The 52584-nt window shown below is 36.5% G+C and overlaps 4 protein-coding genes across 4 annotated transcripts in view; 1 reads left to right on the top strand and 3 right to left on the bottom strand.

The window, feature by feature from the left end:
- The window catches only part of LOC121417161 (kinesin-II 95 kDa subunit), a 44930-nt gene extending 30359 nt beyond the window's left edge, over positions 1 to 14571 (top strand). Inside the window, exons 15-21 of the mRNA XM_041610752.1 lie at positions 18 to 137; positions 960 to 1078; positions 7448 to 7564; positions 9336 to 9441; positions 11309 to 11448; positions 11831 to 11884; positions 13013 to 14571. Of these exons, the coding sequence (XP_041466686.1) occupies positions 18 to 137; positions 960 to 1078; positions 7448 to 7564; positions 9336 to 9441; positions 11309 to 11448; positions 11831 to 11884; positions 13013 to 13085 (729 nt within the window). The 3' untranslated portion in view covers positions 13086 to 14571. The remainder of the gene's footprint in view (positions 1 to 17; positions 138 to 959; positions 1079 to 7447; positions 7565 to 9335; positions 9442 to 11308; positions 11449 to 11830; positions 11885 to 13012) is intronic.
- A 5779-nt stretch (positions 14572 to 20350) lies between these two features.
- LOC121417160 (zinc finger RNA-binding protein-like) lies at positions 20351 to 29718 on the bottom strand. The gene is made up of 4 exons (XM_041610751.1): positions 29380 to 29718; positions 28259 to 28367; positions 26206 to 26373; positions 20351 to 23785 (listed from the first exon to the last, which is right to left on the bottom strand). Exons 2-4 carry the CDS (start codon positions 28326 to 28328, stop codon positions 22860 to 22862), a joined length of 1164 nt encoding a protein of 387 aa, XP_041466685.1. The 5' UTR covers positions 28329 to 28367; positions 29380 to 29718; the 3' UTR covers positions 20351 to 22859.
- Positions 29719 to 44704: 14986 nt separating this feature from the next.
- LOC121417624 (putative ankyrin repeat protein RF_0381) lies at positions 44705 to 45782 on the bottom strand. Its single transcript, XM_041611360.1, has one exon. It carries the CDS (start codon positions 45716 to 45718, stop codon positions 44705 to 44707), a length of 1014 nt encoding a protein of 337 aa, XP_041467294.1. The 5' UTR covers positions 45719 to 45782.
- On the bottom strand, positions 45731 to 52312 carry LOC121417623 (putative ankyrin repeat protein RF_0381). Its single transcript, XM_041611359.1, has 2 exons — positions 52155 to 52312; positions 45731 to 48170 (listed from the first exon to the last, which is right to left on the bottom strand). The coding sequence occupies exon 2, from the start codon at positions 47878 to 47880 to the stop codon at positions 45781 to 45783; it is 2100 nt and encodes a 699-aa protein (XP_041467293.1). The 5' UTR covers positions 47881 to 48170; positions 52155 to 52312; the 3' UTR covers positions 45731 to 45780.
- Between the last annotated feature and the right edge of the window lie 272 nt (positions 52313 to 52584).

The following is a 52584-nucleotide window of genomic DNA, read 5'->3' as shown; positions in this document are numbered from 1 at the left end:
GTTTCTTTCTTTCATAGAATCGTGAGAGGGAGATGGAGAGGAAATTGAAGGAGCAGGATGATAAAACAGTGGAGATCGAAGGAACGTTTTCATCACTACAACAAGAAGTAGAAGTCAAGACAAAGAAATTGAAAAAGGTGAGTGAGCAAAATTATTATAATACTAATCTCATTTTGATGATCTTCATCAGTGGCCCTCATAGCTCACCAATTTACTATCATTTTCTCATTTCAGACCATCATTAGGATTTGTAGATTGCAAGTGTGTTGAACTATACAGATAAACATCGATAACGTCGATCGGGCGTTTCCATTTTTTATAGCGATTATTTACAAATACAACTTACCTAGCCAATAGTACTTAAATTGGTGTTGTATAAATGGTATAACTTTTGTAATTATGATAATACTTTGTTCTTGTATAGTGCATCACTCTTAGCAAGTTGCATGTCCCTGTGCACTAAAAGTATAGGAAAGTATTAAGTAAGAAGAAAAAAGCTAAATAAGAAGGATGTACAAGTACTCACTATTCAATGTTGGACACTGTTCACTGATGAATAATAAGTGTTGAATAAGTTTCTCCTAAGAGGAACTTTGAACTTCAGTAAGTGCATTCAAATGTTCAAGTCTATTTTGATAGTTTGATTTTCTTAATGAAACTTGTAGTCTGAATAGTCTCGCAGGAGCTTTCTTGCATATTTCCCATTGTTGTGTCGGGATTAGTGAAAGAAAGATGCCGACTGGGACTATGCAGATATACATGTCTCACTCTCTTGAGAGGGCCTAGCCTTAGCCTCACCAAATTAGGATTGTTCCCTAACAAGGCAATTTATCATATACAATGATTGGCTGAGCACTGTCATGTGACAAGTGTTTGTTACACTGATTGAAAGTCACTGTGAAAGATTATGAGGAGTCCCAATAACAAAGGTGTTTTTTGTTTTTCTCTTTATTTTGAAGTTATTTGCCAAGCTTCAGTCATATAAGAGTGATATACAAGATCTGCAAGATGAACATGCTAGAGAAAGACAAGAACTAGAACAGACTCAAAATGAACTCATTAGAGAACTCAAACTCAAGTAAGTCATGGTAGAGAGAGAGAAAGAGAGAAAAACTTGAGTGGACTAAAAATAAACTCTTCAGAGAAGTCAAACTCAAGTAAGTCATAAGAATTTAGAAAGAGAGAGAGGGACAGAGAGAAACTAGAACAGACTAAAAATTAAATTATGGGAGAAATTCAAAAAGTCATAGTAATTAAGAAGGGAGAGAGAATAAGAACATACTCAAAATGAACTCATTGGAGAACTCAAGTAAGTCATGGTAATTAAGGAGGGAGAGAGAGAGAGAACTAGAATAGACTCGAAATGAACTCATTAAGAGAACTCAAATGTAAGTAAGTCATGGTAATTAAGGAACTAGAAAATATTCAAATGAACTCGTATGATAACTCGAGTACGTCTAGATCTGGAAAAAGGAGGTAGCGAGGGAGAGAACTAGAACAAACTCAAAATGAACTCAATAGAGAACTCAAACTCAAGTAAGCCACGGTTATTATGAAAGTGGGGGGGGGCTAGAACAGACTCAAAATGAACTCATTAAAGATGTAGTAGACTTGTTAACTGCAAAAAAAGGGCTTACGGCTGCATTTTTGAGTACAAATGTCCCACTTGGCACAAATGTTCCTTGAGTCAAAAGAAAAAGATTCATCCAAAGAGACACGCTGTATCTATGCAAATAAGCAAGTAATTTGCATAAATTTGCATATTATGTCGATATAATAAAAACAAGTAATTCAGAATAAATATTTCAACAGAACTGCCCTAAAATTTGAAATAAAGACTTAGGGTAAGACAGGGAAGAAAACTGTCATAAAATAATTGGGATATCCTTGTTTATTATTACCTAATTTACATAAATTATGCAAATTATAATTTAAAACAGAGTATTCTTTCAAGAATCCTGAACTGTTTTTATAAATAACAGCAATTAATACAAAATGTCAACATTCTACATGATAGAGAATATATTAGCGAAAACATCGATATGCTTCATGACAGTATTAGTGTCTTAATTTGCTTAGAAAGAGGGCAAATAATGTCAAAATGTATGACGTGATATTGCGCTAAAACGAGACCAAAACATCCTCTATGTCCAGTCACACTCACGAATCGGACAATAAAGCGATCAATGGTATGTCATTCGAGATAACACAATCTCAACACAATAGCTTCCATCGGCTTCTCGTATCGCTTTTGTTGGTGTGTCTGCCACACCGTAATCTGTGATACATACGGGCAAAATGCATTTCGGTATCGGTAAAACACTATTAATTTTTTATTATTTGTTTCTAATTGGTTTCTCTTGGAAAATTTACAGGAGATATTGCTTTGTAGGTTACTGCTTAAATGAAGCTCTGGCACATGAATCATGACGAATGTACCCCACATCAATCCATATTTTAACTTTGTTAAAATTTATGTCTTTTGGAGACCCCGAAGTGGCAAAACTGCATTCCCCCGCAGCATTCTCGCTACTTTACAAAACCAGTTTGACTTGTATTATCGACTTGGAAAAGACAGATGTATGAAACATCAGTGAACATGTTTCCTGAAGAGAGTTTTTTTTTATTATTTAAGCCTATACGTCCACGGGAGCCCTCCGAATTTACTCCATCCTCTCTCTGTATTTCGACACTAAATAAAAAAATATCGTGTTTAAAAACCACCGGCAAGGCAAGTTGCGTTTTTGGTATAATAAAGCAACTTTTATATCTATATTTCATATTTATCTATATTAATGATATTATTAATGTTATTATTATTATTATTATTGTTCTGCAGTTTGTAATAATGTTCTAGCAAAGTAAAGGCTATAACCCAACAGGAGCATGCCTAGGATACCCTTTTCCCTTTTGGTTTTATGTATTCAAAAATAGTTTATTGTCTTTAGAACTCTTAAAAGATTACTTCTCTTTGTATCAGGGGCGGAAATTTCTCCCAAAAGGTAGGGGGACAAGGGTCTGGAAAATTTGACAAGCAAAAAAATGAAACGCTATTACCTAAAAATTAAAGGTCATTTTGACGAAAATATATTTGACAAGCAAAATGTGCTGCGTGTGTTATTCTCGATAGATAGCACCCCCTGGAATTCCGGCAGATGTGACAAAACGAAAAAGAAACGTTACCCAAAAAAATCATTTTGTAGTGCAATCCTTTTTGTTTATTTCCTGTAAAATTTATTGATGTAAATTTGAAAAACGAAAAAGGTTTAATGTAAAATTTTGGTCCCAAGAAATCAAACAAGCTTCAGCCTCTTCCAAGTGCCAAGGCCTCCTCTATATAATGTAGATGCTGCCTTTAATAAGTGCCCTTTTCCAGATGAGGGCTTCATTTAGACGATATTCTAAATATATATTGTCAAAACAAAATAAACGGTTTTTTGGCAACTTCGACAGGCCACCGTCACGTACACGAACTTATATCATGAGAAATAAAACAATGCCTTCTATGTTTTTTTTTTCAAGAGGAGAACGCAAAGAGGCTTTACTGTGTGTAGTAGAAACAGTGGCGTAACTACGGGGGCTAACAATCGGCTGGCCAAAAAAAGGGGGAAAGGAAGAAAAAGCGGGAGAAAGGAAGAAAAACGTAGTGGGGTAAGAAGAAATTATATTCATTATAAAATGTTATATTATATTATAATTATGTTATATTACATGAAAAAGCATTTTTTTCAAACTTTATGAAACATTATTTGCTCACAGGGCCTATGACTTTATTGTTCCCGGTGCTGGCATATACCGTTTAAAGAGATAAATAATCCTGATGTACTAAAACCTCCTGTTTTCAAATCAATACTGTACACCAAATACATTACCTCGCAATTCGAGTCATAATTTTTTCGTGTAGTGACATTTGCTATTTTTTATGACTACTTAAATTGATTGCCCTATTTAAGGTCTAATATAAATCATTTCCTGTCCGTGCTAACGTTCGCATTAGTTATTTGGTGAGATGTCTACTCTTCAATGAATTTCTAAAATCAGTCCTTAAAATGTCTAGTTTTCTGATCTCAATATAAAAAATTTTCAGCTCGCGCTTCGCGCTCGCATCATTTGGTTAATGAAATACGTACAGTCTTAGTGAATTCCTGCAAACAAACAAGACTTAGAATGCCCCTCTTTAGGTCTGAATTTCCGAAATTTTCAGCTCGCGCTTCGCACTCGCAGTATTTGATTAGTGAGATGCGTATGATAATCATGATTACCATGTCTCCAAAAAATGCTTAATGTGTTTATATGTAATTGTAACAAACTCAACAAAGGTTGGTACTAGCATTAGATAACTTTGCTGAGATATGTATAATCTTAATGGATTCCTAAAATATATTCACCATTTTGGGTCAATATATACAAAAATTTCAGCTCGCGCTTCGCATTGTATAGCGAGGCAGGTTATCATGATTACAAAAAAATTGCTTATAATGTCCCTTTTTAGGTCTGAATATCAAAAATGTTCAGCTCGCGCTTCGTGCTCACATTATTCAATCAGTGAGATACAAATCCGTTTAATAGCACTGCTTGTCCCTAAAATGTTTCTATTAGGTCAGTATACCTAAAAACTTAGCGCGCTTCGCTCCCTAAGTGACTCGATTTTTTTGCTGGTGCCCCCCCCCCCCATTGCCGTGGCCCACGGTACGTCACTGAGAAGAAATTGGGCTCTCAAAATATTTAAATTCAACATAGAGTGGAATCAATAAAGGGCCGTGTGGCTGTTCTTCACTTTACCACAGCTCCTCTACATGTCAATTGAAGATTATTTTCTCCTCAATCTATTCCAAGGTATCAATACAAACAAAAGTAATCTTTTAAGAGTTCTAAAGACAATAAACTATTTTTAAATACATAAAACCAAAAAGGGAAAGGGTATCCTAGGCATGCTCCTGTTGGGTTATAGCCTTTACTGTGCTAGAGCACTATTACAAACGGCCGAACAATAATAGTAATAATAATTATAACAATAATAATATTAATAATAATTATAATAACAATAATACTATTAATAATAATTATAATAATATCAATAATGATGAATGTAAATATAAAGATATAGATATAAAAGTTGCTTTATTATAACAAAAAAAAACGCAATTTGCCTTGCCGATGGCTTTAAAACAAGATCTTTTTTGTATTTAAAGTCGAAATACGGAGAGGGGATGGGGTAAATTCGAAAGGCTCCCGTTGGCTTAAATAATCAAAAATATTTTTTTTTCAGGAATCATGTTGTCTGATGTCTCATACATCTGTGTTTTCCAAGTAGATAATACAAGTCAAACTGGTTTTGTAAAGTAGCGGGAATGCCGGGGAGATGCAGTTTTGCCACTTTGGGGTCTCCAAAAGATATATATTTTAACAAAGTTAAAATGTGGATTGAGGTAGGTTACATTCGTCAGGATTCATGTGCCATAGCTTCATTTAAGCAGTAACCTGCAAAGCAATGTCTCCTGTAAATTTTCCAAGAGAAACAAATAAAACAAAATTAATAGTGTTTTACCGATACCGAAATGCATTTTGCCCGTGTGTATCACAGATTACGATGTGGCAGACACACCAACAAAAGCGATACGAGAAGCCGATGGAAGCTATTGTGTTGAGATTGTGTTATCTCGAATGACATACCATTGATCGCTTTATTGTCCGATTCGTGAGTGTGACTGTGACATAGAGGATGTTTTGGTCTCGTTTTAGCGCAATATCACGTCATACATTTTGACATATTTGCCCTCTTTCTAAGCAAATTAAGACACTAATACTGTCATGAAACATATCGATGTTTTCGCTAATATATTCTCTTTCATGCAGAATGTTGACATTTCGTATTAATTGCCGTTATTTCTAAAACAGTTCAGGATTCTTGAAAAAATACTCTTTTTTAAATTATAATTTGCATAATATATGTAAATTAGGTAATAATAAACAAGGATAGCCCAATTATTTTATGACAGTTTTCTTCCCTGTCTTACCCTAAGTCTTTATTTCCAATTTTAGGGCAGTTCTGGTGAAATATTTATTCTGAATTACTTGTTTTTCCTATATTGACATAATATGCAAATTTATGCAAATTACTTGCTTATTTGCATAGATACAGCGTGTCTCTTTGGATGAATCTTTTTCTTTTGACTCAAGGAACATTTGTGCCAAGTGGGACATTTGTACTCAAAAATGCAGCGTTCAACCTCTTAACAAGTCTACTAATGGTAAACTCAAGTAAGTAATGTTAATTAAGACAGTAAAGTAGAGTGAGAGGGAGAGAGAGGGAGATAACTAGAACAAACTCAAGATGAAATCATTAGAGAACTTAAACTCATGACGAAAACCACCATTTGAGAACACTACAGTTTCCCTCAATCAATTCTCTTTAAGTATGACAAACCCTACTGCCCCAAGCAAGCAAGTATCAAAACACCTGAGCGTGGTCCCTGCAAAGCATGCCACCATGGTTATTCACTTTTCTTATTCGAGGTAGATTTTCTTGGTTCGAAATTGAAAATGGACTAACATTGAATTTCTGAATACATACAGTACAATATGCCTTTGAAAACATAATTAAATATTGAACACAATAATTTCATTCTGAAGGTCCTACTACAGGCAGAGAAGTCTTATGTAATAGCACAGCTGTTGTTTATCATTTCGTCCTTGGCTCAACGCTCGTAATCTGGCCTGTGGAGGTGAAATTGAAACAGCGCGGATTACCTGGCCAAGCGGGGTTGATCAGGCGGGTGTTTCATAAAGCTGTTCGTAAGTTAAGAGCGACTGGTGATCCTGTCTTTCGGTAAATGGTACACACCATTGGCGATGATCACCTGTTGTTCTTAAAGTCGCTTGTAACTTACGAACTGCTTTATGAAACGTCCCCCTGGGCTTGGAAATGATTTTTGAGATTTTCAAATGCAAATTTGGGTAAGATACTGCAGTTTGCAATCTGAACTGCGGTCTTTCTCCAAACGGGGGTTTGACATAATGTCAAGTAAGTCATAATAGAGAGTGAGAGGGAGAAAGAGAGAATAACTAGAACACACTCAAGATGAACAGGTAAGAGAACTTAAACTCAAGTAAGAAATCAGAATTAAGGAAGGGGAGAGAAAATGAGAGTGAATGAAAGAGATATACATGTAGAGAGAAAGAGAGAGAGGGATATTATATTAAGTCAGGAAGCTAAGTAAGTTGGTATTTTTTTCATGTACATGCAGTGAGGTGTAGATTCCACCACCATTTTATCTAGTGAGAAAAAATCTGTACAAAAGAAAATACAAATTGAATGAAAAATATAGTTATTTTAGATAGTTATGTTTGAATAATTATTGACAAAAAATGAGCTCTGAATGTTAAAAAAGCCTGTTTCATCAATTATTTTCATGATTTTTTTTGTTCTATTTTTTTTAATGAACAGGAAGCTGATTGCTGATAATTTCATCCCATTGGAAGAGAGAACAAAGATCACAACAAGAGCTGTGTTTGATGAAGAGAGTGAAGAATGGTTACTCACCCCACTAGCAAAGGCTGAAGGGTATGTACTCTATAGATCTTTATGTTGGAACATTGATAACATTCTTCTTTTACTTACCCCATTAGCAAAGGCTGAAGGGTATGTACTCTATAGATCTTTATGTTGGAACATTGATAACATTCTTCTTTTACTTACCCCATTAGCAAAGGCTGAAGGGTATGTACTCTATAGATCTTTATGTCTGAAAATGTAGAATATTCTTTGTTTAGACAGAAAACTAGAATGGTTACTCACCCCATGAGCAAAGGCTGAGGGGTATGTACTCTATAGATCTCTATGTTGGAACATTGATAACATTCTTCTTTTACTCACCCCATTAGCAAAGCCTGAAGGGTATGTACTCTATAGAACTTTATGTCTGAAAATGTATAATATTCTTTGTTTAGACAGAAAACTAGAATGGTTACTGTCCCCATTAGCAAAGGCTGAAGTACTCTATATAAAGATCTTTATGTTGGAACATTGATAACATTCTTCTTTTACTGACCCAGAGCTGCCAACCTGAGCAAGAACATTTTCAGTATTTTCAAGGCTGAAAATCAGTATTTTGGCGAGGAAATCAGTATTTTCAAAGAAATACCATAGGACAACACATAAAAATGAAACTTTAGAAATCAGTAGTTTGCATGAAACCATCAGTATTTTTCTCATTTTTCAGTACTAAATACGGAAAATCCGTACTACTTGGCAGCTCTGCGACCCCATTAGCAGAAGGCTGAATGTGTGTATCCTACATGTATCTTTCTGTTTGAAAATTAATAACTTTCTTTTAGACAGAATATTAAGATGGTTTCGAACACCACTTGCAAAGGCTGAAGTGTGTGTCATATGTATGCTCGAAAATTGATAACATTCTTATTGAAGCCGTTGTATAAGAATGGTCACTATAAAACCAAATAGCAAAGGCTGAAGGGTGCATGTCCTATGCAGATCTTTTGTGTTTAAAAAGTGGTAACTGTCTTCCTTGAGGCAGAGTATAGGAATGGTTATTTACCACATTAGCAAAGGCTATTAAATAAGTTGGTAACTTTCTTTTTTTTAACCAGAAAACTAGAATGGTAACTGACCTCATTAGCAAAGGCTGAATGGTATGTCCTTAAGATCTTTGTGTAGAAAATTGGCAACTTTCTTTTCTGTGAAATGGAAGTTAAGAATCAGTACTGACCCCTCTCCTGTTACAAGGAAAGTTGTTGGATAATGCCGAAATAACATTTGAAACATAGATGTGGTAACTGTTATTCCTTATTGGTGACGTAACACAAAGGTTGGCGATTAATTGTACGCTTGACTTTCACAATTGCATGTTTTTTAGTCAATGATAAATAAAACCCAAAATGTTATATGATGATTGCTAAGCTTTGTGCTATTGTTCCCTGGAGAGTGTTTTATGAAAGGACCATTTCAGGTGTTTTCCCCACCAAGTGGGTGTTTCATAAAGCTGTTTGTAAGTTAAGAGCGACTTGAAGAACGACTGGTGATCCTGACACGCTAAACCATATCGCCAATGAATGATTGGGTGTATACCATTTACCACAAATAAAGATCACCAGTCGTTCTTAAAGTCGCTCTTAACTTACGAACATCTTTATGAAACGGCTCCTAGTTTATCATAGTCAGACATATCTCCTCCTCGACCAATCAAACCAAGGCAATTTGTTAGACTTAACAACTTATAAGATGACAAATGTTGATGAAACATTTCATTAAAGTCTACTGGCAGCTTGGAATAATACAGCTTAACCTCAATTTGTTTCTCCCATTTTGGTTTCAGACCTCAACAGATGGCAAAGAGACCAATATCGGCAGTGGGCAACCGCCGACCCATCGCTGACTATGCTCGTATGGCAGCTCAGATGGGAGGAAATCCAAGATATAAGGTAGGGGATCTGCGTCTTCAACCTAGAACTATTTACCAGATCATGGCTGGGAATCGAATCCATGTCCCTCAGATTGAAAGACGAGAGTCCTAACCACTAGACCATGAGGCCCCCACAGGCAACTTCTGCATTTTTGGCTAGTTCCTTCAGCTTCTGTCTTAACCCTGAATAGACTGGGCTATTTCGACGCCTAAGAAGACGGGGGGGAGTTGATTCAGCCCCCCCCTTACGATCTCGGTTGTCGATGTCGCGATCGCGACAAAAATTGGCACGCACATTCCCCATGGCATTATCTACAAAACTATGATATCAAATTCTGCGAAAAATCTCATTGCTCATTAATTATGCTAATTTATGCGTAAAATCATAACTCTGCTCTAATTAATAAAATAATGCCCCTAAAATGCTAATTTTTGTTTAACATACTCAAGATAGGCATCTGATGAAATTTATTTTAAAAAAGTCAACATCACATTTATTTTCTTATGTATTCTATTATTTTCTAAATTTTTTATGTATTTCTTTGTTTTCCGACTTTTTGATTTTTATTGTTTTTTCAATGGAAATTGTCAGGGACTTTATTTTGACCATAAAAAAGATAAAATAAATTGATTTTAAGCAGTAAAAGGAAAAATAATGATACATTTATGAATTTTGGCTAAAAACACTATTTGCATTGGATTTGTACACAAATTCACGTTTTTTTTTAGTAATTTTGGGTCTGCATGCATTTACGAAATGTTGCGTAATTTCGGAACCGCGTACCCGGGGGTCACAATTTTGATCTCAAAAGTTGCGCGAGACTTAAAAGTAAAAAGTCAGTGAGCGACACGGGCAAAAAATTTATCGCAAAAAATGTCGAGGGGGGGGGCTGAATCAGCTCCCCCCCCGTATTTTTAGGGTTAAGCCCTGCGCACACTATGCGATTCATTGCAATGCAATTTTTCAAGAAATCACATTTTGCATGAGATATGAAAGTTCCAAGAAGTGAAATAATTTCATTCAAAGTTTGGTATAATGTTAGGATTACTAAAGTCATATTTTTAAGCCCTGTTGTTGCATGACGTCATTACGATTTGGATTCAAATTTGTTTTTATTCCTACAGGAAGGCTCGCCCTGGAGTGAATTTTGATTTCATTAGTAGTACCACTATTCGGAACTCTGATCCATAAGATTTTATCAGCTGGAATGTTCATACCAAATGTTAAAACAATTTATTTGTAATTCGGATTGCAATGAATTGTGAATGCATAGTGTGAGCTGGGCTTAAAATAATTTAGAACAGGAGGGTGTTTCACAAAGATTTAAGTATAACTTAAGTCGCACTTAATGCCGACGCGTAAATGATATGCAACGCGCGATCTTATTCTTAGATTGGCAGTAAAGCGCGTCCTCATGGCACGATCTGACCAATGTGGTCAAGCCTTTCATAACGTACGCAACTTGGCATTTAAGTGCGACTCTAAGTCATACTTAAATCTTTGTGAAACACCCCCCTGTTGATATTGGCTCGTATTCTGAAGTCGGGTTTAACTTAAACTCAGGTTTAAAGTTGTGGTTTAAGTATGGATAGCCAATCGTTACATAAATCTCTAGCGGTAGAGATATCATATTTCAGCTCATTTTGCTCTTTAATCATTCATAATTGTCTATGAAGAATAAATAGATTATTGTCTTCACCAGCGATGAATCAGGAAAGCGCAGTAAACATAAGAAACGTTCAACTTAATAAAAAAAATGATACCTATGGCTTCCCATACTTAAACTACAACTTTAAACCCGAGTTTAAGTTAAACCTGACTTCAGAATATGGGCCATACTAATTAAGAAAATGTTATCATCATTTGTGCTATCTTTTCTTGGTAGGCAGAGAACATTCTTGCTGTTGACCTTGACATGCCGAACAGGACGACACGAGACTATGAGGGTCCGTCAGTAGCACCGAGGGTTCAGGCTGCATTGGATGCAGCCCTACAAGATGAAGATGATCTTGATCTAGAAGTACAGTAAGTATTAAAGAAGATTAAATGAGAGAGGGAGATTCAAATCAATTTATTTATGAGGAAACAATCAAATGAGAAGACATACTCATTGTAAAATGTGAAGATCAAATACCCTAGGAAAGCCAGTTCCATGAAAAGTAAGAATATCCATAACATTGAAATACAGCAAATAAATACAGTGAATAAAACATAAAGATGATCTTGATCTAGACATACATTCAGTATAAAATGTGCAATCCCTCATTAAATGGCAAAGTCATTCAGTTTCATTGTTGTAAGTTAGTTATTGTTATGAGGCCTATGTTCATTCCAAAGATTCCCAACTAGGAATACCACCATTTTTCATAGAAGGTTATAGCGAGTGTTTATTTTCTTTTTCTTCCAGACCTGAAGTTTTCAAGGCCAAGACGAAGCTGAAGAAAGACAAAGTCAGATCAAAGTAAGCTATCTTTTTTTTTTATTTATAAGCAGGATTTAAATATTCATGGATCAGGGGACTGTTTCTGAATTGGGAAATAACAGATGTTTTATTCATGAAATCAAAACATAGCTGAAAGTCTCAATTGCAATGATTTTTTTTAAAGGACAAGTCCACTCCAACAAAAACTTTATTTGAATAAAAAGAGAAAAATTCAACAAGCATAACACTGAAAATTTCATCAAAATTGGTTGTAAAATAAGAAAGTTATGACATTTTAAAGTTTCGCTTCATTTAAAAAAACAGTTATATGAACGAGCCAGTTACATCCAAATGAGAGAGTCGATGATGTCACTCACTCACTATTTCTTTTGTTTTTTATTGTTTGAAATATGAAATATTTTGATTTTCTCGTCATTGTCATGTGAAATGAAGTTTCATTCCTCCCTGAACACTTGGCACTGTATTCCTTTGTTTTAACATTTTGTGCTTCAGGCAAGGAGGTCCTAATAATCAAATTCGTAAAAATTGAAATATTGTATAATTCAAACAATAAAAAAGAAAAGAAATAGTGAGTGAGTGACATCATCGACTCTCTCAGTTGGATGTAACCGGCTCGTTCATACAACTATTTTGTTAGAAATAAGCGAAACTTTGAAATGTCATAACTTTCTTATTTTACATCCGATTTTGATGAAATCTTCAGCATTGTGCTTGTCTGATTTTTCTCTATTGATTCAAATCAACATTTTTCTGAGGTGGACATCATCCAGTTAGTACCAGAATTGACTTCTTCTACATGTACTCTAATAATAGCAGTTTGCTTTTGTATATTGCCTATCGTATCACCATAATGATGAAGTCTGTACGGATTATGTGATAAATCTGGCTGTTTGATTTATTAATACATAAATAATAATATCTAATAAAACAAAATGAAATAAATTAAAATAAGGCCTACGGATAAACTGTGCATTGATATGCTGCTCTAGCAAAAGGGTATTTACAAATTTCATGAAATGAATCAAAAGTTCTTGGTAATTCTATTTTCAATTTGAAAGTTCTGAGTAATTTTATTTTTCCCTTCAACTGCAATATGCATGTAACTGAATTTTCCTTTAATGATGTTTTTTTTCTTTTAATTTGTAGGCATAAAGCAGTGAGTAAACCAGGCTCAAATTCACAGTTATACCCACAAGCAAGAGGTCTGATCCAGAAATAATATTACCAACAGTGTCTTCATTTCTTATCAAGATACTACCTTATTGTGTCAAGAAAGGCATATCTCCTCATCTTCAAAGCCTTCAATATGAGTTTAGAGTACTGTGTCTTTATATTCATCATTTCATATCAAGAAGGTTGTATCTCCTCTCGCTCTATTTAAGTCTAAATTAAATCCTTGTACTATCGGGTCTTCACACTTCACTAGCTGACAAAAGGAAGCGACAAATTAAAAAAAAGAAGTTTTTGATGTGTTGATGTTTTAAAACCTTTTCTTTTAACTCCAGGCTGAGTTTCATAAAAAAAGACACTGATCCTATTTTAATATATGACTGTTTAACCACCATGCTATTGTATTGTCATCTAAATGTATGCATGCAACGGTACAAATGACAGACACATTTTCCCTTTAACTGGAAATAACAGGAAATTTCACTTTAATGTTACTTCCTTCCTTTTGTCAAAGTAGACTGATGTGCTACATTGCATTGGTAGATTCATAAAGGTGATATCGCACCTGGCTCTCTATAACCCAAAGTTTTAGGTTTGAATTTAGACCATGGACTAGCACAGATTTAGTCAATTTTTGCTTTTTTTCTAATTTTCCATGGTCTTGATTCAATAATCTTTGTCATTTCCACCCCTTTGTGATTTGATGTGTGTCTTAACCCTATCTAGGGGCCAGGGGGGGGGCTCAACGATTTGCGCAATATTTTTGCTGCACGAAATTTTTTGACAGCGCCGCTCGCTGACTTTTTACTTTCAAGTCTTGCGCAACTTTTGAGACCAATTTTGCGCAACCCGCATGCCAATTCTTGGCGCGATTGCGCTGTCGACAGCTGAGATCTCAAGGGGGGGCATGGGAAGACCCCCCCTCCCCCGGGCCATATGAACTCCCAAAATACCCTGGCCTAGATGGGGTTTATACTGATCATTTGTACAAAAGGTTGTGTCTTTTGTCGTAGTCTTTGAACTCTAAAACCCCACCCCCCTGAGTTTGGCAAGTGTCTTCAATAGTTCTCATCAAAGATGGGACCTTTTTGAGTCAAGAAAGCCATCTTTCATATGCCGTCATTATATGCCTAATTTGTGATTTTAATGATTTTGTAAAAGTATTCTTTACATGTAGGTTGTGAGTTGAGTATTGTGTTCTCTATGTGGATTTTCAAAATCTTCTATGTTATCTGTGATAATTATGAGGGTACATGTAGCATTTCATGTAATGTGTTTGTATCAAATACGCAACATATCTTGTGACGAGCACGAATTTCCATTCAGTGTTTGAAAATAAGAATGACCCTAGTTCACCTCTTGGCTTTTACACGAGCGGAACACGTGATATTGTTGCCTATACATGAGCGGCTCATGTTTAGTCTACATCACAAAATTCCACCAAGAAGTTTCCCCATTATGATTGGAGCGTTGTGGCCCAGTGGATAAGTCTTCTGACTTTGAAACAGAGGGTCGTGGGTTCGAATCCCAGCCACGGCGTAATTTCCTTCAGCAAGAAATTTATCCACACTGTGCTGCACTCGACCCAGGTGAGGTGAATGGGTACCCGGTAGGATTAATTCCTTGAATGCATGAGCGCTGAGAGGCAGCTTGAGCTAAAGCCGGGGTAATGATAATAATTAAATAAAAAACGCGCCTCGGAATAGAATATTTCTAGATAGATGGCGCTATATAAATGCCTATTATTATTATTATTGCTCATTCGACAAAGCAAAAATGATTTAATTTGTCTCGATTTGAATACTTAAAATCAACACTGATGAGCATGGCTCATTGTTATAAACATATGAATTACATGGAAATGCCCCTTTTTTCTTGTCTTTTTTCTTTCACCCCCCCCCCCCTCAGTTTTCCATTTTTCTTGAGCCCTTTCCAACAGTATTGCACATGTGTAATTCAAAACAATGCAGGGATGTGTCCTAACTCTACAAATAATATAAAACCTGATTTTTAGCTTAGTCCCAAATCATGCGCATCCTGGATACCCGCTTACAAAGACTTGGATTTGATCCGATCAGTCGCAACTATGGAAAGCCAACAACGTCAACATCTAAAATACATTTTTGTTCAAAATAATTTCTAGAAATTACTTATTTTCATACATTTACTGTTTTCTTGACAATTCAGTATGCTTCTCTTTGTTTTCAAAGGACATACTTGAAAGTGATTGGATCAATCGTAATTCTTTGTAAGACCAGGCCAAGGACTTGCGCTTGATTTTCAAAGTTGTATTTAAAAGGAGGTCTTTCAGCTAAGGGCTCCAAGAATGTTTGTAACTCTCTCATTCCGTCTTAGTTCACCTCTTTTTCTTCTTCAGTATTTCTGATTCCATCTCTCCTCAATGTTCAAGAATATTCTGCATGATCTTCTCTTGTGTCTCTTCCAGTGATGCAGGTCTTCAGACTTCTGCCTAGTCCAGGCCCTGACCACTTATCATTTCACTCTTTTCAGGCTATACATGTATTTTGTACAGCAACAATGGGCCTTTAATTTCTCCTAGCTTCTTTTGAGGCCAAGAGTGTCGAATTCACTATCATCCCTATCTATTTCACTCTTTTACTTTTTCCTGTTTAAAAACAAGTTACTACTATGTGTATCGTTTCTTTGAAACTGAGAATGTCCATTCACTTGTTTGTGTTTCTTTCTATGCAATTTGTATTCTATTATGTATTATTGCAATACTGTACGTATAATCTCTCAACCGCTACTTGACCCATTTTACCAGTAATTTTCATGAACGACTCGAAGCTTTATTGTTCTAATAATGGTGAAGATGTTATACAATAAGTGATTTAAAAGATGAATTTAATTTGTGAGTCAAGCATGGAATACAGGCATTGTACTTTGGCCCGTACTCTGAAGTCTGGTTTAAGATTATGGGAAGCCAAAAATGTCAACATTTTCTTTATATTTGTGTTGAGATTATGGAGCCAAAGATGTCAACATTTTTTTACATTGCACGCTCACTCATACAATTTTAAAGAACACTAATTCTCAGATGGTTATGAATGATCTGAGTAAGAGATGAGCTGAGAAATATTGAATCTGTCCTGTTGAATATTTGTGTCACAACTGGCTTTCCATACTTGAACCACAACTTTACAATGGTCAGAGTTTTAACTGTAATAAACCTGAGTTCAGGCATTACCATGTGCACTCGATTGGGTATAACACACAGAGAAATGGAAGGAAGACAACATAGAAGAGGTAAAGTGTACGGTGGTGCCAAAATATAGGGTCTTGATTGGCTAATGAACATGATGAGTTAGTTTCTGTTACCAGTCTGATGAAGCAAAAATTCAGGGGTGTGAGAGTTCACATTTTTAGCTGATTTCAATCTTTTCTTCCCAGCTTAATTTCACTTTATTTTTGGCTTTCCTCTGTACAAGAAGTATAGGAGCTCTTTCTATTTCAGATTTCTTCAACACTCTAGCTTTCTCAGATCTTTTTTATTTGTGACCACTCACACCCCTGAAAATTATAATATTGGCATGCAACATGAACCTGTTTCTCATTGCTACACACAGTTTGGGAAATAATTATCAGACCACTTCCATACAAAATATACATAATATGGTTTAATAATATTTCATGGTTTAATGATATTTTACAAAACTGTATTACTACCCTAGGTGTAGCATGGTTACCCTGTTTGGGTGTTCAAGCTTAAAAGGAATTCCTTCCTGGAATTCCTTCCTTCTGGGTAGCCATTTAATAAACTCGGATGGGGGGTGACAAATGTGAATAAATGCTTTTATAAGGATGCTGCAGCGAGCTGTGAACCTTGAATCACAATCTAGCTTTGTGCACCATACTTTCTATTTGTTTTGGTCTTGCTTACATTATTCATACTCATACATATATATATTTCATTGTTTAATAATATTTTCCAAAACTGTATTGCTACCCTAGGTGTAGCATGGTTATCCTGTTTAGGTGCTCAAGCATTCAAGGAATTAATATCTTCCGGATAGCCATTTACTAAACCTATGTGGAGGGTGGCAAATGTGAATAAATGCCTTTTGAAGGATGCAGGGAGCTGTGAACCTTGAATCGCAATCTAGCTTTGTGCACCATACTTTCCATGTGTTTTGGTCTTGCTTACATTATTCAGTGTGTGCCGTTGCCATCGTGTGAACATTGCAATGCACATCCGTGTCTGTATCCTATGCTTGATTTGTTTTTAATCTATTTCTCTGTATATAGGCCAAATGATATTGTACATACTGAAGACATTAAAAGCTATGTATATATTGTGTGTTGTTTAGCAGAGCAGAGCCATATACCATGAACATTTTAGAACTAAATTATTCAAAGTTTAGTGGAACTATATTCGCTTTTGAGCCAAATATGTATGGTCAGTATTGTGCAAATGTTGGTATGTAGGTGATCGATGTTTCATGCTTTATTACTCAAATTTAACTCTTTGCATGCTGCAGACAGGTAATCCCTCCTGTTGTATGTACGCGATAATCAACAGACCGTGCTCACACTGCATGAGCATAATATTTTGCATCGAAATTCACAAATTTCATATGAATGGGAATATATTGTTATGTGTCATATAAACCAAATAATGAATGTTCTTTTTATTCGTGAAATGGACAGACTACTTCATTTGGTGAACGATGAATTGAATGATCCATTCAACTCGGCTACGCCTCTACTCGTTGACTGGATCATTTCATCTTTCACCTCATGAAGTATTCTGTCCATTGCACTCATAAACATTCATTAATTGTTAATTGAAGTCAATGCAATCAATCATGAAAACTGAGTATTGCTTAAAGAGAAATGCCAGTAGTTGCAGTAAACGCTGATTTCATGAGAAAGTCTGTAAAACCAGGTGTAATTGTCAGTATATCATCGAGGATCTAGATCTGGTACAGTTACATAAACTGAACTTTGTGAAATCTTGAAATCTACGCTGAAAAATGTTCACACTGAAGATCACCAACACAGAGAGGCACACGTGGGACAGTGTATTATTATTGCTGGAATAAAGACCCGACGGAAGTGACCGAATCCGCGCTTATTTTGCTTATTTCTCAGCAATTACAAAATTTCTTCCAGAATCCTTTGGCACATATTTTTTTATTCATACAAACAGACACTTGGGTGGTCATTATATTAGATTCTGTAAAAAGTCATTTTGAGATCGTTACCAAAACTGGAATTTATCTTTAATTGATTATCCAACTTAGAGGTTGACCTTTGTAAAAACCTTTGTAAAAAAATAACAATGTATACTCCAGCAGACCTTATGGAGGCTTCTTATTTTCAAGTGTAAACTTTTTTGTTGCCCTCCTTTTCTTGTCATGATATTTCTATATACGAATATACAATTTGTACAACGTGGAGCGTTGTGGCCCAGTGGATTAGTCTCCGGACTTTGAAACAGAGGGTCGTGGGTTCGAATCCCAGCCATGGCGTAATTTTCTTCAGCAAGAAACTGATCCACAATGTGCTGCACTCAACCCCGGTGAGGTTAATGGGTACCGGTAGGAAGTAATTCCTTAAAAAGCTGTGTGCGCTATGAACGCCTAGCTTAGCCGGGTAATATAGGAGCGCCTTGAGCGCCTAACAAGGTGGATATGTGCGCAATATGAATACCCTATATTATTATTATTATTATTACATTTTGATGTTTTAATTATTATCAAGAATAAATTGAATTTGAATTCACCCAAATTTGAGAGGAAAGATTCCCCTAGCTTATAATACCGATATAAAAATCCAAATATGCCCATCGTCGATGAAAACAGAATCTCAGAAGCCACTCAATGTATTTCTTTTTTTATTCAACAATAGCGGAAGAAAAGTAAAGTATAATCAAACAGACAGAACAAGAATATAAATGATCTACATGATTGCACGCAGTCTTACTGTAAAATGACAAAATAATACAATTGCATGGCATGACTAGATCATAATCCGGGGAAAGGGTGGTGGGGGGCACATATATCAACGAGTGGATACCATGCGCGACCACAAAAAACATGTAAAAAGGATGTCTTTTATCAAGATAGGGCACATTACATACATAACGTACTAAGGGTGTCAAAAACACCAAAATGAAAAAAAATGGTATCTTTTTCGCTAGGAAAGCTATACGTGTTTGGGGACAAATTTGCGAGGGTGTAAAAAATTAGGACTAAAATGTTTTATCGTTTTCTGTCCAATACTTGTCAAGGGTAGGGTTTCACATGCCAATACTTGTTAAGGGGTGCATAATTTTCAGAATATGGGTATGGAAAATGCTTGTTTAGGGTGCTTTTCGAGACCCCATGGTCGCGCATGGTATCCACTCGTCAATAGAATGCCCCCCCCCCCCCCCCCCCCGATCATAATACACAACATTTATATAGTGCTGAATGAAAATGTTTCTAAGCATTCACGATATTGATTTGAGACATGAACATGCATTTTTTTTTTCAGCCACTCACTTTCACAAACTGAAGCATCAAATTCATGCAGCATAATAAGCTCAATTTCATTAAGGTTTTTTTTTACAATCGTATATAAACAAAGTTTAAACAAATGAAATTATACACATGCATGGGTTACTCTACATGGATGTTAATCGTACAGAAGCTTAAGACATCTACTTGATAAATTAAGGAGATATTTCATCTTGCCATGTCAACTTAATAGCTTTTTAATCTCAACTTCAGGTGTCTTTCCCAGTTAACTGATTAAAATGTATATATTGTCAACATTAGTTGACTTGGAAAGATATAATGTATCTCCACTATCTCACTTTACAACATGAGTCAACTTTTGGAAAGGTATAATGTATGTAACCATGTCAACATAGGTCAGATTGGAAAGTTAAAATGTATCTCACCATGTTGACTTAAAGAGAAATTCCAGTAGTTGCAGTTAACACTGATTTCATGAGAAAGTCTGTAAAACAAGGCTCAATTGCCAGTATATCATCGAGGATCTAGATCTGGTACAGTTACATTAACTGGACTTGTGAAATCTTGAAATCTACGCTGAAAAATGTTCACACCGAAAATCCCCAACACAGATAAGTGCACGTGGGACAATGTATAATTATTGCTTAGGGCGTCGGGCCCGACGCCCTACCCGAATCTCGTGCTTATTTGCTGATTTCTCAGCAATTACACAATTTCTTCCAGAATCCTTTGGCACATGCGTTTTGTTTATACAAACAGACACTTTAGTGGTCATTTCATTGGATTCTGTACGAACTCATTTTGATATCGTTACCAAAACTAGCATTTACCTTTAATAAGGCTATTTCCAATACATGTATATCTCATGATCTCCTTTGGAAGGAGTACAATTCGTGTATAGGGCTCTCAATTTGCCATTATTCCATTGCATACAATTTTTGGTTTACTGCTAATTAGTTCCATTAATTCAAATAACATGAGAAGTTATACATTCTTCATACATGTCTGAGTAATATTTGTCAATGTTTCCTAGAAATACTTTCACAATTGTCTGTCAATTCTTGTTATTAAAAAGTGACCCACCTAACAAATACACACAAAAATATCACAATGATTCTATGTATAGAGTGTACATAAAATATAAAGATATGACCACTATTATATTGGACCATGTTCTTTGTGATGGTGTAAGATAATTGACAAAAAAAATATCAATAATATTCACTATAAAATTATTTTGTAGAAAGTTTTGTCTTAGTCAGTAAAATTACAATTAAGAAAATGATCTATTCATTTATGAACTTAACTTTCTATTTATTTCGACAGTCCATGTGCATTTTGATATTCTATCGAATGAACATATGTTTAATTATCAATAATATTCAATATGAAATTATTTTTTAGCAGTGACGAATGTGTAAGTCAGTCAATTTATGATCACAAAAAAGTACATCTTTTCATTACAAACTTCATGATATCAACAGTCCCAAATGTGTATTTTGATATTTTATGCAATGAACATTATCAGAACATAGTACATGAATAGTCCCATGTGGGCATTTGGATTTCCAATACTTTCATGATTTGTACATTAAGTTGTATATTATACATTAAGTTGATATACATGTACATGTATATCAATGTCAGTATACATTTGATTACAGTATATTCTATTTATTTCTTCAGTCCCACATGTGCAGTTTAAAATGTGTAATGAACTAAACATACTTGTATTTCAAGGCACAGTCCCTTGCAGGGATTTGAATGTATTTCCTTGAATAATCCCCTATGTGCATTATGGTATTGTATTAATTTGTCCGTCCAGTGCATTCTACATTCCTGTATTATTAATTTATTGATCGGTATGCTGAGCATATAATTTGCCCTTTTTGCACACAACCCCTAAAACGTACTGGTAGCGATTAGTCTGTGTACAAGCAGTAGTTGGCAGGGAAATACATAGCTTATCTTAAGCTGCTATATATTTTGGTGCATATTGAAGTTAACATGAATGAAATATTATTGGGAAAATTAAGCATCATGTCATGATTTTATGATTTTGTTCATTTTGCATTTTATGATTTTCAAGACCAAAATTTCGATAGACCATGATTGAAATATCTACACATACGCACACACCCACACTAAATTTGACTTGCGTAGATTTGTGTGGTTCATATGAAACTGATTAGAACCAGTCCAGTTATCACCATTATCAATTGGGCTCTGTATATATGTATTCATGCATCCATATCGCATGCCAGCATTAATCCATTCCCACCAAATCTAGGTTTGGCAATCATATATAATTTAAATGCACATCTGCACCAATCACATGGCTTAATATTCAGTGTTTCCATCATAGTTTATTGAAAGCTGGCTCCTGATTGGTCAAATGTATGGAAAGTTGCAATCAAAATATAAAATGTATTCAATTTCATCTTTGCTTATTATTCAATATATTATGAATTAATATAATGTATTCAATATGAATTTATTTCATGTTCATGATTTTGCTCATATCTTAATTAATGAAATATGCGTTTATTATAGAATACAATCTATTATGTGGCATTAAATTCAATATTTAATGTAATAGATATTGCTATTGCCCTGTTATTAGATTGACCTTTAACCTTGAATGATATCCATGCATAGGATAATTGGTACTATGTACATATCCAATAAGTTTTGTTTTCCTCTTTGTTTGAGTTACTATTTGGTTTGTTGTACATGTCTAAATAAATTATGAAAATAAATAAGGATGTTGTATCGATATTATTTGTTTGTCATGAATATAAACAATTGTTTGGATTGGATTATTGTTACTGAATTGGTTTACTACGAATAGCACAGGAAATACCAGCCAAAAGGCTGAATTACATTCAGTTTACACTAGACATGATATATGTAGACATGTAAACATACACAGTATACAATAATCTTGGAAATTCTTACAACCACAAAAGTAGTTATTCAAATGATTCAAAGATAAATTGAACGGTTTTGATTTGCTGAAAAAGGTGACTTGCTTTGACCACAGAGACAAACACAGAGCTGCCAACTTTAATATTTACCTATCGGGAAGAGTTTACAAAGGAAGGAGGGAGATTTTTTTCAATTACACGCAATCCAATGAGACAATTATGACTTGTAAGCTGTTGATCGGGAAAACCAGGTCTTCCCGATCTTTGATTTTTCAGCAGGAATCCGGCGAAAGAGGGCGCTATGCATATTTTCATAGTGGCTTTCCTGCACTCCCCATTATAGACTTGGTAATGATAACCCACTTGTGAGTTCCCAACTGAGAAAAAGGCAGCTCTTGAATTTTACTAATTATTTTATTTCTTGCTGTCTATGAGAGAATTCCAGACATCGTTATGATTAGGGGTAGAGCGTTTGCTAAGATCGTTGTGGATGTTGGTGATCTCTGGAGCAGATTTCACTGCTCCCCTCAGGTCCAAAGAATTGAGACCATCAATTAGCGAAGGCATGCTCTGGAAATCAGTGCTGACAGAATGCAATGCTTCTGCTGCAGAGGCATCCTGTCTTGGTGGCACCATTGCTCCTGCATCACTATGAGAAGAATTTACAGGAGTGGCCTTTGACAGTTCCTCAAGCACTTTGTCCGTGATCTGATCGGTGAGATCTGGGATGAGCTGCATCAGGTATCGCTGTAAAACAGAGGAGCATACCTTGGCGATATGCTTCTTGAGCTGTTCACTACTAGGATTGATGACCGAAGCAAATCCCTCTGGAGGATGGCTTCCTGATTGCTGGAGTCCTCTTGCAGAGGTTCCAAGGTTGGATTGGGCTCTCGGTGCTTCTGCTTGATGCTGACGCTGGTTCAAAGCCCCATCTGGAACAGAATCATTCAATAATGAAACCTGTTGGCTAGCTCTTGGAGATGTTGGAATGCTTCCAGCTTCCCTAGTTACAGGTCCCAACCCTGTAACACCTGATGGAACCGTGCCACCTTGACCTTGATTCTGCGCCCAGAACGCTGCACCTTGCACTGCAGTCTTGTGCTTGCTGCTCTCATAGTGCTGCTTTGCAGAAGAAGGTCCTGTGAACTTCTTCTGGCAGACCTTGCATTCCAAGGGGAGGGTTAATCCGTCTCCTGCAGATTGTCCAGATACTTGAGCTTGGACTGCCTTCCGATGTTGCTTACCAGTATAATGCTGCTTGGCTGGCTCCAATCCCGACAGATTAACCTTACAAACCTTACAGAAGAATTGGTCCTCTCTGCTGATTGTGCCACCTGGCCCTGAAAAACAAGATTAACACTATGACCAAAGTCTGAGCCACCTATTGCTGTACCTTTTAAGTTCTTGTTTATGTCTCCTTTCTATTCTAACCATCCTGCATCTCTTATATCTGCATATCTTCCAAGGGGCCTGCACCCTATCTCAAAGGTTTGATCAGGGACCTATCCACGGAGGATTTAGTCTATTGTTACTGGGGGTGCTGAGCATTGTCACAGCACCCCCAGTAACAATAGATAATCCTCCGTGGCCAGGTCCATGGCCTTGATCCACGTTATGAGGAGTAAAGAGAATATTCCAAATGGTTCTAAGGAAAATTTGAAAGCTGTCAACTGAAACTGCTTCTACTAATTAATTTTGGAGTTTATTTCTATTCTGTGACAGATCATCTACATGTAATAGACAAAACAATATACTGAGGGGACTAGAAACCCACATTTTAAGAAAATTTGGCAAAGAAAAAATTACTACGGTCCTAAGCTTTGCCCAAAGGGTGATTCGAGTCTTCTGTGATTAATGTTAAAACATGAGTTTTCCATGAGCATCCTCTTTGGCCTAATGATCAGTTTGTTCTATTATCCATTCCCATGAACATTGTAAGTATGAAAATATTAAAAGATAGAAATAAATTAATTGAATTGAAAATTGAAAACTGTTAAAGAGCTAACATTCAATTCATATAACATGAACTGGTAATTAATAAAAGAATATTAATCAGACCATTTTACAAGTGGACAGTATGCCTTCAACCAATCAGACCAGGAGAGGCAAAGAAAAATGTGATCACAAAGAGTTTGGCAATTCAAGATCGCCCTTCTTAAAATTTGACGAGGTGGTTTTAAGCAGACATGGTGGAACTAAATTTAGTTAGAACCATGGCCCCTCCAGTTTCACCCATCCTCAATTAGTTAAATCTATTATCCTATTCAAGTTGTGAAGTGCTCTAGAATTTTTCTCTCATAACATGAAAATTGCTCTCATCTGATTTTCTCTCATTCTTGATTTTGTGGTGTACACAGTTATTTCTGATCACCCCTGCCGCAGCATTTTCTTTCGCCATCACTTGCCCCCTAATAATAATAATAATAATCCGCTTTTATATAGCGCTTAATCCATCGGAACGACGTTTCTAAGCGCTTTACAGATATATTATTACCCCGGTCATCGGATTCAATGAGTCATTCCCGCACACAATGTGTGCACATCCTCCACTCCCTGGGGAGTATTCCAGTCAGTCGCCTACTTTAAGAAACCTGGTGGGTGAGAGCTGTTCATAAGTTATGGATGACTTTATGCAGGACTGTTGACACTTTCTTGTGGTAAATGGCATATCCCTGTATTGCTCATATCACTTGGCACCTAAGAATGTGTTCCAGTCTTGCGTAAAGCCATAGGTTACTTCAAGAACAACCTTTTTTGAACACTCACCAAGTGTTACGTGTGGTTTTATATGCAGGATGTTTCACTTAACACTGAAACTTAGGTGTTGCAAGAAAATATTTGCAATCAATTGCAAATATTCTGTGGCAATTTTACAACTGATTGATCACTTTAACTACAGCAAATCAGATTATCACCAAGTGTTACGTGTGGTTTTATATGCAGGATGTTTCACTTAACACTGAAACTTAGGTGTTGCAAGAAAATATTTGCAATCAATTGCAAATATTCTGTGGCAATTTTACAACTGATTGATCACTTTAACTACAGCAAATCAGATTATCACCAAGTGTTATGTGTGGTTTTATATGCAGGATGTTTCACTTAACACTGAAACTTAGGTGTTGCAAGAAAACATTTGCAATCAATTGCAAATATTCTGTGGCAATTTTACCACTGATTGATCACTTTTAACTACAGCAAATCAGATTACACTCCTTGTTTCATGGAGCAGATTAGCAATCAATCGCAAATTTGCAATTAATTGCAAGGTATATGCTTGATTTCGGGAACAAAAATTGACTTGCAATTGATCTCAAGTTTCTTGCAACACCCCATAAGACATTGTTCTCACTACCTTCCTAAAACTAATTTAGTCGAACCTAGTTTAGTGGAAACTAGTTTAACATATAGTGAGAACGGTCAAAGTGATCTTCCAAACCAGTTCAGAAAACCGTCTCGCGATGTAGTTTTCAAGATCGCTTTACCTCTTTAAACAGGTTTTCGCATGAGGACACAACTTTTCTTCAGGAAGCAATCTACCTCACACAACAGGTGTAGAAAGCCTACACTGCGGTTTCATATTTCGCGCAAAACGTGTCACCCCACAGAGCATTTCCATAGCAACAAGATTGCTTTATGTGAAGTGATTTTGAAAACCACTTTTGTGTGATCAAGTGGGAACGGTAGCAAAGCAATCTTACAAAGTGGTTTCCTGTTAACTAGTTTTAGAAAGCGTATTGAGAATGGCCTAATAGTTTACCAGTAGTAGATGGGTAGAGAGTGTTTCTGAGAAATCCAAACTGGGATGACGAAGATGATGATGAGGAATCACTGTTTCCTGATGACAATGATGATGCTGTCGAAGCTCCACCTACAGCAGGGTCAAACCCAGTAGGACTTGTAGGAGAGGTGCTACCACCACCAACATCTGATATGAATGCAGACAATATGAAGTACTTTACCAACTGAGGGAATAGTCTCAATTTTTCAACTATCAAAAATATCTACTGATTGGTATGTACGCTGAAAAACTCTGTTGTTGATTTAACACCAGCCCGGAATCTATATATGTCCATGCACTCAAGAGAAGTATTCAAACATCAGTTTGAAATCAAACCTATGCTGTTTTAATACTAATTGGTGTTGTATAAACACCTTTCTGGTGTTAGACCTTAACAAATCTGGTTTTGTTTAAGACTTCTCTGGTGTGGACATATATAGCTTCCGGGCTGGTGTAAAATCAACTCCAGAGTTTTTGCAGTGTACAAATGGTGCACTTATTGGCTGGAGTGAATAGTCATTTTTATTGAACCCTGTAAGACAGATATGAACACAACCATCAACAATATGTGATGGGGATGAAAGTAAATAGAAGAGGCACATGAAGGAAACAGGAACAAAACAGCAACTAAAAGAGGATCAGCAAAAGGATGAAACATAAGCATAGGAGGAGGAAGACATACAAATTTGAAGAATACAAGAGGAGATGACAAAATAGAAGAAAAACAAGAGAGGAAAGGGAAAGAAGATAAAGGTAGATACAGATAAGAATAAGAAGGAGGAGGAGGAGAAGAAGAAGAGAAAGAAGAGAGAAAAACTGAAACAAAGGAGAGGGAAAGAAGAAGAAAAATGAAACAAGTGGAATGCCTCTGGCCGTCTCATCTGCATCACCCGATTCAACATAGCAGCAGTGCTGACTTTGAAAACTACTATAACTCGCACAAGATGTTCAGTGATACTTGGTTACTCTTATTTCCACGTTTTATGAACTAGACCAATACACTTACAGAGATAGGATGGTAATTCAACAAATACCCCCAATGTTGCCAAAATTCATTGACCTCACATGACCTTTGTCATGTGACCTAAAATGCGCAAAGGATGTTCAGTGATACTTGATTACTCTTATGTCCAAGTTTTATGAACTAGACCAACATACTTTCAAAGTTATGATGGTAATTTAACAAATACCCCCAATTCGGCCAAAGTTTATTGACCCTAAATGACCTTTGACTTTGATCATGTGACCTGAAACTTGCACAGGATGTTGAGTGATACTTGATTACTATTATGTCTAAGTTTCATGAATCAGATCTAAAAACTTTTAAAGTTTCGATTGTAATTCAATAGATACCCTCAAATCAGCCAAAGTTCATTGACCCCAAATGATCTTTGACCTTGGTCACGTGACGTGAAACTCATGTTTGGTGATACTTGATTAACCTTATGTCCAAGTTTAATGACATCGGTCCATATATTTCCTGAGTTATGACATTTCAAAAACTTAACCTCAGGTTAAGATTTTGATGTTGATTCCACCAACATGGTCTAAGTTCATTGACCCTAAATGACCTTTGACCTCGGTCATGTGACATGAAACTCTAATAAGATGTTCAGTAATACTTGATTAACTTTATGGCCAAGTTTCATGAACTGGGTCCATATACTTTCTAAGTTAGAATGTCATTTCAAAATCTTAACCTCATGTTAAGATTTGATGTTGACGCCGCCGCCGTCGGAAAAGTGGGGCCTATAGTCTTACTCTGCTATGCAGGTGAGACAAAAAAGAAAGAGATAATAAAGAAAAAAAGGGCTGAAAGAGAAGATAAAGAAAGAAGAAAAGAAAGGAAGATAAAAAATGAGACAAAGGGGTAAGAAGAAAATGGAAAAAAATGCATGAAGTAGAATGAGAACATTAAAGAGAGAGAGAGGGAGGATTAGGTAAATCCTACAGAGAATACATTTCACATAATAAAAAGAAGAAAACAATGGAGATGAGAAAGAGAGAGAGGAAAAAATAGAGAAATACTCACTTTCTTGGCTGTTAGATGTTGACATCCAGTGTACATTATTACCACCCTTGATGCTATTAAATAAAGCCATTATGTTCGGAGATCAGAATTACACCCTCTCAAAAGATTCCTAAAAGAGATTCAAATTATATTATTAAGGTACTAGTAGGCTGTTAGGCTTCAAACTAAAAAAATAGTTACATGTACATCTTTGCCAATTTGTCTCCAATTAGCAATCAGGAATCTTTCCTAAATCTATCTCTTAGTAATTCACAAGCTAATTGTTTCAGTAAGATTTCTCAATTAATTAGAAAAAACACATTGTGTACACTGTAGTTTGACAATAACAATCTGATAGTTTTCATATTGCTGCTAGTATATCAGATATGAACATTTAAAAAAGTGAAATATGCTGGATTTATGCTTGTAAGCAAATATTTGGGGGAAATGTCATCCTGTTGCAACTTTCAGTTGTATAATTGGCTGTTTCAATCTTCTTGTTACATTTTCAAAAGAAGACCAAAATCTAGGTATTCCATATCTGTGGAAAGGATTTCAAAACAAAAATCTGATCCATAAATGTTTATCTTAGGGAAATTTCCTTTATACTTAATTGTATTAAGAATTCAATTACTTTTATGTTTATTATGTTCAATATAATACAATATTATTAAAATTCAATCACATTAATATTTAGTAGTAGTAGCAGTAGTAGTAAAATGGTATTTATTGGCAAAAACAATACATCGCAGCCCAAAGGCTGAATTACATGAAGTTTACAATTGTAATGTTAAAAATTTTATTACAAATCATTTTCACAATTCAATTACATAATCTTAATACTTAAAAAAAATACAAAATAAATAGGCATATGCCTACAATACAAAATAATGACTTTTTATAAAAATAACTCCTATGTGAAATTCAATACACCTACATAATTGACAGCATAAATTGAAATCATTAGAGCAGAATAAAAACACTTGTGGCAAGAAAAAAAAGGAAAGAAATTGATTAGGCCTACATAATACATTGTTTAAAGAAGGAAAAGGGTCTTTTGCTTCATATGTATGCTCCATTGGTTCACAAACTTCACTTTACATGATAAAATCTATAAAAATTATAACTTAATTATGACATACCTTCGTTAGTATTCCTAGTATAAAGTGGACAGATCTGAAGAACAACGCAACGGCCGCTAAACTGATGAGAAACTGGCGTGATGACTGCTGCTGAATGAAGTATACGCATAATTCAACAGCAAGCAAACGTTGCAGCGTCAGACCGTAATGAATTGAACAGGTGACTCTGGAATTGACTCTTTAGAAAGCCTCCTACTCATCACAGTAAAAGGAAATAAACAACAGTCTTCTTCTTCAATGAATTTTCGTCCTTCAATCTTGAAAACTCTCACAGTCCTCATCAAGTACGTGTCAGTTGCATTGTGCGTGCACCGACGTATTTTGCTTTCGTTCCTGTACTATGGACATGATGGAGAAACATGTCATTGCGATGTTTACAATGTATGCGGACATGCCTGGGGATTCCCCGGGTGCTAGTCTAAATGCAGTCGCGGGATTTTTTTTTCTATTGATCATTGAGAAATGTATATTTTGAACAGTGGCACACATTTTCTCGTGTTATTATCGGTACTTTCTTAGCATTAAAGAGGAATTTCATCCTGATGATAATTCATAGTCTTAATTAAAAGAAAAAATAGAGAATTATAGGTGACTGAATTTAATGTCAAAGGGTAATTTTGATTTTTTTAAAGTTTTCCGATTCACAACGTTGAATGACGAGCAACTTCTTCCTTATCGGATTTGAATACAAGGCCAGACACCTACCAAACTCACTACTAACCCCCGGACAACTTCCCATAGGACAGGTGAAACTATAGGACACCCTCCGTCACAACAGCCCTGGACAACGACCCTATGATAATCACCCCTGGGAAATCTACCCGGGGGGGGGGCACTTCCATTCACGAGTGGATACCATGCGCGACCATGCATGGGTTCTTGAAAAGCACCCTAAACACGTAATTTCCATATTCTGAAAATGCATCCCTTAACAAGTATTGGCGTGTGAAACCCTACCCTTAACAAGTATTGGAAACAAAACGATACTCTTGGCAAATATTCCCTGAAATGAACCCCTAAACAACAGGAATGTTTTATTGTTACGGGTCCTTCGGTCGTCGGCTTTACCTTATTTGGTTTAATACGACCCCATCTTCTACACCTCGTGAAAATCGGACTCTAAACACGAAGTGTTGGGGCAAAAAGGACATCTTTTATAAAACATTTTAATTTTGTTTTATCATCCCCGCGAATTCGACCCTAAACACGTAATTTTCCTAGCAAAATAGATACCCTTTTTTCATTATTTTTGTGTTTTGACACCCTTATCACGTTACGTACGTAACGTGCCCTATTATGAAAAAGACATCCTTTTTACGTGTTTTTTGGTCGCGCATGGTATCCACTCGTCAATGTAAGTGGCCCCCCCCCCGGGGAAATCTACTCCCAAGATAATAAATCACCCCTGGGACAATTACCCAAGGTCAATGACAATAACCCGCTGAACCAATCCAATGGACAAACCCAGGACAGTCATACCCCCGGAAAAATACTCTCCTGATGACAATCCTCGGACAACAAGCCTACCTCCAGCTACCTCTTCCTCCTCATGATATAGCTCTACCGGCCCCTCACCCCTGGACAAATATCCTATAGGGGATTGTGTTGTATGTAAGCCTCTCCATTCATGAAACATAGCACACTCATTTCATTGCTTTAAAGGGGGGGGTTCTGAGGTATGTGTTGTCTCTAATTGACTGTGTGTTAAAAATACATATTGTAGTCGTAAAATATACGTTTTCAGATAAACTACAGAGAATAAATTGACCTATAGTTACCGTATTTTCATAAAGAAACTAAAATGTTTTGAGAGGAAAAATAATTGTTTTGCTACTTACGTAATAAATATATTGCATATTATCATTTAAATGGGTCTATATTACTAGACTACACTAGCATTGTGGGTCAGGAAACTGGCGGGCTCGAGTAGTTGAGGACTCAAGATTGGTGCTATTGGTTCGTATCTGCTTTAAGTCTCCCGGGGTATTTTGATTCTTGTCATTCCGGGGGGGGGGGGGTACTATGCCCCATTAAGATCTCAGCCGCGGATTGCACGATCACAATTCATACATTTTTATTTCATATGAATCAATTATGCTAATATATTCATGGAATCATACTTTTGCTCTGATTCACTACATAAAGCTCCCAGAATGCTATTTGGTGAAAATGTTCTTTATAACATTCCTAACAATTGTGAATGAAAACAATTCCGGTACCAGGACCGATATGTATTTTATTGTCTGTTTTTTATTTCTCATGTATTTCTTTGATTTTTACTTTTTTCTTGGATGGAAATCGTTCCAGACTTTATTCTGATCATAATCAAGGCAAAATTAATGAAGGATAATCAGTAAAAGTAGAAATAATGATACATTTATGAATTTTGGCTAAATATACAATTTGCATTGGATTTGTACGTTTATGAGCAATTTAATTTTTGGTCTGACATATGCTCTTACATAATGTTACGTAATGTCGTAACCGCATACCCGGGCGTCACAAATTTGGTCTCAAAATTTGCGTGAGACTTGAAAGTAAAAAGTCAGTGAGCGGCGAGGTCAAAAAAGATTTGCGCAGCAGATATATCGCGAAAATTGTCGAGGGGGGGGGGGATTATGGCCCCGGGGAGAATTAGGGTTAAATACTACAATACCAAAAACAACATGGTATGAACACAAGAAAATTGAAATGTATTTAAATACTTTTATTTCCCAATGTATAATAGCAATCATTATCAAGATACAGAGATCGGCCTCTTTACAGCTAAGTACTTCAATCAATAGAATTATACAGTGCGTATCAAAAAAAACGGGACAGATTTGAAAAGTCTATAAAATTTTCCTTTCAAGTTATGATCTCTATATTTTGGTGTCAATACGTGCTTTGGAGTCTTATCCTTCAAATACCATTAACATATTTTAGTTTCGTTCATGCTTGAGCGAACACGGAATGTTTTTGTCTGGGGTAAAAAAAGAGGCCTGCGCCAAAATGGCATAAAATGATAAATATGATGGTCGGACTTCTTGCTAATCAGCAGACTTCCTCTTACCCTTTTCACTATCTTTGCCATAATTTTCGACTTATGTGGTCAAAATTCATTCCCAAATCTACTTATTTGCTTAAATAGTTCTGTTGTTATTTCTTTTTAATATGTTCTCTTTTAGCTTTGAATATTCCTTCTTTAGGCAAGAACATTTTTTTTCAACCAGAGTATGGGAGAGCGTGTTTTTTTCTCAAATCCTTTCATAGTGTGCTTCAAAGGTTATGGTGCCTTTGAGCAGTGGCATACTGAGGGTGGGGGCTCGGAGTGCCCCCCCCAAACAGGAAAAGAAATAAGTAAAAATAACAGAAAACATAGAAAGTGAAATATGATTTCATTTTCTGAATATTATGTCAAAATCACAAGATTGGATATTTTAATAAAAAGGTGGAAATTTTTGCTTGCTCGCTTCACAACTTTTTAATACATTTTACCCGATCTGCCAAATCTTGCTCCTTCAAAATTGACTCAATCCACCATTGCCATTTGAAAGACATGAATCCTTTCCTGTTTGTCCTGTCAAGCACATAATTAAACTTGGTGAAGGATTCGACAACCCCTTGAAAATAGGATTCATGTCTTTTATAGGTACCATAGCATAATTTGTTTCACCTAATAATTATTAAAGGTACCATTACATAATTTGTTTCACATAATAAAAGGATTTGAATAATTACAAATTCTCCCAATAAATAATGGAAATCTTCTTACTTGGGTTGACAAAAAGTCTCTTCTTTTCTTACTTATGAAGGAAAATTCAGAGGTAAAAGAAGTTTAAATGAAAAACAATATAATTCAGGTAAATAAATAAGTTTGTAAATGAAATTTGACAGCATAATTCGAAAATTATGGCAAAAGTAATGAATACATTAAGAGGGAGTCTGCTGATTAGCCAAAAGTCTATTCATCAAATTTCTCATTTCTGCCATTTTGGCGCAAGCCTCTTTTTGAACCCCCGACAAAAACGTCCCGTGTTCGCTCAAGCATGAACAAAATTTATTTTTTTAAATGGCATTTCAAAGATAAGATCTTAGAGCATCTATTTACATCAAAATATAGATATAATGATTTGAAACAAATTTTTTATAGACTTTTCAAAACTGTCCCGTTTTTTTTGATACGCACTGTACAATGTGACAGCCTTTTCCGACTTCTTATATCCAACACAAATTTCCCTACTCCTTAATCTCAATGTCATAAGTACACTATGCGGAAGCAAAACGAATAGTCAAAATTTATAGAAAACACGCAAAAGATGTACGCCTTACCTCATTTATTTGGTTTAAATGTATATTTGTTTTTCTTGTCATAAATTGACAGAAAAAGCAAATATTTCATTATGACAAAGAACATGCTATGAACGCATGAATCTCGTAATGTATATGATTTTATCATTTTCCCCATTATTATAAATATACAAAGAACAAGTTCTTCAAAAATTACAGTAGATCAATCAATAGAAGGTACAATATTAAAGTTTAGTAGTTTAACGGTTGGCATACATGTATGTTAGTCTGGACGACTCAAACTCGAAGTTTCGACAACTGTACAGTGCGTCCCAGAAAAAAACGAAACCGAGATTTAGTGATGATTTATCATAACTTAATCATAAATAAAATGACCTACCAACGTAAAGCTTAAAAGCTCCTCGTCATCTGGTACTACTTAGATTATTCCTCATTCACGCATGAGTGAGCAAAAACCATTCAAAGAAAGGATGTCAAAAATTCATTTGGCGGGGGGTATCTAAATTTAAAAAAGAAAGTCACATGACTAAAAAGTTCAATATCTGCTCTTTTTTTGATACTTTAATCACCAAAAATTGTCAAGAAGTAAAAAGTTATAATCCCTCGAAACAATGCTTGTATTTCCATAATTTCATCAAATAAACGTGTTTTCACCAGTTTCCACAGAAGCTATCGCACGATAACAAACGAGTTAAATGAATTATAAAGTAATACGTGGTTACGTGAATAAATCGAATGATCTATCTATTAACACACGGGGACACAACGGGGGGGGGGGGGGTGTATTTAGTGCTTATAAAACAAACAGAAAACTTGTAACTTGAAATCGAAATTAAAATATTACAGTTGGTTGTAACAAACGTCGATCGACATTTAACATCTCAGTAAAAGGCTAATAAGCATTACAGAAAACAGGATAAACAATAAAATGAATCAAACTATGAATATTAATCAGCTGAAATGACTACATCTTCCTTCCACGTATACCCTACACAATAAATTAAGTGGAAAGCTAATAATAGAAATAGTATTAAATGACACATATGCATTTTATCCATAAGACTATTCTATCTTAACTAAAATGGTGTATAATCAACCAAATATTAAACCATGCAGTATGTTGGATATGAAAGTATACACTTCCTCAAAAATAACTTAGATTAGATTTTTTACACGAAGCCTCTACATACTGTTTGTACTCGATCCAAATAACTTATATTGAAAATTCGAAGGGGAAAATGGCAGATATTGAAAATTCCGAGTGGGCGCGTCGTGGTCTAGTGGTTCTTTCTCTCACCTTTCAAACAGAGGGTCGTGGGTTCGAATCCTAGCCGTGACGTGTTTTTCTTCACCAAGAAATTTATCCACACTGTGCTGCACTCAACGCAGGTGAGATAAATGGGTACCGGCAGGGAGTAATTATTCAAAAAGCTGTGTGTACCTGAATCGGTAGCCTAGCTTAGCCGGGTAATAATAGCAGGGCCCGCCTGCGAGAACTTTCGGAACTGACTGTAGTTACCCTGGGTAAATATACCGTTATTATTATTATTCTAATTATCATTATTGATAGACACACTTATAAAATGTATTCGTGCAAGACTTTATATTAAATGACGTCTTGGCGAGAGAATGTTACAGCCACTTTAAGCAACCTGGTCACAGTAACTGTGAATGATGCATATAAAATAGTCATTAAATACTTCTAACATTGTATGGACATATCATTATCTGCATATGTGCGTCCTTAGTTTGTAATCATTTCTGTCAAACATAGCACTAGTTCTGTTCAACATTGTATTAAAATTTTGTTTTATCTGGCAAACCAGAAACGAACGACGAAATTAAGCAATATCTTGGATATCCTATAACACTTCATAAAACGTCATAAAATCGATACCACAAGTTCTTGTTGTGCCACTAGAACATTTGTAGAATGAACTCTTTGTATTTGCTTACACCACAATCCGTATCATGTGTACAATGACATATGATTTGCTTTCAGTTGGAATGTCACATATTTCTGACTATCTAATAATAATAATAATAATATATAGCAATTATGAGGCGCAGATCTATCAAGTTGACTATTCAGTGGCGCCCCGGGGGGGGGGGGGGCCAATTACATTGACGAGTGGATACCATGCGCGACCAAAAAACACGTAAAAAGGATGTCCTTTTCACGATAGGGCACGTTACGTACGTAACGTGATAAGGGTGTCAAAAACACAAAAATAATGAAAAAAGGTATCTATTTCGCTAGGAAATTTACGTGTTTAGGGTCAAATTTGCGGGGATGATAAAACAAAATTAAAATGTTTTATAAAGGATGTCCTTTTTGCCCCAACACTTCGTGTTTAGAGTCCGTTTTGCGCGAGGTGTAGAAGGTGGGATCGTACTAAACCAAATAAGGTAAAGCCGACGACCGAAGGACCCGTAACAATAAAACATTCCTGTACTTGTTTAGGGGTTCATTTCGGGGAATATTTGCTAAGAGTATCGTTTTGTTTCCAATACTTGTTAGGGTAGGGTTTCACACGCCAATACTTGTTAAGGGGTGCATTTTCAGAATATGGAAATTACGTGTTTAGGGTGCTTTTCGAGACCCCATGGTCGCGCATGGTATCCACTCGTGAATGGAAGTTGCCCCCCGGGAGTGGCGCACTATATATTACCCCGGCAGTATAGCTCCAGCTGCTAAAGGCGCTTGGTGCATTTAAGGAATTAACCCTGCCAGGTACCCATTTACCTGGTTCTAGGACAATTACCCCCCGGACAATTACTCCCGGAAAACTACCCCCGGACAATTACCCCCCGAGGACAATTACCCCCCAGACAATTACCCCCCGGACAACTACCCCCGGTCAACTACCCCCGGACAACTACCCCCGGACAATTACCCCCGGCAATTACCCCCCGGACCAATTACCCCCGGACAACTACCTCCCGAACAACTACCCCCGGAAAATTATCCCCTGGACAACTACCCCCGGACAATTACCCTCGAGGACATTTACCCCCAGTAAATCCTTCCTTCTCTCCAGCATCAATGCTAGAATAAAGCGGGACCCTTTTAAAGTTTTGGTCGGTGGCACAGGTTTTTTGAAATATTTTCTACTTTGTCTTACGTTGATAATTTTTTCTTTCTCTTTTATATTGCTCTTTTTCCTGTTCTCTCACTTTCCTCTTTTTTCCTTTTTTTTGTTTAGCGGCGCCTTCTGCATCATGAAAAATGGGGGGGGGGGGGGGGTCTTGCACCCGAAATCTCCCGTTTGGCTATGCATATATTCATCAGAAAATGTGTAAACTGGCCCTCATACTAAGTTTTCATAGATCAATTGAACACGATTAGTCATAATAATCACAAATGCTGAATATCTCCGATTCCAACTGATCTGATTTTTTAAATATTTATTTTGGGTTCAATTTCAAGAAAGAAATCAGGCAAATAGATAAAACGTAAAAAAGACACCTTTATAGGTAGAAATATATTGAAAATCGATAACGCAACTGTTATTTTAAAACAATTCAACTAACAAGAAGCTACAAATTACGAAACTATTGGTCCACATTCCAGTAAGCTAAAAAACTTTATGCAAAGATAATACACACAAGAACACCTTGTAATTTTACCACTTAGGCCCTAAATGGCAAAATTACAAGGTGTTCTTGTGTGTATTATTCTTGGGTGAAAGCAACATTGAAGAAGGAAATTAAGTACCAAAATTACTAAATTGTAAACAATTGTAAACAATATGACATAATCAAAAACAGTGTTTTTCTAAACAAATTAGCAATCATGATAGTAAACAATTCGTTTAAGGTGTATTTTAAGGACGGTTTGTAAGAATTTATAAAGAAGTAGGCCTATGCAAATCAAATATGCGACTGAGCAGCGTGAGCTGAAAATATTAATATTTAGACCTAACACGGACATTTTACAGAGCACTTGAAAATATCAATTTGTAAATTGAAAAATAATGAAAGCTCGATATCCGAGATGAAATATGTTTTGTATATTGACTTCAAAACTTGATATTTTAAGCTCCATATTAGCCTATATTAAGCAAGATATGATTCTCATCGAAACAGCAATGTGACCGCAAAGCGCGAGCTGAATTTTTTTTGAATTGCATGTATATATTTTAACCTGAAAATTGACTATTCTGGGCAATGTTTGTGAACCTGAACAAGATGCGTATGTAACTAGATAATTACTGCAAGCGCAAAGCGCGAGCGGAAATTTTTAAGTTTTGGTTTCTGGCTTGATCGAAAAGGGACATGTTAAGGAGGTTTTGCAGTTATTTAGCCATTAAAACGTTACATATTTCAACTATTAAATAATGCGAGCGCGAAGCTCGAGCTGAATTTCTTTTGACATTCTGACCTAACAAAAATGACATTCTTAGCACTTTTTGTATAAATCATTAACGGTATAGGTACAAAACCAAACAATTGATGCGAGCGCGAAGCGCGAGCGGAAAAAATAATTGAGATTTAAGACCTAAAAATGGGACACTCTATTCATGTTTTTTAAATCATGAAAAAGAATGGGTAATTTGGTTTTTTCCTACATTAATTTTGCGAGCGCAAAGCGCCATCTGATCTGGGCAATTTTAGCACGTTTTGAATAAAGATGAAACTGCATATCTCAATTTTGTGTCCATGTTTTAGAGTTAGACAGAATCTGGGCATTCTGATATTTTTATCACGAAAATCAATAATGCAAAATACTTGATATTCCTGTATGAAATTTGTGAATTTGAGCACTATCGAAAGTATCGTGTAGGGAAATTGTGAAGTGGATGTGGAAAGCACTTAATAAATAATGTGAGTGTGAAGCGCGAGCTGATATCTTCTTTATTATTTTGACCTAGGACCTGGACATTCTAGGTCTAAGGACATTTTGTCATCATATGAAAATGATTACAACTTTCTTATTCCTCTTCCTAAGCGCGATATGAAACATATGAAACTGTGATATTGTCGATATTCTTTCCTGAAAAGGGACAATTTAGTCATTAAGAATTTATGAAAATATTATTATCATATTTATGAATGTAATAAGCCTAATGGGTGAGTGAAATATGTTGACACTGAGGCCTGAAAACTGCATATTTTAAGCACTTTTGTAATCGTGAATAGGATTTGTGAGTTGATATATTTTTAGCAAAAATGCGAGCGCAAATCGTGAAACGAAAGTTTTGGTAAATTGTCATAAAAAGGTGGGGAGTAGTAGTTTGTTATATAATTTGGCAAATCAAATAATGCGAGCGCATAGCGCAAGCTGCAAGTTATATTCACACCATAAAATGGACATTAAACAGAGCACTTAAAAAATAAGTTTGTAAATCAAACGAAATAATGAATAATGTCCGAATAAAAGGGCAAACGAAAAAGTAAACAAAAGCGGGGGAGACACAAATACATAAGTGATGAGTAGGAAGAAATAAGTGTAAAAAGTAACAAATTGAATTAGAGCCTGTAGGAGAATGGAAATAATTATTGCTAAGAGTGGAAAAAAAAATATATGGCATCAGGAAGCAATGAGCGGAAGGGACAGCTTCCAAAGATTAAGACAACCCACGCGCAACGATGATAAAGGAGCAATGAGAAAATAAAACATGAAAAAAATAATTCAGCATAAACCAGTAGAGCGAATGGAAAAAGACTATAACTGATAGAAAGATACACAACTGTGTTTGTACTAAGTATAGTCCTTGAGAAGATGGTGTTCCAGCTTTCGTCGGAAGACATCCCGGGGGGGGGGGGGCACTCAGTATATAATGCATAGTGGGTATGTGCCGCGGAGGGGACCCCCATTTTTACACCCAAATTTCCGTTCCATGGCATAGCATTTTTGTCTTATTGAGAAAAAAAACAAAGAAAGCCGCTCCAAGGCATAGCATTTTGTTCTTATCGAGAAAAAAGAAGAAAGAAATCCGCTCCAAAGCTTCGCATATTTTTCGTTACGCCGTTCCGGTTGCATTGATCTGCTGCAATTTTGGTGAAAAGCGGCCGCCGAGCGCTGTCCGACCATCGTCTCTGCCCGAGCGCACCTAGTCCAGATTGGACCTTGTTGTTTGGAAGAGCCCTTTCCCAAAAGCTAACATAGAGGGCGCATGTCTCCCAATCTCTAATCAGCGCCAATCTACTCATCTTGACTCCCCAACAAGCCAGTTCCATAGGGGTGCATACACAAGTACTCACACGCTGGCGATCCGTTCCACGGACCCCCGTTTTCACAAAATTGTAGTTCAGAAGCCCGTTCCGAGGACCCTCCTTTTTACAATAAGCCCGCTCCAAGGCCCCCGTTTTTTGTCTCGCCCGCGGCACACCCCTACCACTTTTTTGGTCGAGTGCCCCCCCCCCCCCCGGGGGAAGACATATATTGAGGGTGAATGTAATAGTTCATTATGGAGGGCATTCCAATATTTTGGACCTGTAAAAGTGATATTCCTTTTGGCAAGTTCTTACACGAGGAAGATGGAAAAGATTACTTTGCCGAGTAGGATATCCGTGGACATTGCTATTTTTTTTTAAAAAAGGGAGGCAATAACAGAAGGAATATCATTGGCATTTAACTGATACATAAAGATTCCTAAGTTATAGGTATAAAGATTAAAAATACGAAGGAGTTTATTTTTTAAAAAATAATGGATATGTATGAGATAGGTTCTGGAGTAATAAAATCCTATCAAGCAGGAATTTTGCCCCGTTGCCCCAGGCTAAAATACCATAGTTGAGGTAGGATGATATGAGAGTGAAGTATATTGATAGTAGAATATGGTGAGGAAATTCATATTTAAGTTTTTTTTTTAAACTCCCGAGTTACGAGATAATAATTTACATAAGTAGTTCACACGAGTCTTCCACGATAAATTAGAATCTTTATATATGCCAAGGAATTTTGTTGACTCCACTAGGTCGGGTCAAAATTACTTTTCATTTGATTGCTTGAGTCGAGTTTTATAAGTTAATAACCCTTTGGGCCCCTTGAAAAAAAATCAAAAGTAAATAATTGTATGCCCTTTTATTCACCCTAGTTGGTCCCCTAAATACTCTTGCACTTGGGCATGCCAGTGTTTTTATGGTTGCCCGAGACGCACTTCACCAGTTAAATCCCTTAGTTAGTCTTCAAAACTCTTAATTTTTAATATAGAATACTGGTTCAACTTCACACGCATTTTAATATCGAACCTAAATATCAAAGTGTTCATCTTCACAGTTTGAATTGTGAATATCCAACCAACTTCCTGCCGGTCAACATGCATGCACTGCGCTGCATTTTGTTTAATAATCTTTTTTTCTCTTCTCTCATCAAACAAACTTGAACATAGTATAATATTGCATTCATTATCATAAATTAAAAAGCGATATCAAATCAAATTACACCATAAATACAACGCTTGGTTAAGAATGTATATTGCGATCAATACATCCATACATTTGATAATTCTTAACGAAAATTAATAAAACAGTGTCATGAATAAATTCTAAATCAATTCAATTTGTTCTCAAAACACTGATATAAATTTTTTCTAACAAGATTGATTCCATGATTATTACAAGGAATATATATTCTTTTCTCTTACATTCATGTACATACTTATATCTGTAACAGTCCAAAACAGTACAACCTAAAATCTAACAAATTATTCACCATATCTTGATTGTTGTATCACAAAAAAATAAACATCTGTAAACAAACCTGTAAGTTATGGAAATACTACTAGTAAGATTTATCATGTTTATGAGAGAAGATTTGATATTCACGAGAGAGATGATCCGGGGAGAAGATTTAATATTCACGCATGCACGTGTATAATGATTGAAAACGTAGAGGGCGCTCGTTAATATACTTAAAGAAAGGACAAGTCTGCTCAGAGACGAGCGGAAACGGTATTCCGATGTGGCTGTTGGCTCTGCGGGCACCAAAATTACAGAGCAGGAAGTGAAAGCGAGTTTCCGATTTCGTCTTCGCTGTATGCGTTTTTCCAAACGGAATCACAGAGCGAAAAGTGTGCTCTAATTTTGTTTTTGATACATAAAACACAAATATAAAAATGAGAAATCAGAAAGAGCCCAAAAGCGTTTCTGATTTCAATATTCTGTTTTTGATCAACAGAATCGAAATCACAGCACGTTTTTTATTGCTGTGATTTCGTTTTAGTGTTTTCAAAGACCGAACCGTTTTCGCTCTGCGCTGATCAGAAAGGAAAAACGAATTATCCATTAGTACCCTGATTCACCCGGATACCGCGATCACCAATGCTATGGAGATCCCCGCACTGGCAAAGCGGCAAAGACGTGCGATGTCACACTCGAACAACATTACGAAAATGTGTGTTTAAAGGGGAATCCAACCCAAATAAAAACTTGTTTTTATATGGAAAATAAAAATCAGACAAGTTGATAGGTGAAAGTTTGAACAATATTGGAAAACCAAAAAGAAAGATATGAATTTTTAAAAGTTGTAAATATTGGTAATCACTATACCCATGGAGATTTCAAATTGGCCGCATATGGGATGTCATAGTGATGTAAGGCAAGGACTACTCTTCCATGTACTCCAATACATATTATGGCTAAAATGTCATTTTTCCCAAAAGTTTTATTTCAAATATTATTTTTCTTTCATGAGGACATAAAACAATATACTACATGGGTTATATTTAGATTACTGCCCCAGGGGAATGAGTACTTTGGAGAAAACACAAATCCCTGATAATAAAGTACATGGCCTATGGGAAAGTCCTTGCCCCTTGTCATAATTTATATACGCAATTGCCAATTTGAAATCTACATAGTATTAGTGATCTCAATCTTAAAGCAGCTATAACTTTCTTATTGCTTGTCCAATTTATTTCAAACTTTCACCATTCTGTTTAATTTATTTTTCTCCTTCCCAACACAACATTTTATGGCCAAGGCTGGATTCCCCTTCAAGAATGGATCTCATCCGACACCCAAATTTCAAATTCCAAGCTACTTTTACTCGCCCCCCCATCAGCAAAAAGCTATGTAGACCTTTGCAGGAATGGTTATCCTTAAGTAAACAACCACACACTCTCCCAGTTAATCCACCTTCCCCAAGGAGAAGTGACCTTCATACGGCCTTGCAGAGAAAGAGAGCAAGAGAGAGAGAGAGAGAGAAGAGTTATAACTGGGGTGATTTTTTTTTTACTTATTGATATTTCGGCAATTGTGGGTCATTTTGCATCGTTCAAAGTTTCATTTCGATCTTCATCGATCTAAATTTCGAATCGGGTCTAGATATGCAAATGTCCTAAAAAATAGAATACAAATTCATTCTTTCAAGATTACTGTCAGTCAGGAAGCTCTGAAGAGTTTGTTTGTACTATTAACAAGGACAGCTGCAATCCCACTCCATGCTGTTGTGGTGGCATGCACTGGTTTTCTCGGCTCTTATCAGCAGCTGCAGTCACTAAATCGACCCACCCCAGTTTAAACAGAGAAATCAAGCTCTCCCAAAATCTGAAATTGGGGTTCCAGATTCCCCACTTGAGCTCCCATTGACTTACACACAAATCAGTCAGATGAACCCCACTCCAGTTTAAACGAGAGAAATCGAAGCTCTCCCAAAATCTGAAATTGGGGCCACTTGAGCTCCCACTGCCACAACACGCAGGGCAATGGGGTTCCTGTGTTATAATCTGGTGGGGTATTTTTTAAACACAGGAATCGCGTAATGATCTCCCTCCGATTGGCTACAAAATATCCCTAAACAAAATGTCTCTCCCCGCTTTACCTAAGCGATGGGGAGAGTCGCTCGCAAGCGACACCACACGCCCCCGCGGGGGCGTGTGGTGTCGCCGCAACGCCACTGTGAGGACCTCCACAGCACAGCATCAGCGATCGCAACACCCAATAAACGCCCAGAACCCTCCCCCCACCCGTACGACCCCTCTCAACCCCCCGTTGATCCGCCCCCGACCCCTCCATTCCCACATAAGCCACCGCGCTCCAAAGGCTCCATTCTCTCTAGAATAAGAAAATCAGCGCTAGCGGCGCAGTCATCACACAAGCAACGCAAATGCCTGAATGAGCACCCCAATGCAAATGAGTAAAAGGAGTAAAGCATTATACCAAGAGTACATTGTACTGAATGTGATCTAATAACTACATTAAGGAATGTTTACGCTGTTTGGTTACCCAGCATAGCACCATTATTCCAACATCTATAACGCTTTAAAGATGTATGGAGTTTTGTCATGTGAGTTTACACACATTTACACATTCAAAAATAGAAGAAGACCACATTAATGAATTAAAAAGAAACTTTCCTTATGAAGATCAGAAATATAACTCAACTATTCAAAAAAACGATGTTGTTACTCGTGAATAAAGACCAAAGACTGAGAAGGTTCCTGTAATAATTACGATCAGTGAAGTAATACTGAGTGTTTCACTTAGTATTTGAATGTAGCATGCCTTTACAAAGTAGTACAGAGAACACAGCTACGCATGGAGTTGGAAACAACCCACGGCAGCACCGAAATTCCAATATCTAAATTGCTTTGAGATTCATACGTATACATGTATATGGTGTAATATTTGCATGCTAAAAAATAAACAGCATAAATGAATAAAGCAACGAAGCAATGAGTTCTTCACCTTTAGGTCAATGATATAAGTAGATCAAGTAATCAACTACATGTAATCGAACCTCAATATGGTACAGGTAACTGAAATTTAGGAAGATATTCTTGTAGAGTTTGAATATAACAACATGCTATTACAAAGAACATGTAGTAAAGAGCTCCGGCATCAACACAGGAGTTCCAACATCTACATTATAAAACACATTGAAAGTCAAGAGGTGTCTAACATGCACACTTAACGATCATCAGCATGGATAGACAAGATAATGTGCTTTTCACCTAAAGATTTGTATGGTACTCCACTATTCAAAGCTTGAAGATTCATGATGAAAGTGACTCCACTATTCAAAGCTTGATATTTGTAAGTATTGTATTGTACTGATGTTACTTGTCATTAAAATTGAGGAAGTTGTTCACTTATTGACCTCAGCTCCATGGCTGATCAAACATTCGATGACGTCAATACGACCATTCTTAGCAGCAATGTGTAATGCAGTCTCACCATGATTATCCTCCTTATTGACCTCAGCTTCATGGCTAATCAAACATTCGATGACGTCAATACGACCATTCTTAGCAGCAATGTGTAATGCAGTCTCACCATGATTATCCTCCTTATTGACCTCAGCTTCATGGCTAATCAAACATTCGATGACGTCAATACGACCATTCTTAGCAGCAATGTGTAATGCAGTCTCACCATGATTATCCTCACTATTGACCTCAGCTTCATGGCTAATCAAACATTCGATGACGTCAATACGACCATTCTTAGTAGCAATGTGCAATGCAGTCTCACCATGATTATCCTCTTTATTGACCTCAGCTTTATGGTTAATCAACCATTCGATGACGTCAATACGACCATTCTTAGCAGCAATGTGTAATACAGTCTCACCTTGATTATCCTCTTTATTGACCTCAACTTCATGGCTAATCAAACATTCGATGACGTCAATACGACCATTCTTAGCAGCAATGTGTAATGCAGTCTCACCTTGATTATCCTCCTTATTGACCTCAGCTTCATGGCTAATCAAACATTCGATGGCGCTAATACGACCATTCTTAGTAGCAATGTGCAATGCAGTCTCACCATGATTATTCTTCTTATTGACCTCATCTTCATGGCTAATCAAACATTCGATGACGTTAATACGACCATTCTTAGTAGCAATGTGCAATGCAGTCTCACCATGATTATCCTTCTTATTGACCTCATCTTCATGGCTAATCAAACATTCGATGACGTCAATACGACCATTCTTAGCAGCAATGTGTAATGCAGTCTCACCATGATTATCCTCCTTATTGACCTCAGCTTCATAGCTAATCAAACATTCGATGACGTCAATACGACCATTCTTAGCAGCAATGTGTAATGCAGTCTCACCATTATTATCCTCCTTATTCGACCTCAGCTTCATGGCTAATCAAACATTCGATGACGTCAATACGACCATTCTTAGCAGCAATGTGTAATGCAGTCTCACCATTCAATATCTTTTTTATTGACCTCAACTTCAGGGCTGATCAGATATTCGATGACGTCAATACGACCATTCTTAGCAGCAATGTGTAATGCAGTCTCACCTTGATTATCCTCTTTATTGACCTCAACTTCATGGCTAATCAAACATTCGATAGCGTCAATACGACCATTCTTAGCAGCAATGTGTAATGCAGTCTCACCTTGATTATCCTCCTTATTGACCTCAGCTTCATGGCTAATCAAACATTCGATGGCGTTAATACGACCATTCTTAGTAGCAATGTGCAATGCAGTCTCACCATGATTATCCTTCTTATTGACCTCATCTCCATGGCTAATCAAACATTCGATGACGTTAATACGACCATTCTTAGTAGCAATGTGCAATGCAGTCTCACCATGATTATCCTTCTTATTGACCTCATCTTCATGGCTAATCAAACATTCGATGGTGTCAATACGACCATTCTTAGCAGCAATGTGTAATGCAGTCTCACCATTATTATCCTCCTTATTGACCTCAGCTCCATGGCTGATCAGATATTTGATGACGTCAATACGACCATTCTTAGCAGCAATGTGTAATGCAGTCTCACCATGATTATCCTCCTTATTGACCTCAGCTTCATGGCTAATCAAACATTCGATGACGTCAATACGACCATTCTTAGCAGCAATGTGTAATGCAGTCTCACCATGATTATCCTCCTTATTGACCTCAGCTTCATGGCTAATCAAACATTCGATGACGTCAATACGACCATTCTTAGCAGCAATGTGTAATGCAGTCTCACCATGATTATCCTCCTTATTGACCTCAGCTTCATGGCTAATCAAACATTCGATGACGTCAATACGACCATTCTTAGCAGCAATGTGTAATGCAGTCTCACCATTATTATCCTCCTTATTGACCTCAGCTCCATGGCTGATCAGATATTTGATGACGTCAATACGACCATTCTTAGCAGCAATGTGTAATGCAGTCTCACCATTATTATCCTCCTTATTGACCTCAGCTTCATGGCTGATCAAACATTCGATGACGTCAATACAACCATTCTTAGCAGCAATGTGTAATGCAGTCTCACCATTGTTATCCTCCTTATTGACCTCAGCTTCATGGCTGATCAGATATTTGATGAAGTCAATACGACCATTCTTAGCAGCAATGTGTAATGCAGTCTCACCATTGTTATCCTCCTTATTGACCTCAGCTCCATGGCTGATCAGATATTTGATGAAGTCAATACGACCATTCTTAGCAGCAATGTGCAATGCAGTCTCACCATTGTTATCCTCCTTATTGACCTCAGCTCCATGGCTGATCAGATATTTGATGACGTCAATACGACCATTCTTAGCAGCAATGTGCAATGCAGTCTCACCATTATTATCCTCCTTATTGACCTCAGCTCCATGGCTGATCAAACATTCGATGACGTCAATACGACCATTCTTAGCAGCAATGTGTACTGCAGTCTCACCATTATTATCCTCCATATTGACCTTAGCTCCATGGCTGATCAAACATTTGATGACGTCAATACGACCATTCTTAGCAGCAATGTGTAATGCAGTCTCACCATGATTATCCTCCTTATTGACCTCAGCTTCATGGCTAATCAAACATTCGATGACGTCAATACGACCATTCTTAGCAGCAATGTGTAATGCAGTCTCACCATGATTATCCTCATTATTGACCTCAGCTTCATGGCTAATCAAACATTCGATGACGTCAATACGACCATTCTTAGCAGCAATGTGTAATGCAGTCTCAGCATTGTTATCCTCCTTATTGACCTCAGCTTCATGGCTGATCAGATATTCGATGACGTCAATACGACCATTCTTAGCAGCAATGTGTAATGCAGTCTCACCATGATTATCCTCCTTATTGACCTCAGCTTCATGGTCAATCAACCATTCGATGACGTCAATACGACCATTCTTAGCAGCAATGTGCAATGCAGTCCACCCATCGTTATTCTCCATGTTGACCTCAGCTCCTTGAATAATCAGATATGGGATGACGTCACTATGACCACCCTTAGCAGCACTGTGTAATGCAATTTGCCCTTCTTTATCCTCCATATTGACCTTAGCTCCTTGGCTAATCAAATAGCCAATAGCATTCTTTCAACAGCAGTGTGTAATGCAGTCTGACCATTGTTATCCTCCTTATCGACCTCAGCTCCTTGGCTGATCAGATATTTGGTGGCGCCAATATGACAATTCTTAGCACCACTGTGTAATACGGTCTTACCATAATTATTCCCCCGAATTGACATCAGCCCCTTGACTGATCAAGTACTCGATGAAATCAATATGACCATTGGAAGCAGCACTGTGTAATGAGGTCCGACCATCCATATCTGTTAGTTCTGAGAAAGAGAGAGAGAAAGAGAAAAAAACAGCTTGAAGTGTAAAACGTTTACTGAGTATTTAGCTTATGATACTAGAATGAAACCAGTCTACATTATGTGACACCCAAATAAATCCTTGTCATTTTATTAAGTTTCAATTTTCCTAGCGTGTTTGTCCAATTGAAGACTCCATTAGAAAAAAAAATCGCATCGAAATCCAAAACCCGAGTGATTTCGCACGTCCACGCGACCCGACTGATTACTATAAGCCGATCCGATTGACCGTCAGATAAACAGATTTTCGACACTATACCAATTACAGTTTCCTTTGTCGGGTGTAGGTGGGTTGCCCTTGCAACTAACCAGTCTCTGTGGTCTTGTAGTTAAGGCACCGGTGTTCCAAGCTGGGGGCCCATGTAACATGCCATGTTCGATTCCCGGCTGAGAATTTTTTTCGGCATCACCAACTTTTCCAAAGGGCAGATAGCTCTTGGGAACCTTGATTTAAGCTACGCCTACCATTCTTCTCTTCATCAATTTCTTTCAAAAATATTCAAATAAAAGAGTTGCCAAAGCTGTATTATATGTATAATTTCACCCACACAAACACATACATATTTATATACACAGCAAAAAAAGTAAGTCCCCCCTGTAGGTAATTTTATAAGCTACCCTCCGAGTAAATGTTATGGACGTATTTTACGTCATGCTTCAGTGAACACCGTCAGAAGGCAAAAATGTCACTTTTCAAAAGTCACAAGCCAAATATCATGACTTTGATTCAATTTTATTGAAACTAATTCCACATTCTTACCATGAAAAATAGTCAGAAGGCTTGTAAAAGGCACTTTCTAAAAGACGATACAACCTTTTTGGCTAAATTTCACGGTTGAATAAACACAAGTACAAATTTCCTATAAGTGGATTTTTACACACTTTTATCAATAAAAATGATTTGATATGATGACAGCTATTTTTGGGAAGAGTATCTTCAACAATATTCATCGTTTCACGGTTCAATGAACATTCATTGAAAACAAAAGATACGATTTTCAAATATCATTGGCAAGTATTGTTTCATTTTGGTAACTGAAACTGATCTTTTATCAACTTTTTCGTTATGTTCATGACCAATTAACATGCTTAAATGATTCAAAGGCGTTTAATTAAACATTCACGCTTGAATGAACATGTGGAATGCGATTAGCTCTTCTTTACGTTATTGGAGAAAATGCAGTTTGTAACTATGGATATCTGTCACAAACCTCCTTGCATGGTTCATTTGATTTGATTTTTATGAAAATCCCGATGTTTAATGCATCAGTGAGCACACAATATTCGGAAATTATGCAAATGAGAAGAAAGTTCAAGGCCTTGGCCCCACTCTGTGCCGTATCGAATGGTTATTTTGGTGTGCGTGCCTTTTGGATAATGTTACTCTGAAGCCATGTGCGAAGTTTCATGAAATAACTGTTGGCAGAAGTAACACAAACCGTACATGAAACAAACCCTCATTTCATATTTGTTAAAATTTTGACTTCTCTCCCATAGACTTGTGTACATTATGGGTGCATATGTTTAAGAATAAGTAACCACTTATTCAATATGGTGGAACTTTTTTCAAGGCTGTCTTTAGCAATTTCATTTGGCAGTAATGTTTATCAACCTATGGGCAGACTTCTGTGCAAAGATGAAATCGATTTGTTAATTTATGGATGAGTGAGCACGCATAAAAGTGGGAAAATGGGTATTTTCAATGTCACAGACTCAATTTAAAGGGTAATAAAGTGAATATTGGGGACAAATTCTGTTCAAATGTGACTTTAATTGCTGTTGTATTTATCATCCATGATTTCTGTCACCACACCCTTTCCGAACTTTTAACATTTCCATGGTTGAGCGAGCACATTCGAAAACCTAGGATTGAATACTCTGTATACTGCATAATGTATTATTGTCCTAACAATTTCTCATGATCAGTTGAATGTATGGACAAATCAGTGGTGGATCCAGAATTTTAAAATGAGGAGGGGCCTATAATCAGGGGAGCCACCAACATTTTCAAATTTTATCATGACCTAACAAGTTGTAGAGGACACTACCAAAAACCCCTATGATGATACGTCACAATACAGTGGCCGCGGAACGGTTTTCAAAGAATGGGGGAGGGGCTGAGCCAAAAGTGTGTGTTGGAGGGGGGGGGGGGGCTGAGCATGCAAAAAAATCACAATCGTATGGTCATTTTTACATTTTTGTACATGCTTTTGAAAAAAAAGTGGGAGGGGGCTGAGCCTCCCCCCGCTTCCACGGCTCCTGCAATATTGTGCTCACTCCACCATGAACATACGATATCAAAATTGTATATGGAGTAGCTAAATGATGGATAGTAAAACAACATTACCACCATAAAATTCACCTGAAAACAAGTTTTGCCCAACTTTGTATTTGCACAATCTAAAAAACGACTCTTGTGACTTTCAAAAATGGTCATTTTTAATTCAATCTTTGATTAATCATGCATGACTCAACCGATCAATTTCATTTTTCTCCAGGAGTTGCGCAACGGGTGTAGAAAACCACCTACGAAATATCATATCTCAAAATAGTTCTGTTCAAAAGTTACAGCCATTTGATTTAGGGGGGACTTACTTTTTCTGTTGTGTATGTATATATATATACATATATATATATACATGTATATACATGTATGTATATGTGTGTGTGTGTGAAGAGTTTAGTTGCAAAAGGGTTTAGGTCCTCTTTGGACCACTCCAAGAAAAAAACATGTTATTTTATACTCACTTATTGCAATATCTAAATTGTCATGATGTACTACCTTTTAATGTGAACATAAAATTGGGTATACAAGAAATCTACCTGTCTTCAAATTTTTTATATATATATTTTTCCAAAAAAATATCATTGTGGACCAAAAAGTTTAGAGGTTTAGAGACGACAAACAAAAAAATTACGAAAATTGGACCTAACCCCTTTTCACAAATGAGTTATTCAGAAGAGATTAGTTGTAAAATGATTTAGATCCACTGAAAGAAAAGCATATTTTTTAATTCTCCTATATTGCAATATTTTTATGCGAAACTGAATTTTCATGATACCCTACCATGAGAACATTAAATTGGGTATAAAATAAATCTACCTGTCTTCATATTTCTAAGATATTCTTTTCCAAAAAAAGATCTGTGTGGACCTAACCCCTTTTGCAACTAAACTGAAATGGATCTAACCCCTTTTGAAAAAAAGTGCTTTTTCTTTGCCTTTTTAGTTCACTTTTTAATAGGAATTTCAACTTTTCTATGGTATCATCTTTTCGAGCTACTAAAAATCTATACATCGAGACATAAAAATCAAATTTCATGAAAAATGGACCTAACCCCTTTTGAAAGTGAGCTCTTCATATATATACATATATATATATATATATATGGGAAACAATATATATATATATATTTGTGGGAGAGGGCACCTAGAACCGTGCCTAATACTCAACTAGGCATTACGTGTCTGCATGTACTGATTACTCAACCGTCCTTGGCACATCCCACCCTTTTCCCCTCGCTCGCTATCTTTTTCTGTCTATTCTCATTCTTATGTTACAAAAATTCAACCCTTACTAATGATCTGTTCGGTGCAATTAATGACATTAATATTCTTGATATAAAATCGCATTTCTCAAACGTGGCAGGGGTCAAACGCTGTTTGATATGGCAAGCTGACATGAACAATAAACATCCTTCACTTCGAATATAAACCTATATAGATCTACAGGTATTTTATTGTCAAATAAAGAATATAAGTATGATAACTCAATGATGCGAATGTTTAGCCTTTTAATAATAATGCTGGTAACAGTCATAATATTGATGTCTTATTGTGCGCACTTTCCGACCAGAGACGGTCATGGCGAAAAAAATTTTTGGACATAAATACCTACAAATAACTACTACAAATATAAATGAAATAAAAAAAGAGATCATAACTTACTGGAGTATAGTTGGGCATCACCCACTGGAATTCCTGGCTACATCCTGGTGCCCTCCTGCTTGCTGCTCCGTTCACCGGCAATTTGAGAACAAAGTATGGATAAATTCTGTTTAATCTGTGAAAAAACCTAACATGTACCAATACAATATACATGATAGTTATATATACTAAAGGAAGGACCTCCACTGGCCATTCTGTTTATAGAACTGCATGGACATGAAAAAAACTTGTGTCATATGGAAATGCAATAAAAACACTCCCGGATCTTGCCAACTTCCGATCTACACACTTTCTCAAGGGCGCCGGAAGCAGGGGGGGGGGGGGCAGGGGGCACTTGCCCCCCCCAAATAAATTTTTTTGGGGGCAAAACGAGATATCCCCCTATGTGCCCCCCCATAGGCGGCGGAAGCGGGGGGGGGGGGGGTCGGGG

Source organism: Lytechinus variegatus, chromosome 6 (genome assembly GCF_018143015.1).
Source record: "Lytechinus variegatus isolate NC3 chromosome 6, Lvar_3.0, whole genome shotgun sequence".
NCBI lineage: Eukaryota > Metazoa > Echinodermata > Echinoidea > Temnopleuroida > Toxopneustidae > Lytechinus > Lytechinus variegatus.
Note: the sequence above shows the minus strand (reverse complement) of the source record. Positions and strands in the feature narration are given on the sequence as shown.

Excerpts from the sequence above, each read along its gene's own strand:
- LOC121417160 (XM_041610751.1), bottom strand. The coding sequence starts at position 28,328 with ATGGCTTTATTTAATAGCATCAAGGGTGGTAATAATGTACACTGGATG. Across the intron at positions 26,374-28,258 it reads AACATCTAACAGCCAAGAAA|ATGTTGGTGGTGGTAGCACC; the intron begins GTGAGTATTTCT and ends CATTCATATCAG. Across the intron at positions 23,786-26,205 it reads TCTCTACCCATCTACTACTG|GGCCAGGTGGCACAATCAGC; the intron begins GTAAACTATTAG and ends CTTGTTTTTCAG.
- LOC121417624 (XM_041611360.1), bottom strand. The coding sequence starts at position 45,718 with ATGAAGCTGAGGTCGAATAAGGAGGATAATAATGGTGAGACTGCATTA.
- LOC121417623 (XM_041611359.1), bottom strand. The coding sequence starts at position 47,880 with ATGGAGGATAAAGAAGGGCAAATTGCATTACACAGTGCTGCTAAGGGT.